Raw genomic sequence first — 72,089 nt, 5'->3', positions numbered from 1 at the left:
TATGTAGGTTTGTCTGTGTGTCTTCTATTCTGTACCATTGGTCTACATGTCTGTTTTGGTACCAATACAATGCCATTTTTGTTACTATTCTTCTGTAGTATAGTTTAAGGTATGATATAGCGATGCCTCCTGCTTCAATCTTCTAACTGAGAATCTCTTCACTCTTTGTGCACAGCCAAAAAACAAGAGTGTGAGGGAAAAAAAGTGCCCAAGACAAAAGTCATAGTCTTTTTTGCAACCTATTATTGGCAGCAATGTCCCATCATCTCTATCATATTTTATTAGTTAGAAGCTAGTTATCAACACAATAGCTAAATTGTGGCACCAATCTAGATGCCCTTCTGTAGATGAATAGATAAAGAAAATGTGGTATATATTCCCAATGGGAATTAAAAGAGAAAAGAATCTTGGCATTTGCAGATAAATGGATGGAGCTGGAGAATATAATGCTAAGTAAGCCAATCCCCAAAACCCAAATGCCGAATGTTTTCTCTGATATAAGAATACTGATATATAATGGGGATAGGGGTAGCATGAGAGGAATAGGCAACTCTAGATAGGGCAAAGTGGAGGCAGAGGAAGAAAGGGGGAACAGGGATAGGAAAGACAGTGGAATGAGGTGGTCATCATTACCCTAAGTACATGTATGAAGACACAAATGGTGTGACTCTACTTTATGTACAACCAGAGACATGAAAAATTGTGCTCTATATGTGTAAAATGAATTGAGTTGCATTCTGCAGTCATATATTGCCACAGTCTGGCTGGGCACAAATGCCGCAGTCTGGCTTGTCACACAATCACGAGCCACCACACAGCTTGTAGATTCAAACAGCAACTCTTTATTCCCGAACTCACACCAGCCGTCTACAATCACGTTCTGGGGAAATCCACGTTCTCTGCCCAAATCCACGTTCTCTGCCCAAATCCACATTCTCTGGGCTTCTATCTCCAAAATATATTGTCTGAATCCCGTGAGAACTCAAGGGGAACTCAGGCAGCAGGATACACCCTATTCCCAGCAGGAATAATCTTAAACCTTAAACCTGGAACCTAAACTGGGAACGCCCTAAACACGATTATCTTAAAACCGGGAACACCCTAATCTGCCTTGGTCCTTGAGCAAGGTCACCTACATTCAATGTCACTGCAACATGTCAGCAACATGGGGTACGCTGGCAAGGAAATTGTCATACCTACTTGGCTAATGGCTCCCAGCAATATATAACAAATTAGAATAAATTTTTAAAAACTATGGAAATCAAAGCTAATTATCAAGTTCTGTCTATGCTCAAGCAGACTGAATTTCTTTCTTTCTTTTTCTTTTTTTTTTGGGGGGGGAGGCGGGTACCAGGGATTGAACTCAGGGACACTCGAGGTCTGAGCCACATTCCCAGCCCTATTTTGTATTTTATTTAGAGAGAGGGTCTCACTGAGTTGCTTAGTGTCTCGCTAAATTGTTGAGGTTGGCTTTGAACTTGCAATCCTCCTGCCTCCGCCTCCCGAGCCACTAGAATTACAGGGATGTGCCACTGTGCCCAGCCATGCAGAGGGAATTTCATAAGAGTATGACTACCAGTAGCCAAAGATCAATGGGAGCTGATCTTAGAGGCTGTCTACCACACTAGTCTGCTTCTTATTCCTCAAACACCTGCCAAAATTGTTTCTGCCTCAAAGCCTTTGCATGCTGTTTCCCTTGCCCGGTATATTCTTCCCTTACTTCATTCACCTCATGGGGGACACTTTTCTGACCATTCAGTTGAAAGTAGCACACACCCCCTGCCCACCAAATTTCATCCCCTTCTCCTGCTGTATTTTTCTTTATAGCAGTTATCACTGTCTGCAATTAAATATTTGTTGACACAATTGTGCAAATTGCATGAGCAGCAATTTTGTGTTTTGTTCACTGTGTATACAGAGAGAGATATAGGAGTAGCTGATATATAGTAAACATTTAATCAATATTCATTGGGTGAATGATAGCATTCTAAACCACCCACAAGTTATATTTCTTAGTGAAAATAAAATTTATATAACAGTCTCTTATGAGTTTGTTTAGTCTGAGTCTAATTCCAAGAGAATGGCTACCTTACATCTATTTCCTAAGTGTGTAAAGCTAAGGATCAATCCTAGACCAAATTACCTTGCTGAGATAATGCCAGCCTAGAAGTCTGCCCAAGCCCTCAGCCATGCTCCTGAGATGGCACATCTATTTCATCAATCAGTCTTCATCTAGTGTCTCCACAAGTATTTACTAAGGGTCCACTGGTGACATTTTATGATAAAATAATTCAATCATGAACACCTTCTACCTTCAAGGAGCTGACAGTCTAGGATGGAATCCTAGATTCACCAGGTTGTAATTCAAAATAAATGGAAGCATTTTGAAGAGTTAAGACAATAAACGTGATAGAGGTTTAGCATTCCAAATCCAAAAATCAAAATCTGAAAGATTTCAAAATTCAGAACTATTTGAGGGCCAACATGATGCCACAAGTTAAAAAATGTCACATCTAATCTCATGTGATGGATTACAGTCAAAACACAGGTACAGCCGGGCGCAGTGGCTAAGGAGGCTGAGGCAGGAGGATTGCATGTTCAAAGCCAGCCTCAGCAATTTAGGGAGGCCCTAAGCAACTCAGTGAGACCCTGTCTCTAAATAAAATACAAAATAGGGCTGGGAATATAGGAATGTTGCTCAGTGGCTAAGCACCCCTGGGTTCAATCCCTGGTACCAAAAATAAAAATAAAACACAGGTACACTAAAATAATGTGCAAAATTATCTTCAGACCATATGTATAAGGTATACATGGAACACAAAATTAATTTTAGTTTATACTTGGTTCCATTTTCAAGATATCACACACATATGCAAATATTCTAAAATCTAAAAATAGTAAAACACTTCTAGCCCAATACAGATAAGGTATACTCAATATATATTAAATACCGCTCTTAAATATGGAGTGTGATCATCAAAATTCATTATAAATGGAACCCAGATGATCCTCTGTATCCATGAATTCCATATCCTCTGAGTCAATCAGCTGTGGTTTGGAAAAGTTTATTTAAAAAAAATGTTGTTTTGTTGTTGATATGTAGTATATAGTAAGATCCACGATGATAGCATCTATACTGAACATGTACAGACATTTTCCTTGTTATTGTTTCCTAAACACTACACTATAACAACTATTTACATAGCATTTATACTGTATTAGGTATTATAAGTTATCTAGAGATGATTTAAAGTATATGAGAGATGTATCTGGATTATATGTAAATACCACTCGATTTTGTATAAGGGACCTGAGCATCCATGGATTTTGGTGTTTATGAGGGTTCTAGACCCCAGCTCCCTAGGATACCAAGGGATGCTATTTTAACTGATGAAATTAAGACATGTTGTTATAACTGCTACTAAAAGCCACATTAATTGAGTACCCTTTGCTAGTCACTGTGCTGAGAGCATAGGTATACAATCTAAATCAACTGGAATCCATTTATTAAAGCCAACTTCAACTGACTATAAGAGTTTTGCCAAAAGCTATTGGCTGCTCATAGAATTGTCAGAGAAGCCTGGAGCAATAGGCTTTCAACTGAATTTCCAGGAGTAACACTGCAGAACTGGGTGATGAGTAAACTGTTGTCACTGTCACCAAAAACTAGGTGGTACATTTTGCACTGATGCCACTTTGGCACCAAGAACCAGTTTATATGCAGTACTGTGCATGCTGATGTCACTCCTGCTTCAGGAACCTGACTGATAAGCACCATTGCAAACACCATTTCTTACACAGATGCCTCTCCCAGACCCTCCCTTCTCTCCTGTGCCATTAAATCCTGTATCAAAATTGGGCTCAGTACCACCGATTGATGAAGATCTAGGTTACATGCTTATGCTCTTGCTACAAGTAAATCCAGGAAAAGAAGTAGTAAGCATTCAACACCTGTAGGGGAAGACGATCTTTCTCCCACCCAATGCTCACAAATGGAGAATTCTATAGCATAGAAAAAATGTAGGTACTGAGAGCCTAAAGGAATTATAGTACCTCATTCAATCCTCAAAAGAAGTCTGGGCATGGGTAATATTTTCCAAAAACCAGAGTTGAGACTATTCCTTACCCAAGATCATTCATTAATGAGTGACTATGTTGGGACTCATACACTGGGATGCTTGACTCCAAAGCCATATTATTTTATTTATTTATTTTATGGTGCTGGGGATTGAACCCAGGGCCTTGTGCATGCTAGGCAAGCACTATACCAGCTGAGCTATATCCCCAGCCTGTCCAAAACCATATTCTTAACTACAGTTCTGTATTCCCACTTCTCTGGAGGAATGATTGTTTCTTGGATGTGTGTGTGTGTGTGTGTGTGTGTATGTGTGTGTATAATGAGACTAGTTTTTAAATATAAATAGTATATTACATTGATAATTCTCAATATGATCATCTCCAAAGCCTGATACTTACTACTAGTAGAAATTCCCTAAACATGTCATCTTTTTGTATATGAGGATAATGTTACTGAAAAGAAACAGTACAGGGCTGGGGTTGTGGCCCAGAGGTAGAGTGCTCTCTTAGCATGTGTGAGGCCCTGTGTTCGATCCTCAGCACCACATAAAAATAAATAAATAAATAAAATAAAGTCCAACTACAACTAAAAAATATTAAAAGAAACAATAAATATTTCTTTGCAATTAATTTCTAGTAGTGATGACAGATTTATACTGGATTATATACAAAGAATTACTCAGACAGGGCTATAGCAAAAGGCATCTGTAAATAGATGACATTACCATAGTTGCCATGATTACAATGTAACCATGAGTTTTTCAAAATTTTTTTTTAATATTTATTTTTTAGTTTTTGGCGGACACAACATCTTTGTTTGTATGTGGTGCTGAGGATTGAACCCGGGCCGCACGCATGCCAGGCGAGCGCGCTACCGCTTGAGCCACATCCCCAGCCCACAACCATGATTTTTGACCATGAAATAACGCTTAGTTTAACTGACCTACATTGTGTCTGAGCCCAAAGCTTAACACTGTCCTTTAAGTGAGTTTTTCCAGTTCACGCCGTCTAAGAACAGAACACTGGTGGACGTTCATTAACTCTACCTGCACTTCATCTCCTCTGCATTCCAGGCACGAGACTGTACTGTGATTTGGAGGTGGAGGAGCTGTTGAAGAGTTTACAGACTAGAAAGGGGAGATAAGTCAGCATTGATAGTCTCCTCTGCCTGGGCTTGAGCCGTTTTGATCTCTTGCCCAAACCAGTAGTTTATACCACCATTTTGTGGACTACAGCTGACCATGTTTTAAAGAGCAGCCAGGCGAATGAGGTTTTTAAAACTTACATCATATTGCCCCTTTACTCCCATCCCAATGCCAGCAGCTTCTAATTGCACTTTGAACGACATCCAAAATCCTTACTGTGGTCTATAAGGGCCTAGGTAGTCTGGCCCCTGTTTACTTCTCCAAACACAACAAATACTCTCCTTTCACAAATTTGGTGCTGGGCACAGTTCTACTTTATACACAGTAAGGTTGCACTTACTGTTCTCTCTACCCAATGTTCTTTCCCTCTGACTTGTTTCCTTCTTGTTACTCAGGTCTCCTCCGTCCATAGACCATCTCTTTGGACAGGCCTTCTTTGGATATGCAACACCACTGGCCTATTTCCAACAGCCTTGTTCTATTTTCTTTTTAGCATCTACCACTATCAGAAAATATCTTACACATTAATTTGTTTACTTATTTACTGGTTTTGGTCAATCAGAATACAAGCTCCTTGATAGCAGGACCTTATTGTTGTACTCACAGGTATTTCCTTATGGTCTAGAAAGATGTATGGTTTATTGTAGGCACTTATAAAATATTTTTGAACAGTTGAAGCATCAACTGTAGTAGTCTCCTACCTTCTTTCACTGCCTTCAGTCTCATTTGCCCTTATCTACCCACCGTACTCCACTGGTTTATCTAAAGCATAAAATTGTTCACATTGTTTCCCCTATAAATGACTCATAATAACTTATGTGATGAGATAAAAATGAATGGGTGTGCCACATAGGCTTTAGATACAGATCACTATATATACCTTGATATTATATTTTTCTTATGTGTTTGTATGTGTGTGCTCTAGTATACTATCTTAAATCTGTTTGGGATGCTTTTTTTTTTTGATGATGATTTCAGCAATTTTATTTTATTTTTTAATTTTTTATTGTTGGTTGTTCAAAACATTACATAGTTCTTGATATATCATATTTCACACTTTGATTCAAGCGGGTTATGAACTCCCATTTTTACCCCATATACAGATTGCAGAATCACATCAGTTACACATCCATTGATTTACATATTGCCATACTAGTGTCTGTTGTGTTCTGCTGCCTTTCCTATCCTCTACTATCCCCCCTCCCCTCCCCTCCCCTCCCCTCTTCTCTCTCTGCCCCCTCTACTGTCATTCATTTGTCCCCCTTGTATTATTTTTCCCTTTCCCCTCACTTCCTCTTGTATGTACTTTTGTATAACCCTGAGGGTCTCCTTCCATTTCCATGCAATTTCCCTTCTCTCTCCCTTTCCCTCCCACCTCTCATCCCTGTTTAATGTTAATCTTCTTCTCATGCTCTTCGACCCTACTCTGTTCTTAGTTACTCTCCTTATATCAAAGAAGACATTTGGCATTTGCTTTTTAGGGATTGGCTAGCTTCACTTAGCATAATCTGCTCTAATGCCATCCATTTCCCTGCAAATTCTATGATTTTGTCATTTTTTAATGCAGAGTAATACTCCATTGTGTATAAATGCCACATTTTTGTATCCATTTGTCTATTGAAGGGCATCTAGGTTGGTTCCACAGTCTTGCTATTGTGAATTGTGCTGCTATGAACATGGATGTAGCAGTGTCCCTGTAGCATGCTCTTTTTAGGTCTTTAGGGAATAGACCAAGAAGGGGAATAGCTGGGTCAAATGGTGGCTCCATTCCCAGCTTTCCAAGAAATCTCCATACTGCTTTCCAAATTGGCGGCACCAATTTGCAGTCCCACCAGCAATGTACAAGTGTACCCTTTTCCCCACATCCTCGCCAGCACTTGTTGTTGTTTGACTTCATAATGGCTGCCAATCTTACTGGAGTGAGATGGTATCTTAGGGTGGTTTTGATTTGCATTTCTCTGACTGCTAGAGATGGTGAGCATTTTTTCATGTACTTGTTGATTGATTGTATGTCCTCCTCTGAGAAGTGTCTGTTCAGGTCCTTGGCCCATTTGTTGATTGGGTTGTTTGTTATTTTATTGTCTAATTTTTTGAGTTCTTTGTATACTCTGGATATTAGGGCTCTATCTGAAGTGTGAGGAGTAAAGATTTGTTCCTAGGATGTAGGCTCCCTATTTACCTCTCTTATTGTTTCTTTTGCTGAGAAAAAACTTTTTAGTTTGAGTAAGTCCCATTTGTTGATTCTAGTTATTAACTTTTGTGCTATGGGTGTCCTATTGAGGAATTTGGAGCCCGACCCCACAGTATGTAGATCGTAGCCAACTTTTTCTTCTATCAGACGGCGTGTCTCTGATTTGATATCAAGCTCCTTGATCCATTTTGAATTAACTTTTGTGCATGGCGAGAGAAAGGGATTCAGTTTCATTTTGTTGCATATGGATTTCCAGTTTTCCCAGCACCATTTGTTGAAGATGCTATCCTTCCTCCATTGCATGCTTTTAGCCCCTTTATCAAATATAAGATAGTTGTAGTTTTGTGGATTGGTTTCTGTGTCCTCTATTCTGTACCATTGGTCCACCCGCCTGTTTTGGTACCAGTACCATGCTGTTTTTGTTACTATTGCTCTGTAGTATAGTTTGAAGTCTGGTATCGCTATACCGCCTGATTCACACTTCCTGCTTAGCATTGTTTTTGCTATTCTGGGTCTTTTATTTTTCCATATGAATTTCATGATTGCTTTCTCTATTTCTACAAGAAATGCCATTGGGATTTTGATTGGCATTGCATTAAACCTATAGAGAACTTTTGGTAATATCGCCATTTTGATGATGTTAGTTCTGCCTATCCATGAACAGGGTATATTTTTCCATCTTCTAAGATCTTCTTCTATTTCTCTCTTTAGGGTTCTGTAGTTTTCATTGTATAAGTCTTTCACCTCTTTTGTTAGGTTGATTCCCAAGTATTTTATTTTTTTTTGAAGATATTGTGAATGGAGTGGTTGTCCTCATTTCCATTTCAGAGGATTTGTCGCTGATATACAGGAATGCCTTTGCTTTATGCGTGTTGATTTTATATCCTGCCACTTTGCTGAATTCATTTATTAGCTCTAATATTTTCTTTGTAGACCCTTTTGGGTCTGCTAGGTATAGAATCATGTCATCAGCAAATAGTGATAATTTAAGTTCTTCTTTTCCTATTTTTATGCATTTAATATCTTTTGTCTGTCTAATTGCTCTGGCCAGTGTTTCGAGAACTATGTTGAACAGAAATGGTGAGAGAGGGCATCCCTGTCTTGTTCCAGATTTTAGAGGGAATGCCTTCAATTTTTCTCCATTCAGAATGATGCTAGCCTGAGGCTTAGCATAGATTGCTTTTACAATATTGAGGTATGTTCCTGTTATCCCTAGTTTTTCTAGAGTTTTGAACATAAAAGGATGCTGTACTTTGTCGAATGCTTTTTCCGCATCTATCGAGATGATCATATGGTTCTTATTTTTAAGTCTATTGATGTGGTGATTAACATTTATTGATTTCTGTATATTGAACCAGCCTTGCATCCCAGGGATGAATCCTACTTGATCATGGTGCACAATTTTTTTGATATGTTTTTGTATCCGCTTCGCCAGAATTTTATTGAGGATTTTTGCATCTAGGTTCATTAGACATATTGGTCTGTAGTTTTCTTTCTTTGAAGTGCCTTTGTCTAGTTTAGGTATCAGGGTGATGTTGGCCTCGTAGAATGAATTTGGAAGTTCTCCCTCTTTTTCTATTTCCTGAAGTAGCTTGAAAAGTATTGGTATTAGTTCCTCTTTAAAGGTTTTGTAAAACTCTGCTGTATACCCATCCGGTCCTGGGCTTTTCTTAGTTGGTAGTCTTTTTATGGTTTCTTCTATTTCCTCAATTGATATTGGTCTGTTTAGGTTGTCTATATCCTCCTGACTCAATCTGGGCAGATCATATGACTTAAGAAATTTATCTATGCCTTCACTATCTTCTAATTTATTGGAGTATAAGGATTCAAAATAGTTTTTGATTATCTTCTGTATTTCTGAAGTGTCTGTTGTGATATTGCCTTTTTCATCCCGTATGCTAGTAATTTGAGTTCTCTCTCTTCTTCTCTTTGCTAGCATGGCTAAGGGTCTGTCGATTTTGTTTATTTTTTCAAAGAACCAACTTTTAGTTTTGTCAATTTTTTCAATTGTTTCTTTTGTTTCAATTTCATTAATTTCAGCTCTGATTTTCATTATTTCTTGCCTTCTACTTCTTTTGCTGTTGTTTTGCTCTTCTTTTTCAAGGATTTTGAGATGAAGTATGAGATCATTTATTTGTTGTTTTTTTTCTTTTTTTAAGGAATGAACTCCACACAATGAATTTTCCTCTTAGAACTGCTTTCAATGTGTCCCATAGATTCCGATATGTTGTGTCTGTGTTTTCATTTATCTCTAAGAATTTTTTAATTTCCTCCTTGATGTCTTCTATAACCCATTGATCATTAAGTAACCTATTGTTCATTCTCCAAGTGATGTATGCTTTTTCCTTCCTTCTTTTATCGTTGATTTTCAGTTTCATTCCATTATGATCAGATAAGATGCATGGTATTATCTCTACTCCTTTATATTGTCTAAGAGTTGCCCTGTGACATAATATATGATCTATTTTTGAGAAGGATCCATGTGCTGCTGAGAAAAAAGTGTAACTGCTTGATGTTGGGTAGTATATTCTATATATGTCAATTAAGTCTAGGTTATTAATTGTGTTATTGAGTTCTATAGTTTCCTTATTCAACTTTTGTTTGGAAGATCTGTCCATTGGTGAGAGAGGTGTGTTGAAGTCTCCCATGATTATGGTATGGTGGTCTATTAGACTCTTGAACTTGAGAAGAGTTTGTTTGATGAACATAGCTGCACCATTGTTAGGGGCATATATATTTATGATTGTTATGTCTTGTTGGTGTATGGTTCCCTTGAGCAGTATGTAGTGTCCCTCTTTATCCCTTTTGATTAACTTGGGCTTGAAATCTATTTTATTTGATATGAGTATGGACACTCCTGCTTGTTTCCGAAGTCCATATGAGTGATATGATTTTTCCCAACCTTTCACCTTCAGCCTATGTATGTCTTTTCCTATCAAATGTGTCTCCTGTAGGCAGCATATTGTTGGGTCTTGTTTTGTGATCCATTCTACTAGCCTGTGTCTCTTAATTGGTGAGTTTAAGCCATTAACATTTAGGGTTATTATTGAGATATGGGTTGTTCTTCCAGCCATATTTGTTTATTTCTGTTACTAAACATGGTTTGTTTTCCTCTTTGATTATTTTCCCCCCTTTAGTGTCCTACCTCCCACTGTTGGTTTTCATTGTTATTTTCCATTTCCTCTTCCTGTAATGTTTTGCCGAGGATGTTTTGAAGAGATGGTTTTCTAGCTGCAAATTCTTTTAACTTTTGTTTATCGTGGAAGGTTTTAATTTCATCTTCCATCCTGAAGCTTAATTTCACTGGATACACAATTCTTGGTTGGAACCCATTTTCTTTCAGTGTTTGAAATATGTTATTCCAGGATCTTCTAGCTTTCAGAGTCTGAGTTGAAATATCAGCTGTTATCCTGATTGGCTTACCCCTAAATGTAATCTGCTTCCTTTCTCTTGTAGCTTTTAAAATTCTCTCCTTATTCTGTATGTTGGGCATCTTCATTATAATGTGTCTAGGTGTGGATCTCTTATGATTTTGCACATTCGGTGTCCTGTAGGCTTCTTGGATTTGGGATTCTGTCTCATTCTTCAAGTCTGGGAAGTTTTCTCGTATTATTTCATTGAATAGATTGCTCATTCCTTTGGTTTGAAACTCTGTCCCTTCCTGTATCCCAATGACTCTTAAATTTGGTCTCTTGATGTTATCCCATATTTCTTGGATGTTCTGCTCATGGTTTCTTAACAGTCTTGCTGAGCTGTCTATGTTCTTTTCAAGTTGAAATACTTTATCTTCATTGTCTGATGTTCTATCTTCTAAGTGTTCTACTCTGCTGGTAGTATTCTCAATTGAGTTTGTAAGTTGGTTTATTGCTTCCTGCATTTCAAGGAGTTCTGTTTGTTTGTTTTTTATAACCTCTATCTCCCTGTATAGTTGATCTTTTGCTTCTTGGATTTGTTTATGTAATTCATTATTGAAGTGATCTTTCATTGTCTGATTTTGCTCTCTGATGTCTTCCTTGAGACTCCAGATCATCTGAAGCATGTATATCCTGAATTTTTTATCTGACATTCCATCTGCTGCAGATATTACCTCTTCTAACGTTGAGTTGACCTGCATTGCTTGTGGTCCTTTCTTTCCTTGTCTCTTCATACTGTTCGCGTTTCTTTCTGCTTGGTGAAACTGTTGTGCTATTGAATTTTCCCCCTATATATTTATATTGGTCTTGTATAGTTGCAAAGTCTCCCTCACAGGCGCGGACGGCGGCTCTGCCCCTCCTCCAATTGGGGCAATGTGCCTACCATGCTGGCAGGCCGCTGGGCCTGTTCTGCCGGTCGGTAGCAGGTCCGCCTACCTTGCAGGCGCGGGCGGCGGCTCTGTCCCTCTGCGGGCCGCTAGGCTTGTTCTGTCGGTGGTTGCAGTTCTGCCTACTTTGCAGGCGCAGGCAGCGGCACTGCCCCTCTGCAGGCCTCTGGGGCTGTTCTGCTGGTGGGTCGCAGGTCCGCCTACCTTGGAGGCACGGGGGGGAGGGCTGCTCTACCCTTCCGCAGGCCACTGGGCCTGTTCTGTCTGTCGGTTGCAGGTCTGGCCTGTTCTGTTGGTGGTCACAGTTCCGCCTACCTTGCAGGCGAGGGGGGGGGCGGCTCTGCCCCTCAGCAGGCCGCTGGGCCTGTTCTGTGGGTGGTCACAGTTCCGTCTACCTTGCAGGCGCGGGGGGAGGGAGCGGCTCTGCCTCTCAGCAGGCCGCTGCTCCTGTTCTGCAGGTGGGTCGCAGGCCCGCCTCTGTTTGGGATTCTATAACAAAATATCTTAGACAGTGTAGTTTACAAACGACAGAATTATATTTCTTGTAGTTCTGGAGTCTGGGATGCCCCAGATCAAGGTGCTCTCAAATTTGGTGTCAGGTAGGGTTATTCCTCATAGGTGGTGTCTTCTATGTGTCTTTACATCATAGAAGAGGTAAATAAGCTCTCTTGGGCTTCTGTTATAAAAGTATTAATTCTATTCCCTCCTGATATAATCATCTACCAAAAGGCTATAATACTATACATCAATTTCAGCATGTGAATTTGAGAGGTGGGGCACAAACATTCAAATTATAGTAAGTAGTTTATTTATTTATTTTGTATCCTTCTTATTCCACTAATTCTAGTAAATACTTCAAGGGAAAAAACTATGTCAGAGTCATCTTTGTATCTAGAGAAGCAAATGTAATAGTTGATACGAATGCATTATGCATGAATTCATTCATTTTAATGTTTGTGAAATGTTTATTAATGTTATTCCAGGTTCCACTGTGTACAAAGCCCCATATTCTAGTCACTGAAGATATAGGAGCAAACCAAAGTCCTTTTTCTCAGGAAGTTTACATTCTGCTAAGAGAGAATAATGATAAAACAACAACTAATCATATACGGTTGAACAGTAATAAGTGCTTTGAATAAAATGAAGGAACTCTGTTTTCTAAGGGAACTTCCCTCTATGAAACAAATAGATCCTACATTAAAAAAATGGATCTTGTAGGGTTTGTAGATGATGAGGTGGGGGAAATACCAGGGGCAAAAACAGGATTATGAAGCTCTAATATAGGAAGAGAAGATAGATACCCTGAAGTAAATGCCACTATCAGTACTGCAGCAGAGCTGTCTTGGCTTATAAAGGAGAGTGAGCTGAGAACTTTAGAACAAACTAAGACCCCTAGAGGGAATATGGATGATGTCAGATCAAGTATCTCCCATGTCACCGCAAAACATCACAAATCCTCTCTGAAGGAAATCGTCATCAAACATGCTCTCATGTATTATCTCACAATAAAGTTCATCAAACCCTGAAACAACCAAAGTCAGAGTCAGCAGTAGCAACAGACACATTAGACCTAAGGACTATGTATATTGAATAATATCAGACATGTAATATAAGTGCCATAAATTAAAATATTTGAAGACATAATAAAGTAGTAATGAATGTGAACAAGAACTAAATCTACAAAAGTGATTTGAAGAAGAACCAAATAACATGAAACCCATAATTGTTGCAATTAAAAAATTCAAAACAAATAGGCTAAAGAGAAGACTACACACAGCAGAAAAAAAAATTAATAAACTGAAACAGATCAGAAATAGAAAAAATGCAACACAAGAGATAGAAGAAAAAATGAAAGAGAAGGTAAGATACGTGCAACATAGAAGGAGATCCACTTGAAATTCCGGAAGATGAAAATAAAGAATGAAAGGTGATTTTTGAAGAAACAATGGCTGAAAAATTTTTCAGAAAATGATAGGCTGCATAGTGTGCTAAACAGCTTTTTCATCAATATGATAAAACAATGAGATAATCAACTCATAAAAAGAAAAGATTTATTTTGGCTTACAGTTTTGGGAGTTCCAGTTCACCAGGATCAGTTGGCCTATTGCCTATGGTGGCGCAGCACATGATGGCCAGCACATGTGGTGGAGAAAAACCCCTCACCTCATGGCAAAGGAAGCAAAAGAAAAAACGAGGAGAGGGCCAGGGTCAACAGTCCCCTTCAAGAGCACACCCGCAATGAACTACATTCCTTCCACTAAGGCCCTACCTTTTAAGGTTTCACCGTCTTCTAGTAGCACCACCCTGGGGGGTCAAGCCTTTATAAACATGGACCTTTGGAGCACATTCTAGATCCAAACTATAGCACGTAGATACAGAAGGTGCAGTTTAAATTAAACAGGATAAACTTAAAGTTCACATGAAATAAAACTGCAGAGCAACAGGGACAAAAAGATCATAAAACACTCTGAGAGAAAAGATAGATAATCTGCAAAAAAAAAAAAAAAGACAAATAACCTGACAGCAGACATCTCAACGATAAAACCAAAACCAGGAGATGGTAGAAGATTTTTTTAGTGTCAAGAGAAAGTAATTACTAATGTGCAAATGTAGATCCAGGAAAACTATCTTTCAAGAATGAGGATGAAATAATAACAACAATGATCAAAACTGGGCAAGAGTGATCTACACTTAATGAATTTTTATCAGATGTTCTTTAGGAAGAAGAAAATGATTCTGGAAGGAAACTTTAAGATGAAAGAAGGAATAGCAAACAAAGAAACTGGTAATTATCTAGATAAATCTAAATAAATATTGTCTACAAATGACAATAATAACATTATCTAATTTGTAAGGTATTTTGAAAAAGACAAAATAATGGACAAAAACCATGAACATCAAGAGGAAAACAATCAGAGTTGAAAGTTCTTAAGCTCCCCTAAATATTAACATTTTATATAGTCATAATTGTACAATCATCAAACCAGGAAATGAATATCAATACATGCTGCAGTCCGGCTGCAGCAAAATAACCAGGGGGTGACAAACAACTTGTGTACGTTGATACAGCAGGAATGGGAGCCGTTTATTGTAGGACAGGAGCAGTATTTATACATTCCACACAGCTTATCTAATTAACATAAACTAGATACATCAGTCAACCAATAAGGAATCTCCACACTTAATGGCTCACTGGCATTACTTCACAAACCACTCCCTCTGGCATTTTGCCAGGCGCCATCCTGACTTGTTTACAGACTCTAACAAATACAGTACTAATAATTAATTTACTTACCTTATCCAAATTTTACCAGTAGTCCCAGAAGTATCTTTTTTTGTAGTCCAGGATCACACTTTGCATGTGTGGTTTATGAATCTGTATGGGCCACCATTACAGAATTGGACACACAAGGTAGCTTAAACAACAGAATTTTTTTTTGCAGTTTTGGAATTGGAATTCCAAGATCAAGTTTCTGGCAGTATTGGTTTCTGGTGTGGTTTCTCTTTCTGCCTAGCAGGTGGCTGTCTTCACATGGCTTTCCTCTGTGTGTGTCTGTGGGGGGGTGGGGGTGGGGGTAGAGAATATGCACAAGGTTACCACTGATGTTTCTCTTCTTAAAAGGACACTAGTCCTATCAGTTTAAGGACCCACACTAACAACCAGCCTTGGGTATCTCCTTAAAGGCCCTATCTTCAAATGTAGTTCACAGTGGGGACTAAGGATTCAACCTATGAATTTCGGATTAATTCAGTCTATAACAATTGGGTTTGTGAACATTTAAATCAATACATCAAAACTAATGGTTCATGACAAGGGGAAGAGACACTGGCCCTCTCCCTACATGAGAAATGTCAAAGGGTTGGCAGCCTTATTTTCAGCTACCCCAAAGAACAAGGAGCCAAGCATAGTTAAGACACTTCTAGAAAAAAAGAACAACAAAAAAAAAACTTATACAATCTGTACTTCCCGATATCAAAATTATTGTAAATCCATATCATTAGGACAATTTGATGTTGGTAAAGGAATAGAGATAATCAATGAAACAAATAATGAAAAAACAAAAAATCTTGGGCAGAGACATACATGTGGACATGTGCAGACCTATTATAGAAGACATACTGTAATTCAGTTGGAAAAGGATCCAATATTCAATAAGCAGTGCTCACACAATTAATAATCCAAGTGGAGAAAAATGTTGGCTCACACTGCACACGTAAGTCAGTTACAAATTAAAAATGTTAAGGGTGAAGAGCAGAATTTTAAAAAACTTATGGCACCTGGAAACGGAAAAGCATTCCAAGGGCATCTCAGTCCCTGTCTCTCTATCAGTGGCCTCAATCTTGCAGCCTCTAAGTGCCTCACATGCATTAACTCATGTTATTCTCACAAACAAGCCAAAGAAATAGTCATGGATTATCCCCATTTTACAGCTGAGCAATCAGAGGCACATAAATGTGAAGGAACTTGCCCAAGATCACGGGGTTAATAAGTAGCAGAGCCAGAATTCTAAACTGGGCATTCTGGTTCCAGATCTTAATGAAAGCACTGGAATTTGAACTTGGGCTGTCTCGTTCCAAAGACCATATTCTTAATCTGTATGCTGTGCTGCAAAGACCAAAGTATCACAGCTATTTGCTTTATTGTTTTATTTGCACCAGGCCACTCCTGGCTTCTGGGGTGCTACAGAGTCCTCTTCCAGCATAGATTTGGCAAAATTCCATTCTGGAACCATATTGCAGTACCAGGAAACTCACAGACATTACCAGTTCTGGGACCAGACCTCACCTCTGTTGTGGTACGTATTTTGTTTTGTTTGAAGTTTATTTTTTATCTTCTTCTTATAGAGTTTTATATTTTGTAGCTATCTTTTGGCTTATATATTTCAGCACCAAATCCCAGAAGGGAGCCTACTTTATACCCCTCCTCCCTCCTTCCCAAAGTGCTCACAGTAGAATTCACCTCAGAAAACAGGGATGCAAAATTTCCTTCGTTCCTGTGTTCAGCCTCTTCTGTTGCCAGAGGGAAAGCAGTGTAATGTGTCTGGAAGTCACAGCTAAGTGCCCTTGGGCTCATTTGGCGCATGGAAATCAATATTTGTTGAGTTCCTGCTGTGAGTCTGGCTCTGCTAGGTATAGCACGCTCAGGCTTTCAGACCAGAAGGATTTTGCAGATCCTATAAAAATAAGGCTTTCCTTCCATCTGTCACCTTCAGAGGTCTCTGTTGTTTTTTCTTTCTTTCTTTCTTTTTTTAAGGGGCCAATATGCAGGCTTCCCTTGGGACCTTGTACCCAGCATGGGCTTTCATACATGAGAAGTTGTCAAAGAAAGATCTATGTGAGCCCCAGCTCAGAAATTGTTTGATGCAGCCCATTCTATGAATGAGACTTGTTTTAAAATTTTTGAAAAATATACTTTATCCAACCAAACTACAGAGGCTCCTCCCCCCCCCGCCCCCCCTACATTGCTGGGGTTAGGTTTTATGTTGAAGCAATGTGTAGCTCCACCTGCTGAAATGGCTGAGAAGACTCACCCCATTGTAAGAATATTACCTAAGCAGTACAGCACCTAGGTGGAGAGCTGCTGAGGATGCAGGCAAGACAGCCGTGGAAGGAGCAGCAGTCTACAAGAGAACAGAGTGTACAGGAGAAAAGGGGACCAAAGCACAGTAAAAGAAACAGGAAAACACAGAAAAGAGAAAAAGACGACAGTAAAATTCACAGGGTGGTGCAGATGACTGGCTTTTGCTCTCTGGAGGGAATTTTGAAAAACTCTGGAAACAAGCATTTTCATAAGTAAAAACTCGATAAGAAAAAATATCCTGTTCACTTAGATGAACAACAAAGTCAGGCTGGGGCTATAGCTCAGTGGCAGAGTGCTTGCCTAGCATGTGTGAGGCACTGGGTTTGATCCTCAGCACCACATAGAAATAAACAAATAAAATAAAGACATTCTGTCCATCTACAACTACAAAAAATATTTTTTTAAAAAAGGCAAGGAGTGGGATGCAAATATGGAGACTCAAAGGACAGAAGTCACAGGCAGTTAAAGGAATAGCAGAAATCTGTCATTGGTTGAACACAGATTTCGTATGTTTCAGTTAGTTTCAGTTTTATGTTTCAGTATGTTTCGTATGAATTCAGTTAGTATTTTATCCACAGCATGCATATCTAATGTTAATTCCTTCTTGAGTAATTGTTCCCTTCCCCTTAGCAGTTTGAAATCGATATCTCTAGAGAGAAATTACTTATGAAAACAAAATCAGAATGAGCATAAATCATACCACTTATCTAGTCACTAAACTTATGCTAAGGAAAAGATGGATGGACAGTGGTTTTGCTTGCCCAGCAGGGGCAGGAAAAGGGCAGAAGTCCCCAGAAGGTGGAACAAGCACTGAACTTGTGCCTCCTGAGCTCATTCTCCAAATGTTGCTTGTTTTTATTTACTTTTTAAGGTGCCAAAATACCTTGAGACTATAATGAAAAGGTGGTGTTGGAAGTACTGCCAAAGTCAGGGTGAAAATAAGAGTCTAAGGGATGAACCTTCTTTATTGTGTTTATGCTGCTCCCCGACCCCATGTTCCTTCTCATGATGAACCTTTAGTAAGTCTGCTTAGAAACGGGTAAAAAAGGGAAAATACATACTGAAGCACTGATACCCCAAAAGAAATGGCTCAACTGGAACTAAAAAAGAAAAAAGACTAACATATCAAACCTATAAAAAAAATCGAACAGAATTTCCAAAGTATAGTTTAATTCACTTCAATTTAGTCAAAGAACAGAAACCAAACCTTGTGGGCAGGAAGACCTTTGTCTCCAAAGGAATGCCCTTGGTACCACTGAATTCAATACTCAGGTAATAAAATTTCTGTTCAGCAAACATTTTTCGACATAGGAAGCAGTTCTAATTCTATTTGGGGAATATAGATCGTTGGTGAAATTCAGAGACCATTATCTCTCCTCCCTGTTTGAAGGATTCAGATTCCCCCATCTGGTAAAACATCCTGTACAATCTGTTATAATCCTCAGAGGAGGAAAAAAAGCAAAGCTTTCAGGAACAGGTAAAACTGCTTTTATTGTTCTTTGTTGCCATGAAAGGACATTATATATTCAGCTCTAAATGCTGAATTCATTAATAACAGTGCTTTTCTTCCTCACCAGGAGTAAGGCGATTTAAATCATTATTTACTTCCTTTCAGCTAAGGCTTCTGTTGTTCTGATCAGCTAATTGAACCATGGAATATCTCCTTGGGAAGAATGTGAGGCAGAAGTGCAAGTGTGTCTGCAGATGCTGGGCTCTAAAAGCTCACAGTTAATTGCAAAGTCACTGTTTGCAATTTACTGTCTGCATCTGTTGCCATTTGGGTACAATGATAATGGCTACCCTTGGGAGTCAGGGTTGCCTCTCCTGATAAGTCACTTCTAAAATCATCTAAACAAATGAAGTCATTTTTATTTGTCAGCATGAATTATGCCACTAGTAAAAGTCATGAATCCATGTTGTTAAACTAATGTGGATTTATTCTAAAGTCCTCACCACTCAAATTAGCATCAGGGATACTAGGGCAGGCTCCAGTCAAAAGCCGGATAGCAACAGCTTTAGCTGAAATCAAAGACAATCTTCGATCATCTCAGGAGAGCTACTTAAGTCAGTACCAGCCGCCAAAGGGTCCATCAATAGGAAAAAAATTTAATTGAAAAAAAGGCTTTTTGAAATTCACTTCTTTCATGCCTCCCCTTGCCTTTGCTGGCTCACCTAAATAAATTGTATTTTCTCTTCTTGTGCCTGAATACTCTCATCTGATGGTGTAACCTTCGCTTCCTTTCTTCTCCTTCTCACCCAATACAAAAGAGGCTTTCTGTTTCCTCTTCCTGTCCAACAGGAATTGTGTGCAAATGCCTGCATACACACACACACACACACACACAATTTCCTGGGGTTAAAATAGAAAGCAGTTACAGGAAAGGCAACCAGATTATGGACAAAGGAGATAGTTCTATTGACTAAGTTCCTTCTTGGGATGACTATTCCATGGCAAAATAACACAAAGATGAGCATCAGAATTTCAAATGAAACTTTCCATCTATGACCAGGTTGGAAATGGGGGTGGCTATGACTCAGAGGAAATATCAAAATACAGGAAGTATAGTTTAATTTTTTTTTCACCAAAAACAGTATAGTTTAATATGCACCTTCTCCTTCCTTAACTTGGTGTTGGAAGGTGTCCCACTTGGAACTCAAGTGAAACCAAGACATTTCAGTGCTCTTCTGTGTGCTACAAGGGTAGGTCTTTAAGAAGTTTACTGGGATAGTGAAGAAGAAATCTTGGGGAAAAAAAAAACTTTCTTTTTCTCTGGAGAGAAACATGCCCCAGAAAAAGGGAATAGGGGTCAAGTCTATAGGAGCGGAGGGGTGATTCTGTGTGCCACGTGAGGTCCTCAACTCAGATTTGCCGTTACATCAGGCCCCACAGACCCACATTTCAATACAGGGGACAGAGTTGGTTAGTGAAGACCAACATGAAGTAAAATCTAAACCTTTTATGAAAGATCATAAAAACTTGCTTAAGACAGCAGTAATGAATTGGTAAGCTTGTAAAAGGACAGTTGGCACACAATTGGCACACTGAGGGCTCCCCTGCATTGGACACATCAAGTGTGAGCAGTAGGCGAGCCTGACAGCTACACCAGTGGAAGTGGCCTTAGTGTCTCACTGACTACATCTGTCTGGAGAGGGAAGGGGACATGCAGTGTGGACAAGGTTTAGAGGAAGAGGCATGGAAACAAAATGACTGTTCGTGTAAGTTAACTGACTCTTGTTTGGGAGAGACACCCTGGGGACCTTTATAAGTACTTGGGTTTGGGGGAGGCCACTGCAGAAAAATGAGACCTGTATTAGATGGGCTCAAGAGCCAGTGAGTCGAGGTGATTTCATTGATTATTTCCCTAAGTGTGGTTTTACGCATGGAGGGTCTAAGCAAGCAAACAAACTCTCAACTGTTTCTCTTTGAAAGGAGAGAAATATGCCAGTCCCTGGAATGCTTTGGCACAAGAGTAAGCAAAACTGAAATGTGTTACAGTTTTTTGTTTTGTTGTTTTGTTTTGTTTGAGGGGGTAATTCTAGTCCAATGAAGATGGCACTGAGAATATTGGCAGGACTACTTATAACTTTACCACTATACTGGCAGAAATAATGACAATTATTAATTATGGGGTATCATAGGAAAATGGATTTAATGCTTAATATTGGAGCTCTTTATATTTATTCCCATATATGTTTATTCTTTTGAGATTTAATTCATCATTGGTGTTTGGTGAGGGATTCTTCAAAGAGCTCGTGTCTGTATCCATTTTCCCATGCTTGTCTTCTTATACCATTCTGTGTCCATCTTGAATCTTATTTTATGTTGAAATAATTGTTTATATTCCTGTCTCCTTCCATGAGGCTATGAGTTCCTCAAGAACATGGCAATATTACATGTTTAAATTATTTAAACTGAATTCTTCATAGCCTTCATCATTTTAAGAATAAGCTCTCATCTTAACACTGGCCCTACCCACCCCCCCCCAAAAAAATCTTAGCTCAAGTATTTATGACGGTCTTAACCATGGCTAAGATTGGAAGTTCTCACTGAACGTCTATATTCTTCTTTTTCAGGAGTAATAAAAATCTTAGGTGGGAATTTGGCAACATAGAGATGCTATGCATCTTGAGTCAATTCAGGCTGCTCTAACAAAATACCTTGGACTGGATGGCTTATAAACAACAGAAATTTACTTCTCACCATTCTGGATGTAACAATCTGAGGTCAAGGTGCCAGCATGGTCAAATTTCAGTTAAGGCCCTCTTCCAGGTTGAAGACAGCCATGTATCCTTACATGGAAAGAAGAGGATGAGAGTTCTCTCATGTTTCTTTATCTAAAGGAACTAATCCCATTCATGGGGGCTCCATTCTCACCACCTGATTACCTACAGAGGCTTGCTTCCTGATACTATCACACTGGAGTTAGGATTTTAACATATGGATTACCAGTGGGGGCGGAGCAGCACAAACATTCAGTTCACAATACCGCATTTCCCATTCTCCCTTACCTGTAGTCGTGTAATGAAGTTTTGGACATTAGGATACCAACAAAATATTGAGTGAAACTTCTAGTCTGTGCCAAGGAAGGGAAGGAGATCAGTTTCCTTCCTCCAAACCCTACGTCTTGCTACTTGAATCAGGGATATAGTGATGAACTATCCCTGCCTTTTAAGACAAGCGCCACTCCCTGTATTTGGCAGGGGGAAAAACAGATAAAAGGAAGCTGAGACCTTATACCACAGACGCATCATGCACATCCTCTATACACATCCCTGAGCATGTGAGGGAGAAATGAATTTCTATCCCATTCAGATCACTAAATATATGAAGATAAACACTGGTGTATGATATACCAAAAAATATTGCACAGAACCAACCAGTGTTCTGTCCTTATTTATCACACCTTGAAAATCCTCTTGGCGAAGAATAATAAGTTTAATATCAAAACAATAAATAACTACATTAAATCAGTAGCTGATATGAAATTGGCAAGCTCCCTTGGATAAACTACCAAATTTCTACTATGTTGTGTTCATTTATTCATAATTGCAAAATAAGGGAAGGACCTTCCCTTCCAGCATTCACTACTTACATTGTCCATTTGTCCACCATTTAGCTGTCCATTGGTTGAACTCCAAGAGGGCTGAATTTATAGTTTCTATCTGCTGTCCCTCTTAGGTCACTCAGGTGTGGTTACCTCCCTACCCCAACACACTTGCTCTGAAACTCACAGATCATATGCTGAACATGGACAACATAATGAGAAACAAATTTTAGTTTCATTCATAGTCACCTTCTGCTCTCTGCTTTCACTTTATTTTATCCTCTCCCACCTACCCCTTCATCTTCTAATTCTCTATCCCCAAAGCAATGACTTCCTACTATCTACTACTTTCATTGTCTTGTGCCAGAAAGAGTCGTTAACCATATTCTTTTTTTTTTTAAGTTACCCAAAGTGACCTGGTGTGTTGAGTTCATATCTTTTCTTTTTAATCTTTTTTGTACTTGTAGATGGACAAAATGCCTTTATTCTATTTGTTTATTTTTATGTAGCGCTGAGGATCGAACCCAGTGCCTCATGCCAGCACTCTGCCACTGTATCTTGAGTGGCTTTTGTATCCCTAATGAATTCTGAGACTCATGCTCACCCACCAAGTCTCCTTCCACATGCTGTACCATTGCACATAGAGGTCCTGTACAGCCTAGCCAGGGTGGCTACCCAGGGCCTGAGGCAGAGAAGTTGTTAGGTGCTAAAGAGCCAGATGATCCTATCCTGAAGTAATAAGAAATTTGTAAAGATGAGAGACAAATTGGTAGAAAGTCTTTAGAGAAAGCAGAAAATCAAATGCCTAGTTCTTTTGGTTGTTGTTATTTTTAGATATACATGACAGTAGAGTGTATTTTGACATATTATACATACATGGAGTATAACTTTTTCCAGTTAGGATCCCATTCTGCGGCTATACATGATGCAGAGTTTCACTGGTGGTATATTCATATATGAATTCAGGAAAGTTATGTTCAATTCATTCTACTGTCTTTCCTATTCCCATCCCCCACTTCCCTTCATTTCCCTTTGTCTAATCCAATGAACTTCTATCCTTCCCCCCCCCCCCCCCCCCCCCCCCCGCCATTATGAGTCAGCATCTACATATCAGAAAGAACATTTGGCTTTTGGTTTTTTGGGACTGGCTTATTTCACTTAGCATGATAGTCTCCAGTTCCATCCATTTAATGGTAAATGCCATAATTTTATTCTTCTTTATGGCTGAGTAATATTCCATTGTGTATATGTTCCACATATTCTTTATCTATTCATCTGTCAAAGGGCACCTAGGTTGGTTTCATAGTTTAGCTATTGTGAATTTAGCTGTTATAAACATTGACATGGCTATGTCACTGTAGTATGCTGATTTTAAGTTCTTCAGATTTAAACCAAGGAGTGGGATAGCAGTCAAATGGTGGTTCCATTCCAAGTTTCCTCAAGAATCTCCATATGGCTTTCCAGAGTTTTTGCACTAATTTGCAGTCCTGCCAACAATATATGAATGAACCTTTTCCCCCACATCCTTGCGAACATAAAATGCCTAGTTCTAAAGGCAGAAGGGACATACTGAATAAGTGACAAAGTTCAAGAGTAAGAAAAAGAATGTAGGTTGGGGAGTAGCTCAATTGGAGGAGTGCTTGCCTTGCATGCATAAGGCCCTGGGTTCATCTCCCACACCACAAAAGAAAAAAAAAAAAGCAAACTATTCAAATTGGAATTGGATCAGGATTCACATCTCATACCATTACAAGTTGTTTGATGGAATGTAATGAAATCTCTATTTGTTGCTTGTGATTTTTTTTCCTAAGGTAGAGAGAATTGATTTACTCCTGGTATGCTTCCATCAGCAAGCTGGGCAATGACCTCCTCTTACCTAGTTTTGTTCTTTTACTTCATCATTCTTGATCCTCACTCCTATTCTCCTTTCCAGTATAGGGATTTATTCTAATTTGCAAACAACATATGTCCTTGGATATGTCTATGGAAAATGGTACAGAATTTAGAATTCAATTTGGAGTTAGTCAGGCTCAAACAAGGCCTTTCACTGGACTAGGTTGGAATTAGTGTCCATATGTCTCACACCACTTCAGGTTGTTTGCTGGAATGTGGTGAAATATAAATCTATATTGTATTGTGGTGTTTGTTTGTTCCATAGCTAAGGTGGAAAAAGTTGAATTACTCATGGCATGCTACCATCAAGTCTTTGCAAGGACTCTCTCTTACTTGGCTTTGTTCTGTTTTGTTCCTTTATTCTTGATTCCCTCCCTTACTCCTTCCTCTGTCACAAGGACGTATCCCAGTATATAACCCATATATGTGCTTGTATATGTCTATATCCATGTAAAATATGTGGTATCATACTGTCTGTATTTGTAATTTGTAAATTCAAAATTTATGTGATTTAATTATGGGGAAAGACTAAATCGAGTTCCATCTGATTTAGGCAGGACCCACACCTCCTGGATTCTGTAGCTTCATTGTTAATAATAAATATGTCAAAATGAAGAAAGCATCCTGTGCTTCTGGGATGAAAGGGAGTTCTGTGGGCTTCTGGAAACATGCCCACTCCTTTTTCTCCCACCACACTCACCACAATTTGCCTGAATAGAGGCCAACAGAGCTAATCCCACACATCTTATAGGTGTTTTTTGTTTTGTTTTGTTTTTTGAATCCACCCATTTTGTACCACTGGGCTTGGAGATGCTTACGAATTTTCATGTCAACAATTGTAAAGGGACTGAGATTTTACCCTATTTGCCACAGTTTCATGAAAGCTGGCATAAGACATGAGACTCCTACATCAGAGACAAGAGACAGTTCATTATTCATAGAAATAACAGTGGACATTGTATCATTAGTTTTCTTGGGCTAGTTCCATAAAATCTAATTTCCAGTGTGACACAAAGAAGATCAGGTGACACTTGCACACATGGGGATGCATCACAGGAGAGAAACCCTGAACTTAAGGAACACAAATCTTTTTAAATGGTTAGTAAGCCTGCCTGACCTTTGCCCTAAAGGGAGACATTATTTTTTATCATAGGACAGCAAGACAATTTGCCCTTTGTTATTTCTATTTTCCAAAAATGTTTGCCATACAAACGATATCCTTGAAAAGGTAGTCCAGAACAAATGCAGCCTGCTTGCAAGACGTATAAAACTCTAAGACACCCTTGGAGGATTGTTGCTTAAACCTCTTTCCAAATAATTTTCTCTTTCCTCCCGAAACACCCTGTCTATGAAACTTGGACCACTGGATAACACTTTCTCACTGCAATCATCTACAAACCCTAGATTATTCTCACTCATTTTCTGAAGATTTCTAAATAAATCAATGTATACATTATTCTCTTAATATCCCAGGCTTTTGGTTCCATGGTCTCTTCTTCCCCAGTGAGCTTAAACTTGATTCCATTTTCTGATTACTTGTGAAGTTGATTGTTATGGCAAATAACATCATGGAATCTGTTATGTTTTTAGTTGATTATTGCTGATGCAGAGAAACATTATTGATTTTTGTGAATGGACCTTGTATCTGACATTCTTGCTAAATTCTCATAGCAGTTCTGTAATCTTTCTGTTGATTTAACCGAGATTATCTCAATTGCAAAAGAAAAAATAAATAAGAGAAAGAATGAAGGAGAAAGGGAGGAAGGAAGATAGAAAGGGGGAAGTAATTGAGAGGGAGGCAGGAAAGAGAGTAAAAAAGAAAAAGAAATTGTTCTTTTTCTCCAAAACATTAGGAAAAAACCCAATAATCTAGTGACCAACATACAGCAAGAGTTATAGTGAATTGAACCCTTATGGAGCATATGATCAAAATCATTTGGTCTAATTTAATGGCACAGGTAGTTTCTGCTTTGCATTTCAATGATCAGCTTGCTCAATTCTGCCAAATAAATGCCTACACTTACCTTTTGCTTCCTTATTCATATGCTTATTCCTTTTTTGGCTATATAATTATAGATGCTTTGTTAATGTATAATGTTACAAAAGAGTGTACAGCTTTATTTCAGCAGGCAGAGTAGTAACCAGTAGTCTTTAGCTTCTTTTTGAATAGCCACACTTAATTTCCCAACATTCTCACCAGTACTCTCAATGGGAAGAAAATTTAAGCCCACGTTTTAGAGGGGAAAAAAAAACCCTCTTGAGTAGTTTCCTAAATGGTGATGTATAAAAAATGCCCAAGTCACAGTAATTGTTGTTGCTTGATGATCCAAATTCATTGCTTAATAGGAGTTTCAAGAGATTAATTGCATCCAAATATACACATCACTTCCCGAACTGAACATGTACAAAATCAAATTTATTCTATCTAAATAAACTTGGAAAAGATTTCATGCAAACACATAATTTTAGAAGCTGGGAATTTCCCAAAATATTCACAAGAAATCTAGATGCCTCTAGAAACAAGTTCCTGAAAACGATCAACTCAATTGGAATGGAAATTTTTTCATACCTAAAAAGCACAAGAAACGGCTTAGTTAAAAAATAATTTCTACCAGAATTATTGCAAGGTACTTGGTAAAATTTGAGCATCATTTAAACCACAACTAACAGATTTCACCTAAAGTTTTTCATAAGCTAAATGGAATTCAGAGCCACGTTATACAACCAAGACACCAAGATTAAACCTTATTGAAAGGAACAGAACTCTCTGTATTTATCACATGACACTGGAATAATCTTAGCTGCCCTCAGGGTAGACAGGACACAATTTAAATGCAATGGTTTAGCAAAGAGACGGGAATTTAAAACAAAAATAGCTTTATGAAAGTGATCCTGTTAATCTATGGAGAAAACATAAAATACAATGAAAATATTTTTAAACAAAACATCAGAGTAGTTATTTAACATAAGGTCATCATTAAAGACAGCAGGGTTGTCAATGGAGTTAATTCATTAGAGAATATATGTATCACTATGATATCAAAAATTCTATGTAACAATTACATGTGCCACTATGAACAATGGCAGTGAGGTATTCTCTCTTCCTTTCCTTTTTTGATTTTTCATTTTTTAAAAATCTTTTTGCACAGTGCGGTGCATAGGTATGTTGCAGGTGTTCCATCTTGGTGTTTTAAAGTAAGGTGATAAGAGATTTAAGGCTTTAAGCTATTTCTAGATATATTCATTATCACTGGTTTTGGTTATCTAACAGACATATGATTTGTTTGCAGGAACCACAATGTCCTGAATTAGTTCAGTCTAGACCAATTATTCTAACCCCCAACTTCGACTTTTAACTCTGCCAGATGCTATTTGACAGTAGATTCCCCAATACTGAAAATCTTGCCAAGTGCACATTATGTTGTTGCATAATTACAGCTTTCTAGTACTCAGTATGGTATTATTAGCTCAAGCTGTAGCTCATTTAGGTTACATAATTATAGCACGCTCAGCAGTGAGCACTGACCTATGGGGGGTGGGGGGTGTTTCTGGTGTTATTTTTAATCTACTTTAATTGATGATACATGTAGTTGTTACAAGTACTCCAAATTTTGAGAAAGTTTGATACATTGATTTTGCAAGCATCTTTTTGAATATCTAATGTCACACCAATATTTTAGAGTTATTATTTCTTCTTATGATGATTGAATATTAATATTATTTGAGTAATGTTTCTTTTTATGGTTCTTTTTCTTGTGGGCACATCTTAAAAAATTGTTCTACTGCAGAGTTGTAGCTCATTATATTTTTATAATGTCTAAGACACAGTCACAATTCAGTAACTTTCATTTCCTTATTATCATTAGATTTATTTTATTAGATTTATTTTACAGCTTCAAATACTCCTTAAACAGGCACAGGTAAGCAACTGGTATTCTGAAGATGAAAGCCACAGCTAAGGATCTCTTTCCATTGCAAATACATATAAAGTAATTTTCATGGATCAACATAGTCCTGACTCCTGGGGAGGAAGTTCAGAAGGAGCTTGGGAGTGGGGATGAGGAAGGCTTGGGCTGCTTGGGCATTTCCTCTCTAGCTGGCCTTGCTCTTATAAATCCCTCTTGACTATTACACATCGCAGCTGGGCTACCTTGCTTTTGCCTATCTATATCTTTCTCTTGGATTTAACTGCATTACGAGAAAGGTTAAGACTTAAACACATGGCACTTAAACTTCTTAATATCAATAATTGAAGAACTTTAATTTAAAAAAAACGTTTTAGAGTTAATTCTTTTACCTTCCCTTAGAGAATTATCATAAATAACCACAGTTAACGCTTTTGACGTATTATTTCATACTTACAAAGCTCTGTGAACCTCAAGAAGAAATTTCTTTAATTGTGCAGTGCATATTCTGTTATTCTTAGCATTTGATACCAATGAAATGAATTTTTAAGAAAGAAACTTCCGTTTTCAAAATATTCATAATTTAGATTTTAACAACGTTTATTTAAATATTCCAAAAATAAAAGCCATGGCTGTTTCAATACTAAGGATCTCTTTCCATCTCCAAATACACATAGAAGCAATTTTCATTTATGGGGTTGAAAGTTTATATGCTAATAAAGACAGGAGAATCATTTTGATTCAATAAAAGGCAAGATAATTATATAAAAAGATTTTTACCAGTATAATTAGCTAATAAAGATATAGAAGGCTTTTATTTCATGTGGGCCTTTTCAGAGACTTTGGTCTGACCAATGATACATACATATACCTACAATTTTCTTTTTTTAAATATTTATATTTTAGTTTTAGGTGAACACAATATCTTTATTTTATATTTATGTCGTGCTGAGGATCAAACCCAGTGCTTCATGCATGGTAGGCGAGCGCTCTACCACTGAGCCACAAATCCCAGCCCCTACACCTACAATTTTCTTAATGCTAAACCGTTTAAAATAGGTTTCTGAAAATATCTTGAAATTCCCCTTCCACAGGTCTTGTGACTATGACAGAATATATGTATCATAAGCAAAGCAGGCCTCTCCTAATGGGTGTCTGGGAAGTATAGAAATGCCAGAAGTGTTGGAGACCTTGGAGAGCATCCGTCCCAGCAATGCCATTTACAAACGAAGACACTAAGTTCAGAGAAACCAACCTGACTTAAAATACCCAGACTGTCTGTAAATCCAAGAGATTATTAAAAGGATAATCTTTTAATTTGAATAAACAAATACTCAATTTGTGGTTTGCAAAGAGAATTACTCATACAGTGTTCACCTAGACACCAAAGACTGCCTCATTAAAGGCTACAATCTTTAAATGTTTAATACGAATACTTGAATGCAACACATTCACTTGAAATTTTTTTGATCTCTCTTATGAGGCTGGGCATCATGGCTCACATCTCTGATCCCTATGACTCAGGAGACAGAGGCAGAGATCCGAAAATTTGAGACCAGCCTGGCAATTTTGTCAGACTCTGTCTCATAAATAAAAAATAAAAAGGGCTGGAGATGTCGCTCAATGGTAAAGTGTCCCTGGATTCAACCCCCAATGCCAAAAGAAAAAAGAAAAGAAATTCTTATGGGAAGCATGTATGCTAGATGCTATGAATAATTTAAAGACCTATTAAAAGGAAGGAGGAAAGAAGGGAAAGGGAGACGGAGAGGAAAGAAAAAGACAATTCCTGTCTTCCAAAAACTTCTAACTGGATAGACAATCTTGCTATTGTAACACTGTTTAAATCTCCACAAGCATTTCTACATTATGTGTCTCTATATTAGGTGAAAAGTTCTTTGAAGGCAGGGAGCATATCTTGTTCACTGATTTATCTCCTGGAGTACCTTCTGTTAATTGCATTGTTGTGTAAATGCTTCCTTTATATACCATCATCTTTTACTTACCATTTCAGTTGTTTTAATGCACATCCAATAAATCTTGTTCATAAAAGTAAAAATGTTTTAAGAACAATAACATGCATAAATGGGCTTCCTAATATGTGAAAGAAAAGTACAAGATGAAAAATTTATTAACTACTTTAGATTACAAGTCAGTATTTTTCTTGAAATGGGTAAAGACATATTTTGGATATATACTCATTGAACACTCTTGCTAAAGCCATTTAATTGTGAATCTGCAGTTAAGCTGCCAAATCTCAGTTGAAGATGAATGCTTTGATTAGGTATGCCTTTGTTTAATTATACCAGGTTGAGAACGGAAATTGTGTAACTGAAAGGCAAGAAGGGATGTTACAAATCAGATGAGGTTCCTAGAGACTGGTGATCAGTTGACAGGTATTTGGTCTGTTTAAAGGAGGAAGAGGAATAGATGAACTCTAGATAGGGCAGAGGGGTTGGAGGGGAAGGGAGGGGGCATGGGGTAATTAATGATGGTGGAATGTGATGATCATTACTATCCAAAGTACATGTATGAATACACGAATTGGTGTCAATATACTATGTATACAACCAGAGATATGAAAAATTTTGCTTTATGTATGTAATAAGAATTGTAATGCATTCTGCTGTCATATATAAATTAAAAATTTACATATAAAAAGTAAATAAACAAAATAAATATACTGGAAAAAAAAGGAGGGAGAGGTAGGGCTGGGTATCATAGGGGAAGACTCTTTGGAATCAGCCAGAAGGAACCACATGAGCAAAGTTGCCTCAGTAGAGACTCATTCGCCATTTGGGTATCAGTTCTGATATGTAGTTTCTGCCTTACTTGCTGTCGCAGAGTGCCTTTGGTACCTTCCCTAATTCTCTAAGTCACTTTGGAACAAGGTCTTGCTTGACTCTAGTCAGCCCAAATGGCTGGAGTCCTCTCACCATGCCCTAGAGCGTGCTCACTGGCTTACTGCATTTTCCAAATGCTTTCACCTCTCAGCCTGATTTTCTGGGAATCTGGGTGAACAAGCATAAGCAAATTTTATCTTTTCTGAACTTTGGCACTTAGAGACTAGGAAAAATAAAATCCACCACACTGGTTTGCTGTGAGGGTAAAATCAATGATGTCTGTAAATTTCCTATCACAATGCCTGACACACGTGATTTCTGCTCCCCTTCGAAGCTCTGTCCAGGAGCTGGTACTCCTTTGCCAATTGGTGTTACTGTCAACTCCACCCCCATATTCACCCAGACACAGGGACTACTCTTTTGAAATACCATCCATTTTTGTTGGTCTTCTCTCCAGCAGCCTCACTGCAGAGTGGTATTGCCACCTTCCTGAGCGGCTGGCCCTAGGCCTGTGATGCCTGCTCCATCTCTCCAGCCGGAGGATCTTATAGCTTGTTCTGGACCCTCCCAGGCCACAGCTTCTTGATGACAAGTTATGTGCTGAAATAAGACACCAGGAACTTCTAGTCTAGAAAAGAGAAATTTTAGGAACACTTAGAGCTGTTTCCAAATATTCAAAGTCCTGGCCCATAAACAAGGAATTAGACCAAGGTTTCTAAAAGCTTTTATGTCATGGATTGCTTTGATGGTCCAGTGAAGCTAATGGACCCTTTCTTGAAATAGTGTACAAACACAGAGGCTTACAAAGAAACCAATTACATTAAAATGCAATTATTGAAATGTTTTTAAAATAAGTTTGTGATACAGCAACATGTGTGGCTTTTATTCATGCAAACAATGTGTAATAATAACCTCTGAAATTAAAAGGTTGTACTGAGTATAAATGATATTTCAAGATTTCTGAGACAACTGCAATGCTATACAAAAACGTCTATGATTTCCGTTATTGATAAAGTCATGGGAATGGTTAATACTGTTGTGGTTTGGGTCTCCATTTACTAATTGAAGGAAAACAAAATTTAGTTAGAGGTAAGTAAAAATAAAGATGTTATTTCTTTCCATCTAAGTTCACCGACCGTTGAAGTGTATCCATTAATATTCTTGGCCCATGCCTCTCCCTCACCAACTCCCAACTCACCTCACCCTCATAAGAAGCACAAGGACTTTAAATTAGGCTCATTCTCTGCCATTCAAAAGAACAGAATTAATCTCAGTGGGTCCAGGTTATAAGAAGGCAGATCTTAGCTCATCACAATGAAGAACTCTCTGACAATTAAATATTCTCAAAAATAATTGCCCACTTAGTGAAGTCATGTTTTTTTAATCACTGAAAGTATTCAAAAGAAGCTAAATATTACCGAATTAGGAGACTTTGTATTAGAGAGAAAATTGGATTTTCATTTACATAAATTACAATGGGAGCAATGCTTCCTCAAGGTGGACAAAGCAGCCATCAGTCCTGGTAATACCTGCCAGCCACAGTGCAAGGTGATGTACACTCGTGGACTCGGACACACTAAGCTTATGAGGCAGCCATCTTCTCCTGATTATCAGTTCAGGATCACACTATAGAATCTTGACAGAGACAAATATCTAACAGGTTGAATTCAAATCAAAGTCTGCCTGGCCTCAAAGTTCCTATCTGTAATACTGAGTTAATAATATTTACTGGTTGCTATTAGAACTTAAAGATAATGTGTATAAGTGCATATGTCAGATGATAAAAAAATGATTCGAAGTGTTTTACATGTATTACCTAATTTTCATCATCATGAAAACTTTATTATTTTATTATTATCATTCCTATTTTACAGATGAGAAAACAGAGGCACTAAGATATTATATAGCATTCCCAAGGTTATACAACTACAAACTGAACTTTACCCAGGTGATCTGACCCCAGAGTTCACCATAGTGAGCACCATGATATGCTGCACTCTGGCATGGTACTAGTAATTTGTTTTTGGTGTATGAAAGGTTGCTCTCTCCAAAAAGATGGTCATTATCTGAAGATAAAATGGAACTGCTGTAGTAAAACCAGAGTTTGGATGGCCATATAAATTCAGATTAGACCTGTTGTTTTGTTCATCACTGTGTAGCCCATGAATGTTCTGTATTAAAGATCTCTGACAGTCATCCTAATCCACATTTAGGTTAGTAGCTAAGCAAGAAAGATTTTCTCACTTCTTGATTCTTATGCCTTCATCTCGGTTCTGTCACGGCTGTTGGATGAGTCAAAAACAAATAACCCTGAGCCAAAGCAAAAAGATCTAGACAGGGCTCCTGCTCCTGTCTGACTCTCTGTGAGGGAGATCAGCAACAAATATGTCTGCTTTATGTAAGCCTCACCACAAAACTGTTGTCATTTAAAACAAGCTGACAATTTCACTTGGAGGTTTCTCCCCTATTTTTCTGCTGCCATCTCTTCCTTGTCTCCTCACGCCTGAGGGGTACAACAAGGAAGGCTCTTTAAAAGGAACTACGATATTTTCAAAATAAAATGAGATTTTTCAGCATCCATCCTTGTCAGTTTGGTTCAGAACCAACTCATTCTGCTTTTGCTGCCTTTAAAAAATACCACTAAATTATTATTTTTTTATCTGAGAATTTTCCTTCATGGCTGGTCATGACAATGTACTCCAAGGAAAAAACGAGAACCACCCACTCCCGAGGAGGCTTTTTAAACTGCCACTTTGACGATGCTAAGCCGGTTTCTCTATCCCACTGGGTACTCCGAGGTGGTGATTCACAAGCTGAGATTTATGACTTGCTATGCTCAAAGAAACAAACAAAATGTCTATTTCTGGAATTCCTTTTGAAAAGTCACCTGGATCCTTCACATTCCCCACCCTCTCTCTCTCGGTATTTACAAAACTGCATTTCTGAATTATCATCTGCCAATCTTCATAAATGGAGATAGTCTGCTAGACATGATGAGTTAAGGCTGAACTGAGGTATTGACAGCCCACACCTTGCAAGGGAGTGTGTTACACATTCATATGCATTCTCTCATTGACCCTTCCAAAATCTCTACGAGGTAAGTACTATATATGGCTCCCATTTTCTGTGGATGAACAAAGTAAGCCCAGAGGGATTAAGTAACTGTCCCTTGTAAGTGATAGAACTGGATCCAAGTCTGTCGGAATCTAAAGCTCAGGTTCTAAACTGAGCATCTATTTTCATTGCTCCAGATGCCTTTCTCAACAATCCAGATGGGCCTCTGGCAAATACTGCTGAAATACACTTGTTTGATAGCTACCTATTAAAGTCTTCTAGGCACCTGTAAAACAGATACCCCAAGATACTTTTTCTTATATTCTCTGTGCCTTGAAATTCAATTTAAGTGTTGCTAATATTTATTGAGAACTCTGCATGTGCTGGTTAGTGCAAGAAGTTATTTTTATCAAGAATAGAATGGTATTTTGGAGAGATCAGTTTATAAATGCAGCCACTACCTGTTACCTTTCAATGGGATCTGGCTGAGCTGGTTTGAAGTCACTGGGGTAAGTATCATGGAGATGACTAAGATGAACCCTACAACATCCACCCCTAGGATCTTCCAAGGTAAGAGAGCATCAGGGCCAGTCACTGGGAGCACACAGAGACCCAGTAGGTAGCTTCAGATTGTTTACTGATCCTGAAAGGGGGATTCACCTGTGAACAATGTTCCTTAGGGATTTTGTTTTTAGGAAAATCCTTTTAATGTTTCTTGATCCTATGGGTACGTCTTCACAACTCAAAAAAATAGCCATTGATGGAATTGCCAGAAGTTACTTAGATAATTTTTTTATATTTATTTTTTAGTTTTTTTTAGGTGGACACAGTATCTTTATTTTACATTTATGTGGTGCTGAGAATAGAACCCCGTGCCTCACGCATGCTAGGCGAGCGCACTACCACTTGAGCCACATCCCCAGCCCCTGCTTAGGTAATTTTTGTCAGCTCAAGCTTTAAGCTGCCTATGGCTAATCTTGCTAAAGTATTATTTTATCAATACACACCGGGCTTCACCTATTAACTCTATAATAAGTGCAGAAGCCTAGACATTTTATAGGGTAGTTGGTAGGAATTATTATAGTAAGAAACATTTTATGGGAATTTATTCTGTTATTTAAAAGGAATATAGATTATAAATACTGAACTTTTCTAGAAGAAAAAAGAGACATCTTAGAATGTTTAAACTGAAGTATTTTTTTGTATTATATGTTCCTGTATCACTTTTATTTCCATTTGTAAATCGTTAAATAATTAAGATTAAGAAGAAAATCTTTCTTATGAGTTAAAGAAGCATTTTAGTATTTGTTCTGGATAATTTTAATTTCTTACCTGTAAAAAAACTATTAAAGCTATTTCCTGAAACAAAACATACAGATGGTTGTATTCAAGGACTCTCCATTCTGCTTTCCATATTGGCTGCACCAATTTGTAGTCCCACCAGTCATGTATGAGTGTGCCTTTTTCCCCACATCCTAGCCTACACTTATTGTTGTTTGTCTTCATAATTGATACCATTCTGACTGGAGTGAGATGATATCTTAGAGTAGTTTTGATTTGCATTTCTCTAATTGCTAAAAATGATGAACACTTTTTCATATACTTGTTGATTGACTATATATCCTCTTCTGAGAAGTGTCTGTTCAGGTCTTTGGCCCATTTATTGATTGAGGTTTTTTTTTTTTTTTTTTTGGTGCTTAGCTTTTTTAGTTCTTTATATATTCTAGATTATAGATTAGTGCTCTATCTGATGTGTGAGGGGTAAAAATTTGCCCCTGAAGATGTAGGCTCTCAATTCACCTCACAGATTGTTTCTTTTGCTGAGAAGAAACATTTTAGTTTGAGTCCATCCCACTTAAAAAAAAAAAAAGAAGTGTTCAATGTAATTATTACAATTTTTAAAAATTTAAATCTCTATTACTCACCTGTGAGTTAACAACCAAGAGCTGGGGATGTAGCACAATGGTGGAGTGCTTGCCTGTCATGCTTACGGTGCCAGGTTCAATTCCCAGAACCAGAAAAATAAGTAAATAAAGAAATAAAAATAAAAGCTGAGAGTGCGCAAATGTTTGTAATAATGTGGTAACAAAGGTCCTCTCCTGTATCAAGGGTGAGTCAAATCTTTCAAACAAAATTATTCAACAAATTTTATAAAAGTCTTTTAAAGGTCCATGCCCTCATGTTTTTAAAATCTAATAGTATGGTTTCTAAAAATGCATTTTAAGAAGCTAGTTATAGACAAAAATCAAAGATTTATACCAAATGCATTTATCACAACTCCATCAGAAGAGGCAGAATCTCTAGCAGCATATGTTCCTGAGGTGATCTTAGGGACACTAGGCACAGCTGAGGACCAGGCTAAGGGGTCACACTTGGAGAAATTTGAGGGTAAGTGCACATACAGAACAGTAAGATCCCTCTTTCCCTTTTGACTCTCGGAGTTCTGGAAGCCAGGTGGATATTTCCCAGGCAGAAGACAGGAGAACACCTCTAAGATAGCTGGCTGTTCAGGAGAAAACACATTCATAAATGGACAATTAGGTGTCCCCATGAAACCTGTAGATTTCTGCCTAGTTACTGTACAGTGAAGTCCACCAACATGCAAACATACAAATAAGCCCCAAACGTGCAAACAGGGCTTCCCATCAACATTTTAGTAACTTGCACTTAGGCAGAACCAAGGATCACTAGATTTTTTTTAATATTTATTTTTTTAGGTGTAGATGGACACAACACAATGCCTTTATTTTTATGTGGTGCTGAGGATCAAGCCTTTATTTTTATGTGGTGCTGAGGATCCCACCCGTGCTAGGCGAGCGCTCTACCGCTGAGCCACAATCCCAGCCCAAGGATCACTAGATTTTTTTGAGGAGAGCTTTTAACATGAAAGACCCAGACCAAACAACTTCTGAGACAATTCTGAGGTAATTCAGGAAGTAGAAAAATTAAAGCAAAAAACTATAATAATATTCTCAGAGATAAAAAGTAAGGTATTTATGAGAAAAAAAAACAGAATAATTTAAAAGGAATATTTAGAGAACAATAAAAGGCTCTGAAACATTAAAAATAATATAGTAGAAATTAAAAATCAAAAGAAAGCTTGAAGATAATGGTCAAGTGAAGTTCCTAGAAAGAACAAATGACAGAAGAAAATGAGAGAAGTACAAGCCAGTTTCTCAGAATGAAAGGACAGTCCTGCAAAAAGACTAAACCAAGAAAAAACATCATGAGATACCAGAAGACCAAGGATTTTTAAATATGTATGGAGGTATGAAAAGTTCTTTGAAAGGGAAAAACAAAGGATCAGGGATCAGAATGGGATTAGAAAATTCCTGGTCACAACCACTGGAAACCAAAAGACAATTAATTAAAAGTTCAAATTCCTAACATAAGGTGATTTCTAAGTCAAATTCTGCACCTGTCCATACTCTACATATAGAGCAAAAATAAATATTTTTCAGATAACCCAGGTCTCAAATAATTTGCCTCCCATATTTTCTTCTCAGAAAGATCTTGGGAGTTATTGGCCTCCACTGAAATAAGAGTAAACAAAGAAAGAGGGAAAGGGGGCCCAACACCAGAGAAAGGCCAAGGATACACCATGATGGTGCAAAAGTATAGAACCTGATTAGCAGATTTTACAGGAGCCTGAGAAAGAAGCTATGTCAACAAGGAAAAATGGGATTGATAGACTATCAGATGTGATTGGCTATTTCAGAGAGGTTTCTTAGAACATATCCCAGGAAGAGAGTACAATGCCATACATAAGTGGATGAGATAAGATTCACATTTATGGTTATAATAATGTAATTATCTAACACTAATTTTAATCTAAAACAAGCTATATGACTGTCTTTGTAGCATGGAGATTAAAAAAGCTTCTCTGAGTTGGGTGGGGAGAGGATGGTTGGGTCTTATCTTTCCTAACAGGAAATTGTTCACAATCATTGAGAGATATTTGTAAGAGTCAGATAGATGAAGATCAAAATATCAGCTTTATTACTGAGCACCTTGGGTGCACCAAGATTTGGGCGAAGTGATCCTAGGAAGAATAGTGAAGAAGGAGATCAGGGCAAAGGACAGGGAGCTGATTATCAAAGAAAAGGAAAAGGTAGATAGCACTTCCCTATCACCAGGTTGCTAACAGCCTCCAGGGGAGGGGAAGGATTACCTTTCCAACACAAGCAATCACTTCCTGGATGGCTCTCCTCCTGCCTTTTGATCACATAGACATGAGAAGAAAGAAAACCTAAAATCTATAAAGGGACAAGACACCCCACTGCCATAGGCACCAGCTCTGGGCCCCTTTCTTTCTGGAGCGCTCTCTCTCTCTCTCTCTCTGTTCTGTTTCTTAAATAAATTTTACTTTCTTCTCTTGCCTCGGTATTTCTCAGGTGTTTAATCTTCAAAACAGGGGGACGAGGACCCAATCCTGATTTTCAAGACCGATATCAGTGATCCTAGGAAGTATAATGAGGATGTAGGAAAAAGAAACAGAGAAGGGTGAAAAGCTAGTAAAGAATGTGTCAGTGAGCTCAGTCCCACTGAGGACCTTCTGAGAAACTGTATGAAACACAACTTAGAATGGCCCCACTGGAAGACAGGGAGATTGTCCCATTGGTTGAAGATGGTGTTTATTAACAGCGCCCCCCTCCTTACTTTCCTTCTCCTCTTCTTCCTCCTCCTCCTCCTCCTCCTCCTCCTCTTCCTCCTCCTCCTCCTCTTTCTCCTCCTCTTCTTCCCCCTCCTCCTTCTTTTTTGTACTAGGGAATTGAGCTATTGAACCCAGGGGTGATTTTCCATTGAGCTACACCCCCAGTCCTTTTTTTTTTTTTTTAAATTTTGAGACTGGGTCTTGCTAAGTTGCTGAGACTGGCCTTGAACTTGTGATCCTCCTATCTCAGCCTTTGAGTTGCTGAGATTTACAGGAGTGTGCCACCATGCCTACTTTCCTCTGCTCTTCTGATTCTATTTGTACAACTAATAGCTTCTGTGGGACTGGAGAAAAGTCTTCTGCAGTGAAATAAAAAGATGCTAGTCCTCAACAGTGAGCTTAGAGATGTATGGAGGCATAGGTGGTGCATTAATAGCTTGCTGTCAAACATGGGAGGGGTGGGGAAGGGGTGTGGGGATAAGAAAGGTAGTAGAATGAAACAGACATTATTACTGTATGTATATATGTGCTACATGGCCAATATGATTCTGCAACATGAACACTCAGAAAAATGAGAAATCATATCCCATCTATGAATGATATATCAAAGTACATAAATTCATTTTACTGTCATGTATAACTAATTAAAACAAATAATTTTTTTAAAAAAAGCTGGATTGGAGCATGGAGGTTCCTAATATTCAACTATGAGCTAAGTGGGCTCAGTCCTTCCTTCACTGGCCTCTTGCACAGAGCTGACTCTACCCCTGTACATTCATTGAATGGAAGAAGAGCTCAACTGAAGGCACCTTTCCCAGGCAGGTGCATCCAAGAGAGAGAGGATGAGGTGGGCATTCTTACTACCTAGGTAAGTCACTCCTTGGAGAATGGAACAAAGGATGGAAAGAAGGGCTCGAAGTTATTATAACTGACGTCACTCCATGTGAAAGCATAAGGTCAGAGAAATGGAGAGCCCCACTAGTGTGATAGTAGGAGCAAATGTGACTCCATTTTGTTTTATGACTTCATCCTGTAAAACAACCATGCCAAGTAGAAGAGTCATGACTGGAGCAAGATGTTCTTTTCCTTTTGCTATAGAAACCTTTAAGAATACTGAACTACCTAATGGGGTATTGTTTCTGTAACTAGGGTAACGGGGCTCTGTTTCTGTAACTGGGGTGACTGGGCTAACTGTGATTGGTTAGGCTTCCCTCCGCTTGACTGCACTGTCCCGCTTCTGTAACCTGGCTTGCTTGCATTGGCTAGACCCCCGAACATCCCTTTTGTGGTTTTCAGGCTTATAAGGAGTGCCCTTGCAATTGTTCGGGGCTGATCAGGGGAACAGCTTTATGTTCTGGTCAGCCGCCACCGGTGTGCTTCAATAAAAGCTTGATTCGATTATACGTGAGTGGTCTGGAAGTCAGTTTATGAGACCCTGGGATGAAGCTTTAACTATAACACTAGAAACTGGCAAATGTAAGTAAATACTAAAATTAAACAAACAAAAAACACAAAAGCAGCCTGGCACAGTAGCTATAATTCTTGTGGCTCTGGAGGCTGAGGCAGTAGGATTCCTTAACATTCAAGGCCAAACTCAACAATTTAGGGAGACTGGTCTCAAAATAAAAAAATAAAAAGGGATAATGTAGCTTGGTGGTAGAGTACCCCTGGTTCAGTCCCCCAAAAGCTCAAGTGTGAGAAAATGTGAGGTTTAGAGGGGAAATAATTGGGTTATGAGAGCCTAGACCAACTAGGTGGTAACCACAGGCAGGTAGGGTGTGGCTGGAGGAGATGGGTACCTGAGGGTATGGGGTATATATTTTCTTCTTGTTGAGCGGAACTCACTCAGCCTCTCTCTTCCCTCCCCCTCCCTCCCCCTCCCTCCCTCTATCCTTCTCTCTCTCTCTCTCTCTCTCTCTCCCCCTCTCTCCCTCTCCCCCTCTCTCCCTCTCTCTCTCTGCTTCCTGGTGCCTGAACTGCTTTCCTCCACCATACTCTTCCTCCATGCCGTTCTGCCTTGTCTCAGGCCCTGAGGAATGGAGCCTTTGTGAAAGGTGGTGATCCTGGCAATCTTTTGTGATAGCCACCATCAAGTAGTCCTGCATAAAAACCCTTCCTTTACAACCTCCCATTTTCTTCCTCCCTTCCTCCCCTTCCCTCTCTCTCTCTTCCTTCCTTTCTTCCTCCCTTCTTTTTTTTTTTTGTGTGTGTGTTAGGGTTGACACCAGTGACTATATTTTGACTCTGAAAACTTTCACACTACCCACTAATTCTGTGAATTTGTGGTTCCTTAACATCTCTGAGCCTTGATTTCCCTCAGAAAAGGGGGAAACAAAAACCTCATGGGGTTATTGTCTAGATTAAATGAAATAAAGTAAAATGACTGTAAAACATATATATATATATATTATAATATATATTATAAAACATATATTTATATATTATAATTTTATAATATAATTAATAATATATATATTATAAAATATATATTTTAAACCACTCTTCTTTAAATATTAGATTTTAAAACTAAAAAACTCATTATAGATAAGACATTAAAATAAAAATTGTAAGGGAATAACAAATGAAAATTTCATTAGAAGGAGACATTTTTAACTTAAGGTGTATCTGAAGATAAATATTACCATCAGTTATAAGTATGCCAACCATCATTGACTGGTGTGTTGGCATACTTAAAACAATATTATATTTTTCATGTATAATTTTTATCTGATTATAAAAGTAACACATATTTGTCATAGAAAAGTAGGAAAATAAAGGAACACATAAAGGAGAAAAATTCCTCCTCACAGAGATAAGCCCTTTTAATTTCTGAACATATTTCTTGTAGTTGGTATTCTAGTTCTCTCCTCTCTATCTTCCTCTCAAAACATTTAAAGTATATTATTAATATATCCCCAGATACATCTCCCAAAAAATAACTTTCAACAGCCACAAAACATTTCAGTGAAGCAATTGTGCAATAATCTATCACCTTCCTATTGCTAGTTAGATTGCTTCACTTTTCATTATTATGATTAAACTGGGTTCAATAAACTCATACATACATGAATTAGTACATTCTGAATTATAATTGATGTTTACACATCTGCTTCCTACACTACACAATAAGCTTTGTGGGAGACTATTCCTTTTTGCCATTATTACTTAGAACCTAGTATTTTGCCTGGCAAACAGTATCTATAAATATAAATACATGCTATGTGTGAATGAACAAGGGAATGAGAGTGTGGGTGAGAGAATGAATGAAAAAATGAATGAATGAATAAATGAATTTTACAGGGAAGGCTAACAAAAGATAACCTTTATGAAAGTTCTTTGTATTTTAATCTATTTTATTTACATTTTTCAGTGCTGGAGATCAAACCTGGAGTCTTGCATATGTTAGGCAAGCGCTCCACCACTGACTTACACCCCGACCCCTTAATTATTTTAATCAGCATGTTATTTTTATATGACCATAAACCAGAGCAATAAGATAGACATTTGAGATGCAGGTGGCAGGCAGAGGGGAGGGATAAGAAGTGAGGTTGCAAACTCTTGCTCTCTGGAGCCTCTTGTCTGTCCTTGGCAAGGACAAAGTTTTCATTTTAATAGAATCCTCTGTTGGCTGCATGATAAGTGTTTCACAGTAGGAAGGAAAAAGAGAAACAGGAAGGGCGTGAGGTAGGGGAAATTATGGCAGGAAAACCTTTTTCTCATTTAACTACTCACAATATGAATTAGAAACATACAAGGGAAGTATATGGAAAGAAATGCCGAATGCGGCATTGACTACCCTTGTCTACCTACATTCTATGCTTAAGGCCAATGAAAATGCACATTGGCTACAATCTGGATATGATGTGCTGTTCTATGGTAGCACACTGAAACCACTCTAGAGGTGAGAAAGCCTAAAGGCCTTGTGTACAGTACAGGAGGAGTGCTATCTTTAGGTACTTTCTGACTTAAAAGGGTACAAAGAAATCTTTCCGGTGATGGAAACATTTCATATTTTGTTTGGAGCAGTGGTTACACAGGTGTATACAACTGTCAAAGCTCTTCAAACTGAACACTTATGATCTCCCTGCATTTTACTGAATGCAAATTACACCTCAATTTAAAAAATTGTTAATTAGCAAGAATTTTTTTCCCTATAGAAATAACATGCATTCGTTCTAGAAAGTTTAGAAAACACAGATAAGTGCCAAAAAGGAAATAAAAATTGCCAGAAGTTTTAACTGCCCAGAGATAATCACCCTTAACATTCAGGTCATTGCTATCTGGGTTTTCATTAGCCTGACTGTCCAGTTATGTTACCAAAGAAAGCAAATAGTTATCATAATAGAGACACATAATAGAGACACATAATAGACACATAATAGAGACACAATAGAGACACCAACTAATGACCAGACCAAATTTGAAATCAGCACCCACCCAAACGCCCTCCAGCTGCTTGGCTTCCATCCCCACCCATCCTGTCAACATGCTCCAGGAAGCTGTTCCCAGAATATTGGAAGTAAACATGCACAAAGGTGCTGACCATTGACTCTAAAATGGATTTTGAGTTTTTAAAAACAGTTATGTTTCATGAAGTCAGTGAACATAATGTTGGAAAATTACTGGGTCATAAAAAGCTGTTGACAAGTGAGGTATTAGACCCAGCAGCATCTAATAAGAGAAACAGGGAAGATGATGGCCACTTCAGAAGAGAATGGTATGACTACCAAAGATGTAAAAGAAACCCTCTGGAAAATAATAAAGCCCTCAAATGTCTTTTGTAACAAAAGTTATGATAGCACCACAGAAGTTGAAGGGAAAATGGTGAAGGGTATCATTTCATACTTTGATACAATTTTGTCCAAAAGAAACAGCCAAAGTATCTTTTTAAAAATTAACTCCCAAACATTTTAAAGTTGTTTTCTGTAACCAAGCTTCTCAAATGTTAATGTGGATAGAGATCACCTTGAAATCTTGTTAAAATGCCCATTCTGATACAATTAAGTCAGGGTGGGGAGCCTAGCTTCTGAATTTTCTAGCAGGCTCCCAGGAATGTTGATGCTGTTGGTCTCTGGACTTTGAGTAATAAATTTGTAATATTGTAACTTACGTGGATTTACTTTGAATGGTCTTTTTAAAATATGTATTTATTTATTTTTTAGTTCTAGGTGGACACAATATCTTTATTTTGTTTTTATGTGGTGATGAGAATCGAACCCAGTGCCTCACGCATGCTAGGCAAGCACGCTACTACTTGAGCCACATCCCCAGCCCTACTTTGAATGGTCTTTAATGAATACTGATTATCTTTGAGTATTAAAAAAGTCTGCCTATCATTCTAATTATTTCTCATTTAACCATTGTAGATCAGGACAGTATGCGGTTACCAAATAAAAAGCAAAATCAAACTTAGACTTAACTGACATATATAGATTATTTCATCCATTAAGAAGTGAATACACTTTCTTCTCAGCAGCACATGGATCCTTCTCTAAAATAGACTATATATATTATGCCACACAGCAACTTTTAGCAAATATAAAAAAGTAGAGATATTACTCTGCATTCTATCAGACCACAATGGAATGAAATTAGAAATCCATGATAACATAAAAAATAAAAGCTACTCCAACACCTGCAGACTAAATAATATACTATTGAATGAACAATGGGTTGCAAGAGACATCAAAGAGGAGATTAAAAAGTTTTTAGAGGTAAATGAGAACACAGATACAACATATTGAAATCTGTGGACACTATGAAGGTAGTACCAAGAGGAAAGTTCATTGCATGGAGTTCATTCCTTAAAAGAAGAAAAAGTCAACAAATGAATGACCTAACATTACATCTCAAAACCGCAAAAAAAGAAGAACAAATCAACACCAAAAGCAGTAGAAGGCAGGAAATAATTAAATTCAGAGCTGAAATTAATGAAATTGAAACAAAAGAAACAATTTTAAAAATTGACAAGACAAAAAGATGGTTCTTTGAAAAAATAAATACAATTGATAAACCCTTAGCCATGCTAACAAAGAGAAGGGGAGAAAAAACTCAAATCACTAACATCCATGATGAAAAATGAAATAGCATGTTGAACACTACATAACTACAGAAGATAATTAGAAATTATTTTGAAAATTTGCACTCCAATAAAATACAAAATATCAAAAGCACTGGCAAATTCCTAGAGTCATATTATTTGCTCAAACTAAATCAGGATGATATACACAAGTTAAACAGATCAATTTCAAGCAATGAAATAGAAGACGTCATCAGAAGCCTACCAACCAAGAAAAGCCCAGGACCGAATGGATACACAGCTGAGTTCCACAAGACCTTTAAAGAGGAACTAAGACCAATACTCTTCAAACTATTTCATGAAATAGAAAAAAGAGGCAACACTTCCAAATTCATTCTATGAGGCCAATATCACCGATTCCAAAACCAGACAAAGACACAACAAAGAAAGAAAACTTCAGACCAATATTTCTAATGAACATAGATGCAAAAATTCTAAATAGAATTCTGGCAAATCAAATGCAAAAACATATCAAAAAGATAGTGCACCAAGATCAATTGGGGTTCATCCCAGGGATGCAAGTTTGGTTCAACATACAGAAATCAACTAATGTAATTAATCACATCAATAGACTTCAAGATAAGAGGCATATGATCATCTCAATAGATGCAGAAAAAGCATTGCACAAAATATAGCACTGCTTCATGTTCAAAACACTAGAAAAACTAGGAATATCAGGAACATATATCAACATTGTAGAATCTACCTATGTTAAGCCCCAAGCCAACATCATCCTAAATAGAGAAAAATTGAAAGCATTTCCTCTAAAAATTGGAACAAGACAGGGATGCCCTCTTTTACCTCTTCTATTTAACATAGTTCTTAAAACTCTAGCCAGAGCAATTCGACAGATGAAAGAAATTAAAGGAATATGGATAGGAAAAGAAGAACTCACATTTGCTGACAACATGATTCTATACCTAGAAGATCCAAAAAATTCCACCAGAAAACTTCTAGAACTGATAAATGAATTCAGCAAAGTAGCAGAATATAAAATCAACACCCATAAATCTAAGGCATTTCTGTACATCAGTGACAAATCCTCTGAAAGAGAAACTAAAAAAAACATTCCATTTACAATAGCCTCAAAAAAAAAAAAAAAAAAAAAAACCGAAAAACTTGAGAATCAACTTAATGAAAGAGGTGAAAGAATTCTACAATGAAAACTACAGAATGCTAAAGAAAGAAATTTAAAAAGACCTTAGAAGATGGAAAGATCTACCTTGTTCTTGGATAGACAGAATTAATATTGTCAAAATGACCATACTACCAAAAGCACTAAACAGATTCAATGCAATCCCAAACAAAATCCCAATGACATTCCTCTTAGAAATAGAAAAGGCAGGGCTGGGGATGTGGCTCAGGCGGTAGCGCGCTTGCCTGGCATGCGTGCGGCCCGGGTTCGATCCTCAGCACCACATACAGACAAAGATGTTGTGTCCGCCAAATACTAAAAAATAAATATTAAAAAAAATTCTCTCTCTCACTCTTAAAAAAAATGTGAATTTGCTGTCAACATACATTATATACAGAGATATGATAAATTGTGATATAAAGGTGTATTAAGAATTGTATGTAAAAAAATATAAGAGAGCTCATGTGTAATGGCATAATTTGGCGTGAACATTCTTAAAAAAAAAAAAAAGAAATAGAAAAGGCAATCATGGAAAAATAAGAGTCTCAGAATAGCCAAAGCAATCCTTAGCAAGAAGAGTGAAGCAGGTGGCATTACTATACCAGACCTTAAACTATACTACACAGCAATAGTAACAAAAATGGCATATTACTGGTACCAAAATAGAGTTGTAGACCATGGTACATAATAGAGTACAGAGAAAAACCCACATAATTACAGTTATCTCATATTAGACAAAGGCCACCAAAAACATGCATTGGAGAAAAGATTGCCTCTTCAACAAATGGTGCTGGGAAAACTAGAAATCCATATGCAAGAAAATGAAATTAAGCCCCTATCTCTCACCATGCACAAAACTCAAAGTGGATCAAGGACCTAGGAATTAAACCAGAGACCCTGAGCCTAATAGAAGAAAAAGTAGGCCCAAATCTCCATCACCAATTTCCTAATAAGACTCCTATAGTGCAGGAATTAAAACCAAGAATCAATAAATGGGATGGATTCAAACTAAAAAGCATCTTCTCATTTAAAAAAAAAATTAGTGAGATGAATAGAGAGCCCACAAAATGGGAGCATATTTTTACCACATGCACATCATATAGAGCACTAATCTCTAGGATATATAAAGCACTAAAAAATTTTAACACCAAAAAAACCAAATAACCCAATCAATAAATGCGCCAAGGAACAGACACTTCTCAGAAGAGGATATACAATCAATCAACAAATATTTGAAAAAATGCTGAACATATTTAGCAATTAGAGAAATGCAAATCAAAACTACACTGAGATTTCATCTAACTACAGTCAGAATGGCAGCTATCAAGAATACAAACAACAATAAGCATGGGCGAGGATGCAGGGGGAAATCCCTCCCACTCTTAGAACTGGTTACCACCTCTTGCTACCAGCCACACAGGGCTGGGTTCCAGTGCAGTCCTGGGTATTGAAGTGGTGGGTAGCGGGCAGTAGTTTTTGGACATATTTCAATGCACTTAGGCCATGCTGTTCCTAAGTGAGATCAAGGCATTTCTCCTTTTTGTGTTCGCATTAGCAGATGAGTAATATGATAGGATTGTTTTTTGAATCTAATATCTTACATAGTTAACTGGGACAGAAATTTTAATTCTTGCATTTCCCTCTCCTTCACATCTTATTATGGGCTTGTGGAGGCTGGACCAGAGGCTAAATCTGAGAGTCAGATGCCATGCTTACTGCTAACTCTACCCTCTGTTCAAACTTAGCAGGCCTACTCTCTTTTTCCTTGGAATGAATTCTCCACCAGGAGAATTCCACCTCTTAGGCTTTCTCATTCTTCTGAATCTCTTTTCCCTTTTTAGTGATGTTAGCCATTGGATAGTTATCTTTACTCTGGGCTCTTGGGAAATCTGGGGTTTCTAAAATTTCCCATATGTTTTTGAAGTAGACATCTGTTGTTTTTGCATGTCTCCTCAAGAACATTGTTCCGTTCTGCCTTCACTCTTCTGCATCAAAAGCTCCCCTCCCCTCTCCGTTGGATCAATCTATCTACAGTCAAATTTCTCCCATCAGAAAAAATATTTCTCTTGACCCAACTAACTAGCCAGCTAGCTTTCCTAGCTATTGCCCCATTTCTCTGCTCCCTTTTTTTTTTTTTTTTTTTTGCAAAACACATACAAATAGACTGTGTGTTATTGTTTAAAATTTTCAGTCTTCGAGTTCCTTTATTTTCTTTCTGGAGCGGACTCCAATGGGGCTTTCTTTACTGTCCACCACTTAAATTGCTCATGTTAAGGCCTCCACAGAGTTAAATGCAAAGGTCAGTTTGAGGTAGGATAGAAGACACAGGGTTAGGTAGAAAGGAGACATGGGACAAAACAGGAGTGGCCATGATTTAAAATCAACTTTCACATGGATTAAAAATCCGGATGTATGTGTGTGGGGTGGTGGGGGCAGGGATGTATTTATTTAGGGGTATTGAGGATTGAACCTGGGAGTGCTTTACCACTGAGCTACTTCTCTCTTTTTTATTTTTAAATTTTGAGACAGGGTCTTGCAAAGATGCCCAGGCTGGCCTTGAACTTGCCATCCTTCTGCCTCAGCCTCCTGAGTCACTGAGATTACAGGTGTGTGCCACTGCACCTGGCTAAAATCCAGATTTAAACTCCACTTTCACATATTTTGTCACAAGCTACACAATATATTGAGTCAATAGGTGAGCCTTATCCGTGGCTTTATAAATAGCTTCTTTCCTGACTTGGACCTAAAAGAAAAACAGGTCCAAGAACGCCTTTGCTCAACAAGTAGACGCTTTTGTGTTTTATATTTTTAGGATATGATTTCTTCATCCATGTGTCATACTTTTGATCAAACCCTCAGTGTTAATCCAGGGTGGTATTGTTGAAGTTCACAAAGTGGATTGATGAAATCTTCTGATGGGGAAATTATTAGGGATTTTTTTTTTATCAAAAACAAAAAGAAAAGAACCCCTAGTAAGTATGATTAATGTATTCAATCTCCAACACTAAGGAAGACTAAAATAACCTCTCAGATCATGTCTCTATACTACAGATTTTACATATATAAATATGCCCAGATATGGTATAGCTAACATGTTGCTCTGCAGCACCCACCCTCTACCCTGTGTGTGTATTTCTTAGAGTGTATACTTTTTCTCTCAATAAAATCAACCTGTGCTTCCCTTTGACCAATCCTTAAATTCCTTTCTGAGACAGTCAAGGATTCTTATCACCTCAGTTGAGGTCTACTTTCCTTTGGGGGCTTTCTTGTCACCTAGGTCCTGACAAGTTCTTATTTTCAATTGATCTCACTTCATTTGACCTTGACTGCCTTTGCTTCCAAGATATCTCATCCTCTTAGAATGCCTCCCTGTCACTGGTTACTTCTTCTCAGGATCCAATCTCATTCTTAGAACTCTTATCTTCAACTATCTCCTTTAGTGATCTCATCCAGTTTCACTGTTTTAAATATTATATATATATATATATATATATATATAAATATATATATTAATATATATAAACTTTATATATATATATTTATATAAATATGTAAATATATAAACTTTATATATATATATATATATATATATATATATATATATATAAACTTTCCAGCCAAGGACACTTGCTTAAATTTCAAATTCTTATTCAACTGCTTATCAACATCTCCATTTTTAGTTGTAACAGGAATCTCAAATTTAACAGGTCTAAAATTGATCTCTTGTTCCCCTACAAAACTATTTCTTCCAGTTTTTTTCATGTCAGTTAATGGCAACTCTATCCTTCCAGTCATTCTTGCCCAAAACTTTAGAGTTATCCTGATTCTTTGTCTAAATTTTACCCAATTAGAATGTGATGGTAACTGTCTTCAAAATATATCCAGAATCTGACCATTTTTCACTAAGTACTCTCTGATCATTTTGGTCAAAACTATTAACATCTCTAATCTGGATTATTGCATTAATCTCTTACCTATATCTTATTTCCTCTCTTCAGTCTACTTTTAGCTAGATCATGTCTCTTCCTTGCTCGATATTCCAATGTTTTCTCGTCTCAAAATAAAATTGAAGTCAATATCCTATGAGACATTTTACAATCACTGACCACATCTCCTATTCTTCCCTGGCTCATTCTGCAAGGTACAAACCCATTTATATACTGCTGTTCTCTCACCATTAAAAAAAAAAGTTTTATCTGGACACTATGCCTTTATTTATTTTTATGTGGTGCTGAGGATCAAACCTACCTAACACGTGCTAGGCAATTGCTCTACCACTGAGCTACAACTCCAGCCCCTCACCTTCTTATCTGAGACATCCACATGGTTCATTCCTGAACTACTTTATCTCAAATGTATCCTTCTCAGCAAGGTGTTCTCCAGAAATTCAATAACTTTAAATAAAATTGCAGCCTCCCTCCTCCCTAGCAATGTCTACCCTTCCCTGGGACATTTTCCATCATTGTGCATATCACCATTTGAAATAGTAAATGTTAATGTATCCATTTATTCTCCACCCCCAACTAGAACAAAGCAATAAATCAAGGATGTTTGTCTATATTATTCACTATTAGATACTGGAAATCTAGAACAAGCCTACATATAATAGGAACTCAGTAAATATTTGTTGAGTGAATAAATGAATCTCCAGCATCTCTAAATCTTCTTGTAGCACTTCAATTTTCCCTCATGGAATTATTCCTTTCTTTTCTGTCTCTATGGTCTGATTATTGCTGACTTCACTTCCTAAACTTTGGACCTGGTATATTCCTACTCCCACCATCACCCAGGTCACATAATTGGCCTGGGGAGGTACTGTAATACAAGCCTGTCTAATGATTCTCAAATCCCAGACTTCTGTTGAAACTATTGAGAAATGGGTGCTCTCTTTCTAATGAGGATACTAATTTTGTATTCAAGTCAGATTTTTCTGCTGTTATTATTGCAACAGAGTGAGCTCTTTCAGCTTCACAGCAGGCCACACCTTCTAGTGTTACTACTTAGCAGCAGACACCAGCAACTCCTTTCTGGGTTCTTGTCTTGTAAACTCAAAGAATGAAATTCACATAAAATAGAAAGTGAGAAAGGGAGGCTGGGGCTGTAGCTCAGTGGCAGAGGGCTTGCCTAGCATGTGTGAGGCACTGGGTCTGATCCTTAGCACCGCATAAAAAACTAAACAAATAAAGGCATGCTGTCCATCTACAACTGTAAAAAAAAAAAAAAATTAAAATGAAAGTGAAAGGGGCTGGGGATGTGGCTCAAGCGGTAGCGCGCTCACCTGGCATGCGTGCGGCCCGGGTTCGATCCTCAGCACCACATACAAAGATGTTGTGTCCGCCGAGAACTAAAAAATAAATATTAAAAAATTCTCTCTCTCTCTCTCTCTCTCTCTCTCTCTCTCTCTCTCTCCCCCCCCCACTCTTTCTTAAAAAATAAAATAAAATAAAATGAAAGTGAAAAAGAGTAAGATTTATTCAAGTGAAAAGAAACAGTTCTTACTGAGCGGGAGGGGTCCTAATAGAGGGCCTAGGAAGGGTTTGGGCCTAGGAGTTCTTATCTACATGTTTAGGAGTTTTTATCTACATGGCTTCCAATTTTATAATAATTAGTTTTATGAAAGGTGACTTGTCATCGATTGGGCCAGTGATGTTCTGTTTGTTGTGCCCTTTTACCTGTTGAGTTTGAAAATTCTCTGTGGCTTCTGCTTAGGTCCATAATACTTTCTCTTTTCTCACTTCTCTGGGCCAAAGGGTTTTGGTGATTGGATTGTATGGAATATTTCCACAGAACAATCCATTTGGGGCCCATTGCCCTAATTGCCTGCCTATGTCTTACTATGTGACTATCCTACCTATTCAGTATGATATAAGATCAGAGCTATTGGAAATTATTTTGCCACTAAGAGAGGTGATCTTGTCTTGAGAATGAAGCCAGTACATAAGAAAGCAAATAGTACCAAGACATAGAGAAATACCAGTTCCCAATGACTTCATTTGAGAACCTGGATCCAACTATGGCTGAGCCAATTTGAACAGGATTTCTGCCTTTCACAACTAAAAGAATACTTACAAAATCAAACTTTACTCCCAATGTCTAACTCTAATTTGTCACTGTCTCTTTTTCTTAATGTTCTTGTAGCTTCTATTTCTTCCTAGCCAGCTTTTTCCTTATTAGCAAAAGTCAAGTCTCATTGCTTCCTCAGTCTTCTAAGAAATGAAGTTATCAGGGAGGTAAGTAAAGAATATTTCAAATTCTTTAAGTAGAATGAAACTTTCAACAGACAGTGCCATGATTGCAGTTCCTCTTCCTTAACTTGCAGCTGTGCTGGTTTTATAATTGGATTTGGAAAAGCAGCATCTAGATCATCCATGTGGTTAGGTGCATGCAACATACTTCTACAATCAAATCACTAGCATATCCTTGCTGTAGCCTGACTTTCATTACCTCTGTCCTTGGGTTTCTAATTATCCGTACAGGTGAAATTTATGAAGTCAGGAAACATTTTTTTTTCCACTTCAATTCCATGCCTGGCACTTTTCTAGAAGCTAGGAATGTAAAGATCAAATTTTATTTTTTGTTATCCAGTATTTTCTTGTCACATAATAGTTGAGTCACTAAGTAAGTGGATACATTGATATGTGGAACTACTTGATGTTTATTGGATCTGTTTCCTTTGAACAAGATGTATCTTTCTGTTGACATATTTTAGTCATACAACCAAGACTTGTTAGAATGATAATAACAATGATTCCAGTTTACAAAGTACTGATTGACAGTATATGCCATGACTAATTTATATTCACTATTACAGTCAGTGATCTTTAGGTGAATAGCTACGAAGACCAATTCAAGTAAATAAAGCAGAGTTATTGTATTCAGCAATAAAATTATTGTCATATCAATGCAAGAATACTCACAAGTAACTGCTGGAACAAAGAGTTCCAGAGAGGAGTTCTGAATTCATGGCATTTCTGGGTACCAGGAATTCATGAATCAGGACCTGTTTCCATTATCAGTACTCAGTAGTGTACCACTTGCCTGCACCTTTCCCTTGTCTCTGGCCAACCAGCCCCTCTTGGTTCAAGCAACTTAAGGCCAAACATGCATAATGATAAATATCAGTTGGCACCCAAAATGGGAAAGATTACTGGGAGTGGTAGAGACTGGAGATGGGGAGTCTAAGGGAAACTGAAGGCTCATCTAAATGAGCTATCAGTTGTTACTATGTGGGAAAACAAATCTGTTGTTGCCACAATGTCTGATTTTTATTTTTCACAAAAAGCTAGAAATCCTGAGTAAAAATTCTAAATTTTTACAGGATGGCAAGTAAGCAATAAATAAATAAATAAATAGAACTTTTTAAAAACCTTCAAAGGGAAATCCCTGCATAGGTCTATGCAGAAAAGACTTAATTTAGCAGTTATAATGTTCATCCTTAGAAAGGCTTGCTTGCCCAGCTGGCATCTAGGAGGCTATATTCCAGGATGGGTTCTACCATTCCCAGAAATGCTAAGAGTGTCACTTTACCAGGCATGGTGGCGCACACCTGTAATCCCAGTGGCTTGGCAGGCTGAGGCAGGAGAATTGCGAGTTCAAAGCCAGCCTCAGCAAAGAAGTCAGGCATTAAGCAACTCAGTGGGACCCTGTCTCTAAATAAAATACAAACTAGGGCTGGGGATGTGGCTCAGTGGTGGAGTGCCCCTGAGTTCAATCCCCAGTACCGCCCCACCCCCGAAAAAAGAGTGTCTTCTTGTGCCAAAGCTCTTTGTACAAACAATATGGTTTATACTGACCTCCTGCCTTCCTTCTGGGAACCTAGAATGTGGGAAGGTTCCTGACAGAGCCCACCTAAGTGCCTAGTCCTCAATAAAACTCTGGACACTGGGTCTCTAATGAGCTTCCTATCATAACTCATTGCTGGAGCAACTGAGCACATCCTGGGAAAGAACTCTTGGAAGTTTGCATCTGATTTACCCTGGTCTTTGCCCCAGGTGACTTTTCCTTTGCTGGTTTGGTTTTGTATCGTTTTCCCCTGATAAATCATAACCATGAGTTTACACTCATTGGGGCCCCTTTAATAAAAAGCTCCCAAATAGTTTTGTTTTTTTTTTTTTTGCTTTCTTTCATTTATTGGTAACCTATATTTCTTCATCCCAGCTTCTTCATGCTAAAATCATTAACTGAGGAGCTGCCTCCCAACCCCTACAGCCAGGGTAGGTATGCATGAAACCACAATTATTACATCTCTGGCTAGCACAGCCTGGCTAAATCTACAAATGTATACTTCCTGGCTTTTGTTCCTATAAATTATAACAACTTTTCTATAGAATGAACTGAGGCAGATTATCTGTCTTCCCGGTTTGGGCCAAATTTGCAATTAATTTTTCTTTTTTATGGTGTTTCCTCTTATTTCTGATGTGGGAAATAGAATCCAGTCCTAGACCCCAACAGGGCCTCTGGCCCTGTGTTACTATATGGAGTCCTACAAATCCTCCTAGTGAATCATGGAAACTGGGATGGTCTTGGGGACCCCCTGACACAAAGCCAAACAGAACATAGCTTTGAGGCATATTCAACCCACAGAATATTACTTTTCTACTTCTAATCTAAGGATTGACGTGAGCAGGACAGGCACCATCCATAAATGTGGCATTTACAACAATCCCTGTAAAATGGACATTGTTATAGCTACATTGTGTAGATGAGGAAACAGACTCAGAGAGTTGAAGCTTGCACAAAGTCTATAACCTGTAAATTAGAAAAGGCAGGATTCAGACAACAAAATTCCAATTTTATTTCCATATTGCCACTATATGAAATTATATTTCTTTTCTTCTGTTAAGATTTCAGAGTCACTTTATTTTCCATGTTCTATGCATTTTTATTTCCAGAGCCAAAAACATTCACTCCTTTTCTTTCTAATATCTGCTTTTCTCTATTCCATTTCAATCTTCCCTTCCTATTAGGCATGAATGAGATTTTCTGAACTAGTAGAAAATGAAAGGGAGGTGGAAATGGTCATGGGCAAGGGAAAGGTCCTTGGCCTGCTCCCCCTAAAATAGTAGCGAAAGAGAGCAATTTTAAAATTAAAAGTGACTTCCTGATAACTGCTTCTCTGCAATGTAGAGTGCTCTCCTGCTGAGAGTGGAAACTGAGCAGGAAACCTCTGGCCTAGTCAGTAGCCAGGGAAACAACTGTAAGGAATTTTTGATTAGTAGGGCCTAACTGAATCTGCATATGTATATTTCCTGCCTTTTGTCTCATTGTACCCCCCTCTTCTTTTATAAAGCTGTTCATATCCCTGAGCCCTGCCCCCTGCTCCCAAAATGGAGCTTGGAAACAGAAAAGATCTCTATATTCCTCAAGGTTAGCTTGAGTAAGCCTGTTTTTCTTCACCAACCTTTGTCTCGTGAATTGTAGTGGAGCCTAGTGGTGGAAATTTCAATTCCTGGTTACAGTGGCACCAGTAGTAAGTCTAAAGTGGTGTGAAGGATGCAGAATTAATCTGGTTTGTGGTTTACTTCCCAGAAATAATATGACAATTACTGTCCCTCTGACTACTGTAGTACATAGGAGGTGATGATTGTTTCAGAAAATCTGTGTTTTGAAGCAGAATGTCATTCAGTGCCTGAGGGACAGTGGGCTTCTTCAGATATCAGGATAATAGGGTAATAGATATGCAGATTGTCAAGGCTTTAGCTGGGGCCCAGGGCAGAGCCACATTCTCAGGGAAAAAAAAAAAAAATTTGGCATGAAAGCCTTCAAGATAAGTGGAAATCCCACTCCAAGTTCAAAAGTGCAGAGTCAAAAGTTAGGAAGAGTGAGTTCAGCTTGATGGTTGCAAGAGTACTCAAGAGCTCTCCTCTGGTCCACTAAATATTAAATTTAGATCAGCAAAACTAATTCCAGCCTCTTTTTTTTTTTTAACAGTCTGCTCATCTTTAATGGACTTCTAGGTAATGACGGAATGGAGCTCATAAAACGGTAAGCCTTTATTACCTGTGTTTGGGCAGAGCTGAACACGATTTATACTGACACTTCTTTTTTTTTTTTAATTTTTTTATTGTTGGTTGTTCAAAACATTACATAGTTCTTGATATATCATATTTCACACTTTGATTCAAGTGGGTTATGAACTCCCGTTTTACCCCGTATAAAAATTGCAGAATCACATCAGTTACACATCCATTGATTTACATATTGCCATACTAGAATACTGACACTTCTTAGCAGAGAAATAAACCAAAATAAGTTTGCCTAGTTTTTCAATATTTATTACTGTTTTAAGTTTATCTAACCAACTCATTCATGGGAAGACTCAGTGAAATATACATAAACTCTAAATGAGATTCAGAGATGCAATAAACTCCTGAGGTTATATACTTATTAAAAACAAAGTGTTACATTATCAATGTAAATAATTATTCCTATACTAATCTGTTTTATGAATGTTTTAATACTAGGTAATCTCTGAATTATAAACATTGGTCTTGTGAACATCCCATCCATTAATATTTAGTCCATTTCTGCTACTTGTGCTTCATGAGCATTGTGCAGAGTCATGATGACTTATATTTATTGAGTGCTTACTCTGCAATCTGCATTGTTACGTTTGCATGCATTAACTCACTATTGTTCATAATAACCCTATAAGGTGGGCATTAATATAATATTTTTTAGGGAGGAGTCCAAGGCAGACTGATTCAGTACAACTTATACTTGTACCTGGAAGTGTCCCTTACTTCAAGCAAAGAATAATTTAAAAAAACAGATGAGACATATTCAAATATAAGCAGCCCTGGTGCCTCCCTGCATTTTCACCCAAAGGTGGCTTGTTCCTTTTGACTTTTATTTCCTCCCTTTGTTCTATTTGGCATCCAAGCTACTCTAGTGCCACCTGTTGACCAGCATGGGGAACTTTCCAACTCCGGACTTCCCTATAATTTTATTTCTTCTAGTAGGATTCTGTTCAATATCTCATTTCATTTATGGTTTTAAAATGTCAACTTTATACAATAAATACTTAATATATATCATTTATATATGGGGGAGAGATGCCCATGAGACTAATATATGACAAAACATTCTAATTTGTAGTATAGTTTTATATATTTCTAGGCATCTCTAGATAAGAGTACCACTATACAAAATATGTGTACCACCACTACATTGTACATAAGAAAAACTATCAATAAGGGAACTATCAATAAAGTTCAGAAAATAGTGAATTAATCTTAGGTGCCTCAATCTCATCTCTAGTTTGCATTATATTCAGATGTAAAAGAATCCTGCATCAGAACTTAGCTTCTCTTTTAGGTTACTTCAAGGGATATTCTTTCTGGTTGATGACTTTTGTGGGTGATATTCTTTGTGGGTAATGTGGACAAGGTTAGAACCTTTCCTACTTAGAAGTCTGTAGGCAGTTTCCTTTTCTACTTAGCTTCTTCAGTTTCTTCTAGTGGGTATAGGAAGGGGAAGAACATTTTTTTAAAAAATTTAAAAACATGCTCTACCACAACCTTTCCTATGCTTTCATCTGACAGATGAAGAAATTGAAGAATGAGAATTATAATGATGTAGTTAGTCACACAGTCAGAGAGCAGCAGAGCAGAAGACTAAAACTTTATTTTTCTGTTTTATTTAAAAATTAACATAGCATCAGGTTTTGTTTTGTTTTTTAAAAACTGTCTTTTTATTTTAAAAAACTTCACTTTTCAACTGCCTTATAGATTCAGTCAATAGATTTCAGCTCATAAATGAATCAGTATTCAAATCTAGTTGTCTATGGGACAATGCATTTCTAAATCCAAATATTCAATTTCCTTATGAAATTATGGACTTGTGTATAATGCCTCACAAAGATTTCAAAAGACCAGTTGATGTCGTTAAATTTATGTGTGGAAGCAAAACAATCCGAGGCATCTTCTGGAAGCAAAGACCATTTACAACAGATGAGGGAATCTAATGGTACCCATTTAGGCTGTACAGAGTATAGACTACTCCATCATTAGCCCATGGTCTTGGTTCGGTGTTCAGATTCATAATTGGGGTAACTCAAATTATTTATCTCCTTAATAGGCTCTTTAAAATATATTCTTCTCATTCCTGTTTTGCTGTAGCACCTACCTTCTGACAGTAATGTTACTAAAATTAGAAACACATTCTTGACAAGACCATTTGGAACATTAAGTTATCTGAATGCTAATTAATAAAAACAAAGACAAAAGTTCTCAAGTTGGGAAACATTTCCCTAATGAATTTCTGTGGAGCTGAGGAAAAGACAATCCATCTTCACTTTACCTCAAGGCTTCTTCCACGGACATGAAAATAAGAACTACTACTACCACCAAGATAAAACTGGCATTTTAAAAATATTGTTAATAATACGATATAACAAGTTTTTTTTTTTTTTTTTGTACCAGGGATTGAATCCAGGGGCACTTGACCACTGAGTCACATTCCCATCCCTTTTTTGTTTGTTAGTTGGAGACAGGTTCTCTGGAAGTTGCTTAGGACTTTGCTAAGTTGCTGAGGCTGTCTCTGAACTCGAGATTCTCCTGTCTCAGCCTCCTGAGCCACTGGGAAGATATAACTATTCTTACATAACTGTTTAATAATAAGAACAACTACCACTTACTGAGCACTTAACACTTACCTTTTGCCAGCTGCTGCACTGACAACTTTACAAACATGTTGTTTAATCATCTTCACAATGAGCACAGGAGGGAGGCAGGTGAGGAAACAGAGTCTGAGAGGTTAGAGTATTTCTGAGGTCACACAGTTAGTGGAAAGACGACCTGGGACTTAAAAAAAAAAAAAAAAAAAAAAGGTCAATCCAATGGCCGAGTGGGAACATTTAATCATCATCCAGCCTACAGTTTAGTGCTTTCTAATTCCTAATACCCAGCCCGTGTTCCTTGCACGTCTTCCAAATCTGTTTCTCAGTTTTCTGAAAAGGTAGAAATTGGCTGTTGGGACGCTACCTCTCTTCCCCTTTCATAGCAGTAGACCCTTTGGTACTAGTTACTCCATTTCTTCACCTTCTGTTTTTCTTCCTTCCATTCTAAGTCTAGATCTCATGGTCCCTGAAGCATCCTTCTCCTATCCATCTCCATTCTCTTTCTCCAACTGAACCATGCTCAAGGGAAAGCTCTCTGTGGAAGAAAGCATACCACCCAGAAGAGGTTCCAGCATTTATTTATAGTGTGGAACTGTGCTCATCCATTTCTTTGTGATATGTGTCACTCATCCAACTACCTACATCATCAACTCCTTAAACATAACTGTATTATTCAGTGTTTTGGGCAGTTTTGTCAAAAGTATTTATCATTGTTAAAAATAAAGTGAACCCAAAGGGCTTAAAATCATCATACTACAGTAATATAATGCAACCACGTCAATGTTTATAGCAGCTCCATTCACAAGAGCTAAACTATGGAACCAACCTAGGTATCCTTCCATAGATGAATGGACAAAAAAAATGTGGTATATATATTTTTAATGGAATATTACTCAGCTTTAAAGAAAAATGAAATTATGGCATTTACCAGTAAATGGACGAAGTTGGAGAGTATCATGCTAAGTGAAATAAGCCAATCCCCCGAAAACAAAGGCTGAATGTTTTCTCTAATATGTGGATGCTAATTCACAAAAAGTGTGGGGGGGGCACTAGAGAAGAATAGAGTTACCTTAGATTAGGTAGAGAAAATGAAAGGAAGGAAGGGGAGGGGATATGGGATTAGGAAAGATAGTAGAACAAAACAGACATTATTACTTTGTGTATATATATGACTGCATGACCAATGTGATTCTATAACATGTACACTCAGAAAAATGAGAAATTATATCCCATCTATGTATGATATATCAAAGTGCATAAATGTATCCTACATTTATAACTAATTAAAACAAATAAAAAATTAAAAAGGTAAAAAAATAAAGTGAAATGCAAAACTTGTTTGAATTCATGTTTTTTTTTTAATGGACTGAAATTTTAAAAGAACAACAATGTAAATAATAGAGATTTTTTTAAAAAGAGTAATTGGCCAATGCATCAGATAGAGTTTTGAATTACGGGACTTTGAAGGTTCCTTTTGGACCTATGATTCCATCATCACTCTCATACCAATAGAGTGGTAGAATGTCCTGGGATCGCAACAGGACTAAGAAGGGTGAATTCAAAGATCAATGAGACACATAAATAGTGAGAGACAGATTTTGAGATGTAAAACAAAGCAGAGATGGAAAGGTGAACAATAGCTATATTTCATCAAAATAACTAAACTCATGTCAAACACATACACATAGCACGGACTCTCCAGAATCCAGAAGATCCAATATCTTTTTCTTTTTAATGGAGGTCATCTCGTTACTATACGTTTTTTGAATAAGACCAAGGAACACTAATTCTTTTTAGATCTAAGAATTTTTTGAGGTATTTGGTTTGGTTTAAAGATTAAAAGGAGAGTGTTTGTTGTTGCTTATTATTTTGTGAGAACTATATCAAATAACTCTTATTAATAGACTTGAAAATAGGTCTTGTTGGCAGCAATGTGGAAGCATTCGTGTGAAGCACAGGACCAACACAATGAATCATGAAGAGGCATTTCACTTGGTTCCACAAACATGGATGCTGGAGCAGATAGAACCAATTCAAATTATATTGGGAAGGAAAAGAAAGCTCTGAAGGAAAAAAGCAGACATTAACTGTTCAACAGAGTGTTAAGGAAGAAAAAGCACACTTTACCCTCTTCCCCCCACCCCCCAGAAGTAACTAGAAACTCTGGGCAGATGCACAGAGCAGTTACCTGAGGCTTCTGGAAAGCATATAGTCATGGCGGACTGGGGTACCAAGAACCAAGCTGGTGCTGAGTTTTCTGATGTCTCCCTGTACCATCCTTAAGGAAAGGGGGACATAAAACACCATGTTCCTGAATGTTCCCTTTTTATTTTCAAAAGCCTAGCCAAGGTAAGGGAGCAATGAGAGCAAGCCTGGGATGGAAAGTCCAAATACCTATTATCTTGAAAGACATTGGCGTTCTCTCTCGCATTCTGGGAACCAGGGCAGGATGGTGTTATCTGTATAAAGTACTTTACTGCGTGTACACCAGGACAGATGCTTACTCCTTAGGATGCTGGTCATACAAGCAAACTAAGAAAATCAAGAAGCTAATGCTGATAATGTTAGTGCTTCTGTAGAATAACATATAAAATCCCTCTCTGAGAGGGGATGAGTGCAGAACTGAAGGCTCTGTGGAAAAGATATGTCACTCATCCAGTCAACCACCACTGGACAAAATGTTGTGAGGGAGAAGGTGCACTGATTGGTGCAACACCTTGAGGGACAGAGACGCTGTCTTATCTGTTCAGTCCGTCACTACTGAACTCTTCTTAATCTCTTGTCCTCTTTCCCCAATAAATCATTGGTTTAAATAAATGGTTTTGCATGCCATTTCTGGGCACTTTATTTGGCCTTTTTGCAACCTACCCCACTGCCCCTGGCACAACAGGGCAAGACATCGGCGGGGGGGGGGGGGACACCCCTATGGTCTTCTGTCCAGAACTTGAAGGCAGCCTAGAATCTAGGACTGCATAGTTAGTACAGACAGAAATGGTTCCTGGAGGAGTCCTATATTTTGGTCCAAAAACCAGGAAGGAAGACCTTTATGGATCAGAGAGACTAGAGAAATTTTCCTTGTTTTTTTCTCTTTGTTACATACTCTTTTGCACCAGCCCCCTAGAAATACTGTAAGAGCAAAAGTAGCCAAGCTGGTGCCTAAAACTTCAAGAGAACTTTTTATTATGACACAAAGGATTTGTAGTCCCAAGAGTGGGAGTAATATATTAGAGATAAAGAAAATGATCCTATAAAATTATACAATCTCCTAGGCCAACCTCCAAACCACACATACATGAATCTGACCCTAAATAGCAAACTAAGAAATATTATAATGAACTAGACCTTGACACAAGTCCAAGACTGGTCTCCAGGTGGCCTAAACCTGAAACAAATCCAAATAACACTACAAAGCCTATAAAAGTGAACTAAAACCATTGCCCATAGGCTCTAAAGAAGATCTAGAATGGTAGTAATAGATTATTTTTTATTCTTAAGTTTTAAAAAAATATCTGTGATAGTTGAAAGCAAACAACATTATCCGATCCTCCTAGAGCTTTGTTGCATCAGTAGCTCAGATCTGGGCAGGCTTATGGCTTGCTTGTAACCAGTAGGATGCAATATAAATAACCCTTGACTTCTGAGGCTGGTCATTAAAAAGGTGATGCAGTTTCTGTCTTTTTGGCTGGAACACTTTGTAAAACTGAACTGCCATACAAGAACCCTAAACATCCTGAGGCTGTCATGATGTGAAACTTATCAAACTAACTCATGGAGAAATACTGAGGCAGGGGAATGAGGGAGGAAGAGAGAGAGAGAGAGAGAGAGAGAGAGAGAGAGAGAGAGATGGATGCAGCCCCAGCTGCTTTAGTTCTCCCCATTCTCTGACAATCTGCTATTTTATCTTTAATCCCTGTCTGACTTCACCAGCACAGAGTCCCTGAGACTGGTCCATAAAATACATAAGATATAATAAAATCATTGTTGTACTTTTACACCAATAAGTTGGATGGTTTGTTACAAAGCAGTTTTAAGTAAAAGAGTTAACATTGGCATTACTGGAAGAAGTAAGCAGAGATTAGGCAGACCTGGGAAGAAAAGAACTGAAAACAAGAGTTTGCACCCTGATAATTTTTGAAGAGGTAATTCCAGAATTTGTCACATAGAGAAGGGATTTGTGTGTGTGCGCACACGTGTACATGTGCCTGTGCACGTGTGTGTGTGTTTGCATGTGTGCCTGGGTGTGTGTGCCATATTGGTGGGGAAGGACAAAAGAATCTTCATGCCCTACCGTGGGAACTGTGAAAAAACGAGATTATCTAGGAATTCTATTTTCATGAGAACTCAGAACTCTGTAAAAATACAGCATAAAGAAGATTTGTAACTGATAATAAGATTCAATGGTATACCATGATTAATGCCAAACCTAAGACAGTGATGAAACATAATCTATATCTACCCTACCCATTTTTTTTTAAGCCAGCCTGACTGTATTAACCCACCAGCTCTCAAGAGAAGCCCTCAAATAGTGTTTGGAAAACTGCATTGGAATCTCTTTTCTATACTGATTCCATGCCTCATCCCTATTGTATGTTCATTTTTAATATATATGTACTATAATAATTAGGATTCCAGCTCTAAAAACAATTGCCTAGTTTTGAATTCTGCTTTCCTTGCCCTCTACGTATACAACCACAGGGGACATGTTTTTCCCCTTTTTTTAACAACAACAAAAAAAAAATCAAGGGAATTGCCCAGAACTTATATGCCCAAGTGAAAGAGTGACGAGTTAAGAGAAGCTTCAATGGGCAAGAAACTGAAAGGATGAATATACAGGATGCCATAAGCTTTGACAAAATGAACTTCATTCTGAACTCAAAAGTTAACCTAGAAAACATGGGGGAAAGTGAGAAGTAGGAGAGACTTTATATGGACTGGAAAAAAAAAACAAGGAAATTAGAGAATCAGATTACCTTGGTGTGTATAATGTGTGTATAAAGATTTTCCCATGTTTATTATAATAGCTTTGACCTTAATGGCCTGGATGGGTATTATGAAATATAAGATAACACAGATCAAGAGTAAAGACAAGGCAAGACCCGTTCTTTTTGAAATAGTAACAGAAAAATGACCCTCTGAGGAGTCCTAGGGAGGCCTCATTTAAGGAATAGCCAATACCAGTTTCATCAAAGACACAAGTTTCCCGTTCACCAGATGGCCCACTTCCTCACTAGTACTGAGGAGTCCTGGACTACCTGCCAAACAAAAACCCCTAGAACCAGGCACATCTATAAAATCCAGAAGATACCATTTAAACATACCAGATAAGATGATTATTTGAACATGCACTCAAAAATGAGTTTGCTTTCTTCTCAGTATGATTTTGTAGAGAGTTTTCTGCTTCCCTAAGAGACCACAAAATCAAATTATTTTTTCTTCAAGTTTCACTCATGCTTCACCTCAGCCTCTAAGGAGCCTGATAAGCAGCAAGCCTACCCTACAGAAATGAAAACCCTCATCTTTTAACTATTATTTGGAAAATAATAGGAAATAAAGACCCATGTATTTCAAATATTTTTCTTGCATTAGGGATCAGTTAATAAAAATAAATTAGGTAATGACAATAAGAATGGGTTTGGAATGGAAAGTAGTTGCAATTCTGACTGATTCCAGCTTGTGAGACAAAAAGCTCTCATCTATCTGTTTAAATAAGAAAACTAAGAGTGTCATGAATGTGCTATTCATTGTGCATAAAGAAGGGGAAAGTTCATTCTAAAACTCTTCTTCTGATTTAACAAAGAAATCTTGCAAACATTTAATTGCCTTTTAAAAAGTAGAGATGTTGCCTGGCTGGTGAGGCACTGCTTGTCATCCTAGTCACTAGAGAACCTGAGGCAAGAAGATCACAAGTTAGAGGCCAGACTGAGAAACTAAGTGAGACCCTGTCTCAAAATCTAGCTTAGTGGTGAAGTGCCCTCGGTTCTATTCTAGGAGCACCACAGAGAGAGAAAGAGAGAGAAGGAGAGAAGGACAGAGAGACAGAGAGAAAGAGAGAGTTGTCAGTTTTACTCAAGAAAAGCAAGTTTATGAGAACCTTAGATGGCAAGTGATAGAGACCCACTTGAACTGGATTAAGGGAAGAAGACTTCCCTTAAGACTATCCTCCAAGTCTCCATTATTCAGTTTCTACACACTATGTGTCTCAAGCCATGGAACAGAAAATATTTACCACCAACAACTTTCTCCTTGGGTTATATCTCTTGTGCTCAAAAAAGTTGAAATCCTTGGATCCATTTTCAATACTCCAGGGAAAGAGTCTCACTGACCTATCTTAGTCCCTAGCATGAATGTCTATCCTTAATAAAGGGAATGAGTATCCTCTTTTGGAAGAACATCTTCATATGGCTTGGGGAAGTGAACCCCAAAGTCCCAGAAAATGAAGAAAGAACACAGATCTCAGGAAAAGAGAGGTCTGGAAACATCAGATATTCTCCAGATTCCCCTCCCATTCATAAGTAAATTCTCAAAAAATTATCCTATTCCAAGTGATTGCATTTAGACCTTTCCTAGATAAAGTCACCTTATTGCATTGGAAATATAATGTGCTTGCATCAGTACATTTCAGGCTTATTATTGGTACTAATGTGTGATGGTGTTTTCTAGGCAGTGTTGACAGCTCCACTCAAATAAATTCATGTTCTCATTCCAATTAATTCATTTGGAAGGAACAGGCTCAAATGCTAATATATAATTCTGACTGACATGAACTCTCCACTAAAAAATGAAAAGTGTGAAGGGGGCGGGGAGAAAACTAAGAACTGTGTTTTCAAGCTAATAAGCACTGAGGAGCAATGACCTTATCTTATTTTGTGAGAAAAACCAAAGGAGGGAACCAAGAGAAAATAAACATTTTTAAATTAAAGGTTTGAACATGCATGTTTGATTTTTTTTTAAAACCAGTGATCTATTTTTAAGCTATTTTGCCATAGCAATCTATTTTCTTGATTTTAAAAATAAGAAATAAAATCCAATTAGAAAACATTAAGTAAATAGTTGCCTATATTTTCCATATCTGGGAGAGTTTAGAATTTCTGTCAGAATATAGAGAATGGTAATTTTTTTTTATTGTCCAAGCAAATATTTCATCAACAAAATAACCATTTACTTCTTATTATTGCTTTGGCATATACGATTAACAGAACAGACAAATTCCCTGCCCCCCCAGAGACTACAATCTAGTAAGAGAGCTGGTCAATAAACAAATACAGAAAATTCTATCAAGTGGTGATAAGCAGCAGAAAGGAAAATAAAAGCAGGACAAAGGGAAAATGAAAGGGGTGCTAGTTTAAGCAGAGCCAGTGATCCAGGAAGACTCTTTGAAAAGGTGTTACATGAGCAAGAATTGAAGTGAAATGGAGTACACATGCTAATGTTTGGGAGACAGGGGACTTTGAGACTGAATTTTGGTTGCTTTCCCAGACAGGCTCCAAGGAGCTTTGAAAAGTCACCAGGTGGATTTTTCTATGGGACAATCTTGGTTCTAGGCAGTGAGTTCACTGGTTCCTGTGCCCCCCATGTCCTGCCACTTGGGTTCGGGTTCTGTTCCATGGTAATTCTCTTGTTCCTCTTTGGTGACAAAACACCAGTGACTCTGCTAAGTGCCTCAGTTCTTTATGAGAACTCATTATGTTCTAGTCAGAAGCATTTGTCTTCAGATCTAACCAGCATCTTAAAGTTCTCTTTAAAATTACTCCGAAGGGACTTTTATATCTTTTGATATGAGATGTGCTTTTAATATTCCTCAAGCAGACAAGTAGGTTCTTGTGGTAGGTAGCATGCTGATTATGATGCTGAGGATTCTAAAAGTCACAACTTATTTTCTGTTGAGAACATCCGCACCGCACTTCAGAGCCAAGCAGCTGTGTACAGTGTTATAATACAGTTTATTGCTTTGCCTTTTTTCCCACTAATATTGACTGGTTCATTCTGAAACCTGCTATAATAAATAAAGTCAATAGTAAAATAGCTTTAAAGAAAAAAGTCAATAGTAGAAGTTTTTTTTTTTTTATGATCAAAAGTTTTCTAAGTCCAGTTTTTCATGTGTGGTTTAATTTTACAAATCCTTTGTGAGGGCAATAGTATGGGAAGGAGTTTGTATTTGAGCCAATAATTATGCTAGATGCTGAGAATATATTTGAGAAATTGATTTGCTCACTGAGCTGGAATGAGTAAGCAAGGGTGGCAGAAGATGAGTTTCCCTAGGTACAAAGAGGTCAGATCAAGCAGGGCCACTTTAAAGAGGCTAGATTTTATCCTAAATAAAAGGGAAACCATGGAAGTGGTTAGACAACATAATATGTTCTAAATTACATTTTAAAAACAATGTTGTTTTTACTCTGTGGAGGCCAGAAAAAGAGAACTGAGTTGGGAGGCTTTTGCAGGCATCCTCTGAAAAGATTACCCATCAGAATCAGGATCTGATCTTAGATTAGACATGGAAGATAAGAAAAATGAAATGATCAAGGATGATTCCCCATTTTCTGGGATGAGCATCTAGAAGGAAAGTCTGAAAGAGAAGCAGAATTGAAGGGAAGGGAAAGATCAAAAGTTCACCTTTAACCATGTTAAAATTCAATTGACTCCATGAATGAAAATGTTGGAAAGAGTATTAAGATACAGTCCTTTATACCCACAAAGGAGATGTGGGCTGGAGGGGGGAAAGTCAGAGTGTAATACAAAGTTGCAAATGTGCTTCTGCATTTGTTGTTTAATCAGAAGTGATTTAAAACATTCCAAAGATTATTTATTCAGCATTTGTTCATCTGTAATGTTGCTGTGAATTTTCTGCCATCTGGTGGACACATGGAGAACACTATAAATGGAAGATAACCTTACTGACAAATTGAGTATAACAGAAATCTTTTTTTTTTTTTTTTTTTTTTTGTACCAGAGATTAAGAATTTAGGGGCTCAGAACCACTAAACCACATCCCCATACCTTTTTATTTTTTTTTTATTTTGAGACAGGGCCTCACTAAGTTGCTTAGGGCCTCACTAAGTTACTGAGGGTGGCTTTGAACTTGTGATCCTCCTATCTCAGCCTCCTGAGCCGCTGGGATTACAGGAGAGTACCACTGAGCCCGGCTAGCACAAATCTCTTTAATATTATTGCATTACTAACAAATGTTTACATTTTTATCTATATTTCTCATTAGGGATAATTTATTGCCATGTTTATTCTTAAATCATATCAAAGCATGCAGCTTTCAAAAGATTTTTTATCAAAGGAAACTTAAGTTTTATAAAGTATTGAAACCAAACAATTAAAAAAAATAAATATAATTCCTGATTCAGGATTTTCTAGAAGCTACACAAGTAGCTTCAAGTAGAAAATAGAAGATGTAATCTTCTGCATTCCTAGGAGAAAAATATGTTAATATTTCTTCCCCCTGGGTTATAGGCAGTGGGTGCTGGAGATGGCTTACACAGGCTCATGAAAGTCAAGGGTACACATCTCTTTCCAACTCTACATTCATTGGTGTAAGGTTGGTAGTGTGTTATTGGTTAGGATAGGAATATTCATACTAAAAAATCAACAAACACTTAGAATTGGAGTTCCCCCACCTCTGAATATGGTTTATCAGCACATGTGCCTATCTTTTCTCTCTTGATTTGGCCAATTAAGGTAAAGAGTGTTCCCTGTAACACCTATTACAAAGCCCAATTAATTATTTAAGTGCACATTTTCCAATTTGGAGAACAAGTACACATTTTAGGAAATGTTATTTGAGTTTTTTATTTTTCCATTTTTACAGTTCAAGGAGCCCAGAGTGAAGTTTTAGGTAATTTAGTATTAAAATCATTAAACAAAGGAAGTTTTCTCATATTGTTGGGGTTACAAAAGAACCATTACCAATCCTGGCATTTGGGTTTCTTATAATACTGTGTCAGCTTATAAGTGCCTATACAGCTCCAAAATTAGAACCAGAGATCTAAAAACTCTATTCAAACATCAATGGAGAAATACATGCCTTGCAACCTATGCAGTCTGTTTGTCTGACTACGAAGAAATAGTCCTTCTGATATATTTTGAGGGCACTATAATTAGTTCATCCTTGCATCCAGTTGCATTGCCTTAAAGGGACCTAAAATATAATTGTGAGGCAATTTATTTTTTTAAAATCCAAATCTCTTATTAACACAAAAGGAAAAGTCCCAGACCTAAAGCCATTGAATCAGAACCTTTATGTTCAGTTCTCTACTGTGCCATATTCTAAAACAGGATTTTCAGACCTTGTGGGGTCCATAAGCTCTCAGGTCAAAGAAAACGCAGCTCTCTGCTTTCTGAAACAGGAATGAATATGCCTGTTTCATGTCAGCTAAGGCACAACATGGTGGGGAAATTCTCTACAGTGGGAGGACTCACAGGTTGCTTTGATAGCCTCCCTGGTAAGAGGAGAGGATATGCTATAATTGGTGCAAGTGGAATGAGAGACAGGGATGGTTGCTAAACAGAAAGTAGGTTCCGGTTGGATCACATTAGGAGCAAAGGAGACAAAGGGACAAAAGGGTAAAAATGGGAGGTTTTACTAAAGTAATACATTCACAATCAAGTGGATCAAATTTTGACTTGAGAAAAGTCATTTTTGTATCTCCTACACCTAGCATAAGACCTCAAAAGATATTTGTTAATTTTTTTTGTAAGGTAAGTGCTTAGGTGATATTTGCACAAAAGAAGTTTATTTTAAAAGATACAGAAGTAAAAATAAATGTAATTATTTATTTAATGCTTGTGTTCCCCAGGAGACTACAAGTTCCATGAGGTCAGTGGTCATGTCTGGATAATTAATGATTTTCTGTTGAAGAAACAAGCAGTGTAGATATTAGATGTGATATGTAGATATTGAATCTAATAGGGTCTATTTAAGTTTGTTTCACAGGTATTTTGGCTTACCCAGAATGTCATTTTGTTTTTAATTTTAATTTTTGTTTTATTTACTTATGTATAGTGGGGATTGAAACCAAGGATTGAAACCAATTTCAAAATTACATTTTTTTTTTCTTTTGAGACAGGGTCTAAGTTGACCCTGTCTAAATTGCTGAAAATAACCCCTGAACTTGTGATCTTACTGCTGCAGCCTTCCAAGTGGCTGGGATTACAAAACTGTACCACACACTGTCCTTTTTTTATTATTTATTTTTAAATAGATGATTATATGAAGGAGATTAAAAGTATTTATTCAACTATCTCAAGATATAGTGTTATGCACTTAATATTTGTGTCCCACCTCCCCATTCATATGTTCAAGTCCTAACTTTCAATGTGTGAAAAGGCTTTGGGGAAGTAACTAAGGTTAGATCTAAGGTCTTCAGAATGGAATTAGTGCCATTAACAAGAAATGACACCTAAGGCGCCCTCTGACCCTGTGTCTGAACAAAGGGAAAGTTATGTGAGCACATATGTAGGGGAGAAGGCAGCCTCTTGCAATCCAGCAAGAAAGCCCTCTCCAGAAACCAATCATGCTGGCACTTTGATCTCAGAGTTCCAGCATCCAGAATGGTAAGCAAATAAATTTCTATTGTTTAAGCCATTCAGTCTATGGTATTTTGTTACAACAGCTTTAACAGCCTAATGCATACAACATTCTCCTTTTGTCCTGTGAGATGCTGGTTGAGGGGAATACCTGCATGGTTTGGGGGGCTGTGTTCACTATTCTCCTTTAGGGAATATGAAGCCCGTGGTTATGCTGAGTTAGTTTTTATCCTTTTCTCCTTTTCACAGAAGGAGTAACCTGAAATAAGGTTTAAAAACAGAGCTTGACAAAAGTAATGTGGATTTACTTGTAAATAATTTCTTCCCTTTTTAATAAGCAAATGTTTCTTAAATAGGTCATAGTCAAAATTTATAATTTTTTTGGTCAACATCCTCCATCATCTGAACTTTGAAGATCCACTTAGCCTGATTTCCTTGCTGCTTTCCTTCACAGTGCTAGCCGACTGGTCTCCTTTGTATGACATGATCAACCATGCTTTTGCTTTTCTTCATATCTGACAAAACTTCGGAGCTTTTCTGGCTTTTATAAAGCTTACCTCATGTCTGAGATTTTCTAGGAGGCTTTCTTTGATAAATGTTGTCAAATTATTCATTTCGTACATCTTTGTTTTGTAAGATGTCACCCACACAACCTTAAATAAAAAGGGATTAAGAGAAGTGTCCTTGGCTACTGCATGAGGGAAATTTAATAGTATTATACAAGTAGTGATATGGACTTTTTCTTCTGTGGGGTCCAGGTTCAGTTTGAACTTCTAAGCAGGAAGTCCCTGCCTACTTAAAAGACCTTCCTTTGCCTTCAAGTTCAATAGTCAGAAGAATAGATGATCAGTTCCTCCAGGGAGAGCACAACCCAGAACATTCAGGTTGGACAGACCAAGCTGCAGAATTATCCTGGTGTATTCAGCTTCAGTGAGTCAAGGCTAGGTACCTCTAACAGTGGGGATAATATATTATTCCTCGGGGTTTTCTTTTCGTATTGAAAGGAAATGAAATGAGATGTAGGGAAACATTTTTTGTTAAAATGTAAAAGAAGAGGATAGGAACTTGCATGTGTGAAGCATTCACTAAGTACCAGGCAGGATACCCAAAGCATGTAGCACCCATGTGTCTTTCCTCTGTTCTGGAACATCCAACAGAAATGTGAACCTCCAAGACTCTTCAGCCTCTGTCTTCCCTCATGTATACAGAGTGTCACACTTAGGTTCTCAGATTTGATATTAAGAATATTCTCTGCTGTTTGTCTAAATTTAAAGTGGCTTCAAAGGGCCTTGCCTAGTGTTTTATTATTTTTTAAATACATTTTTAGTTGTAGATGAACACAATACCTTTATTTTATTTATTTATTCATTTTTATGTGGTGCTGAGGATTGAACCCAGTGCCTCACACGTGGTAGGCAAGCACTCTACCACTGAGCTACAACCCCAGTCCTTTTAAAATTATTTTTTAATGCCTTTTCTATAGCTACATTTAAAAACTGTTATACCTGTTCTTTTTATGGGGTGATTTTTCAATTAAATGAATTTTATTTATTAATTTCTCACTCTCAGATAAGGTGTAGGAATTTTCAGTCCTCAGGGAAAGTAGTTGTCCCCAAAAGGAGAACCCCTGAGCACAGCCTTTCCTAACATTTCCAGCTGGTCTGAGATGGATCCCTGAATATGATCATATAATAAAGACTGTACTAAGAGGCACCATTTCTTTTTCATTCTGTGGAAAACAATAAAGAGAGAAAAAAATAGAGGGGCTGGGGTTGTGGCTCAGTAGTAGAGTGCTCATTTCGCATGTGTAAGGCATTGCATTTAATCCTCAGCACCACATAAAAGTAAATAAAATAAAGGTACTGTGTCTACCTACAACTAAAAAAATATTTAAAAAATAGAAGGATTTTGAAACTTTACAGAACCTGCATTCAAATGTCATTCCATCCCTTCCTGCTTGATCTTGGGAAAATTGCTTACCCTCTTAGCACCTCAATTTCTCTTGTGAAAATCCAGATAATGTCTAGGAACTGATGTGAGGA

General features: G+C 37.7%; 1 long non-coding RNA gene across 1 annotated transcript; it reads left to right on the top strand.

Annotated features, from left to right (window-relative positions):
* The first annotated feature begins 16,319 nt into the window (after window positions 1–16,319).
* LOC124083985 (uncharacterized) lies at window positions 16,320–59,840 on the top strand. Its single transcript, XR_006848970.2, has 3 exons — window positions 16,320–16,509; window positions 55,830–55,883; window positions 58,973–59,840. It is a non-coding gene; the product is annotated as an uncharacterized LOC124083985 (long non-coding RNA).
* The last annotated feature ends 12,249 nt before the right edge of the window (window positions 59,841–72,089 follow it).

The sequence above is a fragment of the Marmota monax genome, unplaced genomic scaffold (assembly GCF_021218885.2).
Source record: "Marmota monax isolate L192 unplaced genomic scaffold, Marmota_monax_Labrador192_F-V1.1 WCK01_AAM20220418_F8-fsc00056, whole genome shotgun sequence".
Classification (NCBI taxonomy): domain Eukaryota; kingdom Metazoa; phylum Chordata; class Mammalia; order Rodentia; family Sciuridae; genus Marmota; species Marmota monax.
The sequence above is the reverse complement of the archived record's forward strand: the minus strand, read 5'-3'. Positions and strand labels throughout refer to the sequence as shown.